This window comes from Varanus komodoensis, unplaced genomic scaffold, assembly GCF_004798865.1.
Source record: "Varanus komodoensis strain SLA01 unplaced genomic scaffold, ASM479886v1 scaffold16, whole genome shotgun sequence".
Classification (NCBI taxonomy): Eukaryota; Metazoa; Chordata; class Lepidosauria; order Squamata; family Varanidae; genus Varanus; species Varanus komodoensis.
In genome coordinates this window covers 2,103,002-2,166,997 of record NW_025335468.1, presented here as the reverse complement: position 1 = coordinate 2,166,997, position 63,996 = coordinate 2,103,002, and the positions used below count along the sequence as shown (strand labels likewise).

Genomic DNA, 63,996 nt, shown 5'->3' with positions numbered 1-63,996 from the left:
TTTCCTTCACGGAGGGTTCCTGGAGAAGGGCCTCTCCCGCAGATCTCGGGGCGGGCGGGCATATATGGACGTAAGCGCTCCTTCAGGTAACCAGGACCCAAGCCATTTAGGGCTTTATAGGTCATCACCAACACCTTGAATTGGGCCCGGACTTCAATGGGAAGCCAGTGAAGCTGATGGAGGACTGGAGTTATGTGAACATAATGCCCAGTCCCTGTCAGCAGCCTGGCAGCTCTATTTTGAACCAATTGAAGTATCCGGACCGTCTTCAAGGGTAGCCCCACATAGAGCGCGTTACAGAAGTCAAGGCGGGAAGTCACCAACGCGTGTGTCACTGTCGCCAGGCAGTCGTACTCCAGGTAGGGGCGCAGCTGATGGATCAGCCGAAGCTGAAAGAAAGTGCTCCTTGCCACTGCTGTCACCTGAGCTTCCAGTGAAAGCTCTGGGTCAAGGAGCACTCCCAAGCTGCGGACCTTGTCCCTAAGAGGGAGTGCTACCCCATTCAGAACTGGGTCAAAATCACTTACCTGGAGACCCACACCGTCCACCAACAGTACCTCCGTCTTATCTGGATTGAGGCTCAGTTTATTGGCCCTCACCCAGCCCATTACCTCGGCCAGGCACCGGTTCAGCACAGCCACTGCCTCACCTGGATTGGTGGAAAACGAGAGGTAGAGCTGGGTATCATCAGCGTACTGATGATTCCACAGCCCACACCTCCTGATGACCTCTCCCAGCGGTTTCATGTAGACGTTAAACAGCAAAGGGGACAAAATGGACCCCTGCGGTACTCCATGGCATAGCTGCCATGGTGCAGAGCCATAGTCCCCCAGCACCACCTTCTGGAATCGGTCATTGAGATAGGAGCGGAACCACTGCAAAGCAGTGCTTCCAACCCCCAATCCCGCTAGCCTATCCAGAAGGATACCATGGTCGATGGTATCAAAAGCCGCTGAGAGGTCCAGGAGAACCAACAGGGATGCACTCCCCCTGTCCTTCTCCCTGCACAGGTCATCGTACAGGGCGACCAAGGCAGATTCAGTACTGTACCCGGGTCTGAAGCCAGACTGAAAAGGATCCAGATAATCAGTTTCATCCAAGAGTGCTTGGAGTTGTCCCGCCACCACTCGCTCCAACACCTTTCCCAGAAACGGAATGTTGGCCACTGGTCTATAATTAGTGGCCATCTCTGTATCCAGTGACGCTTTCTTCAGGACCGGTAGGACTACCGCCTCCTTTAAAGGGGCAGGTACCCGACCCTCCCTCAGAGAAGCGTTAACCACTTCCAAGATCCAGATCCCAATCCCGTGCTTGGAGTTATTTATTAACCAAGATGGGCAAAGGTCCAATAGGCAAGTGGTGGGACGTACTCGTCCAAGCACCTTGTCCACTTCATCAGGCCGCAATAACTGAAATTCATCCATTAAATTTGGACCAGACGGTGGCATTGGTATCTCCCCAGAAACCTCTGAATCACTAGTAGAGTCTAGCTCGTGACGAATCTGAGTGATTTTCTCCCTGAAATGCTTGGCAAAGTCATCACAGCGGGTCTTCGAGGGTGGAACCAGATCTTTCTTAGGGCCAGGGCGAACCAGGCCTTGTACCACCTGAAAAAGCTCCGCCGGACGGCATTTTGAGGAGGCAATGGAAACGGAAAAGAATTTCTTTTTCGCTGCCCTCACCGCCACAGCATAGGCCCGATAATGGGCTCTTAAGTGTGTTCGGTCAGATTCATCCCCCATCTCCCACCCAGGTCTCCGTTATGCAAGCCAGGTCAGCCCCCTCATCCACAATCAAGTCATGGATGAGGGAAGATTTATTGGGGACCAACCTGGCATTGAGCAGCAGCACCTTCAGGCCCGAGGGGAGGTTGACAAGACTACCTGGAACCCTCTGGCTGGGGGCAGAACCAGAAGGAGGGACAGGTGTCAGCCATCTGTCCCTCCTTCTTCTACGCGGACACATTAAGCCCCCACCGCTCTTACGTCCATTGCCCATGACCACCCCAATGGCGGCGCCCACATGCTCCCCGGGAAACTCGAGCATCGACATGGCCAGGGACGACTCCATAAAAACTAATTAAAATACAATAAAACTTTAAACAATCAAAAACTCCCCATTCCCCCCCCCATACAAAATTAAAATTCCCCCCACTGACCTAATCCCCTGCCAGCCCAGCCCCGCATGGCCACAAACGGCCACAAACGGCAGCAACCGCCCTTTGGCCTTCGGCTGCCGGCCCCAGGCTGCGTCCAGTGGGTTAAGCTGGTGCCCGCCCGTGCACCTCGCCCCAATCCGGTGTTGCTCTCACCGACACCAGCGGGGGGGGGAGCAGGGAGGGGCGCAGAAACCCACCCGGCGGCAAGATGGCGGCGCCCTCCTCCGCGCCGTCGACAGCGGTCTTGGTGTGGCCCTGGCGTCCTCCATGCCCAGGGTGGCCCAGCGGTGGCCGCGGGAGCAGCGTCAGCTGGCCCCCGGCTCGGCAGTGTGCCTCAGGTCTGCCGGCGGCGGCAGCAGCCGGGATGACAGCACGGCGCAGCGTGGCAGGTGATCCGGGGCGCGGAGCGCGGCAGATGTTCCAGGGGGGGGGAGGGAGCTCCAAGCCCGCCCAGCCCCAGGCCGCATCTGGCAGGTTAAGCCGGCGCCCGCCTGCACGCCCCACCCCAATCCAGAGTTGCTCTCACCGATGCCGGCAGGGGGGGAGCAGGGAGGGGCGCGGAAACCCGCCTGGCGGCAAGATGGCAGCGCCCTCCTCCACACCGTCCACAGCGGCCCTGGCATGGCCCTGGCGTGGCTCTGGCGTCCTCCGTGCCCAGGGTGGCCCAGCGGTGGCTGCGGGAGCGGCGTCGGCTGGCCTCCGGCTCGGCAGTGCGCCTCAGGTCTGCCGGCGGCTGTTATGAGTCTCCAAATTAATCCAGTCTTTAAGATACATGAGGCCAACCTTACATTTTTCACCTCTCCCCTCTTAATCACAGATCCTGCGTCCCTGCCCCCTTGATTCTTGTTTCCAGCCAGCCCATTGTCCCTCCCCGGAAACCCAAAGCTCACTTTTCCACTGTTGTTCTGTCACACTGAAATCCACAATTAAGGCAGAAATGATCAGTTTCTTGCAAGGGCAATTAGGTTTATATACAATTAAACACATGGATCCATGGGTGCCCAAGACAGGAACACCCAATGCTAATTCCATTAGGGTTATATAGAATACACAAAAGGGGAGTGAATATAATACACAGGAAGGTGATTGGGTACTTTGATATGGATAGGAAAGTGATTGGATACACATCACAGCATCATAAAGAAAAGGTTACATTTCACTCTAATTGGATACCTTTGACAGGCCTTCTATTTATTTATTTATCAATCAAATTTGTATGCCATCCATTACTTTCATCTCTCCATTACTTTCGAAATTAAAGTTACCTTAAACAGGCTGGCCAAGTTATGTAAATAGGAAGGTTACATGTGTGAACTTTACAGGGTTAGGGAGGCACTCTGGCAAGTTCATAAAATACAGAGATTACAATTGACAGTTACCCACTAATGGAGTGGGGTCATCTGGTCTTCACCACCAGACAGAGGCGTCTTTTGATGTGTTTACGGCAAGGCAGTGGGGCGGGATGGCAAAATTTCTTTTTCTGAGTACACTTCCTAACTCCCTATCCTAATGGCCACTGGAACTGGCATGCTATGAGGAAAGGTGCTCCCCTTGTCCCTGGCTTGGACTGAGTGCGGAGTGAGCGTGTCCCTGCTTGATGCGGCCTGCCCACTCACCCCGCTCCTTGCTGCCAGCCACCTGAAACCACTTGCTCCCTGCTGCTGCTGACAGTGCTGCTCACTTCCCAGGTGGTCATCATGGCTTGAAGAGCATGTTGGGTGCCTCCTGGGCTGGTTGTGGAGCACCTGGCTCAGGTGATTTTCTCTAAATGGACTGAAATGCACTGTGCTTCAAACTCAGCCGACAAACCAACAGCATGGTGTCAAACGCCCCAATCTGTCAGCCTCAAACTGCTACTTTGCCTCCGATCAGCATTCCTGATATGGACCCCCCTACAATTCCCATGAACCCCAACCACTGGCCATACTGTGTAGAGCTAATGGGAGCTGTAGTCCTAAACAGCTGGAAGACACTAGATTTGGGAAGGATGGGAAGCCATTAGCTCACAAAGCCTTTTGATCTGGACTTCAGTCTCCCATTTGCCAGCCCTGATCCCTCCCTCAACCCACAGATAACCTGAGGCTCCCTTTGGGACATCCATCACAATTCCTCTTCAGATCTGACATTGCTTTTTCTTTTGTGAGCGGTTTTGTGGGCTCCTTCTCTTCATGCCTTCAGCTTTCTATTTCTCTTCATTTGGGCCTTTATCCTGCCCAAAGCTGTCTCCAGCTCTCAAGTTTCCTTGTGCATTTGGGTTGTTTCTCTGCTTTCTCTGTTAAACATGGTGGTAGTGGGCTGTTTCTGTGTGTGAAAGTTATGCATGGGTGGATGAGACTGTGAATGCAGGTGAATGCGGGTGCTCGAGAAAGAGCATTTCTCCTTCCTTCTTGAAGATTTGGTTTTGTTTTAAAGCATTCTAGACTAGAGCAATTCCTCCTTTTCCATTTTCTCAAACTACATGCTTAATCATTATCAATTTTAATATTACATGCTGCCAGGGAGAAATACAAGCACTTGCTGGATTTTCTGTCTCAGGTGTCAAACAATGTTATCATCCTTGGAAACTATGCATCAAAATGGGATGAGGGGCCAAAAGGGGGAGTTGGGCTGGCTCTAGACAAAGTACACAATGAACATACTCTGCATTCTAAAAGGGCAGACTCCTATGTATGTTAAGATTGAAAATGCACATCAACTCCCAGGATTGCTATGAACTGTAGGACTTCCTTCTGTGCAAACTAGCACAAAATTGTGCCCCTAAATTTTATTTACAAGGTTGCTTCTTTTAAACAACTGTTTGAAAAAGAATAACTCTACAGAATGTAGATACAAAGTTCCATGTATAAGAAAGAGAAGGATCATTGTGTCCAAGCACTTCAGTCCTCCATTCTTCTCTCAGCTTCTGCATTTCCCAACTCAACTTTAAAATTGAAAGCCTATACATTTCACTAGGTAAGGCTCAGGTTAGCCTTTTAGGAAATGCATTGCTGGACCAGATCAGTTGTTTCCAACCTCATTCCAACACATTTCAAAGAAAGGTGGACAATAGTGCCTGTGTGCTCCCATTATTAATTGATGGTACAATGATGGCACAAGATCTCAAGGTTTATTTGGAACTGTACGTATTGGTCTCTCCATACCCCTGGCCTGATTCTCCCAGGATGTACAGCACTAGAAGAATAAGCAGGAAAGGACTGCCAATAATCCTTGGGTTTGTTTGTATTTTCCTCTTTCCCATGTGCCTGGGAGAAGGATTACACTAGAGTTTAGTTGCATGCTCCACAAAATCTGGCTTGTTATATTTTTTGATTGGGTTACCTCTTTTATAGACGATGAGAATGCTGTGGACATAATCTATCTTGATATTAGCAAAGCTTTTGATAAAGTGCCCATTGATATATATATATATCCTGATTCACAAACTAGGTTAAAGTGGGCTAAATGGAACAACAATCAGATGGATCCACAGTTGGCTATAAAATTGAACTTAAAGAGTTATCTTCAATGGCATCTTCTCAAACTGGGAAGGGGAAACAAGTGGGGTACCTCAGGGTTCAGTCCTGGGTCCAGTGCTCTTCAACATTTTAATTAATGGTTTGGATGAGGAAGTGCAGAGAATGATTATCAGATCTGCAGGTGACACAAATCTGGGTGTGATAGCTAATACCCTGTGTTGGGAAAATTCAGATAAATCCTGGCAGAAAAGGATTGTTTATAGGTGCCTTTGTGTTATAAAAGCAAACCTGCACCCCTTTCTCAGAAAGCACCTGGATTCCAAACCAGGTTACTGTTTAGCATTTGCTGTTACTTTAGGAAGTGGGATCTGATAGCTTCCTTGAGAAGCTGCTAGGGCTATTGTTTTGCTGATCAGTAAGCGCTGATAGGGCTACCAGGTTAACAGCATTGCAATCACCCTCATTTGCATGCCAAGACCCACAATAATCCCTGTGCCTCAGTGATTGTTATGTTAATATCCCGCAATCCAATGCCATTGGATTGAGCCCCCTTAGCAGACTTCTAACCTTCTTCTATGTTCCCCTTATTTCATCATCAATTGCCCACCTGCTGGGCCCATGTGACTCAGACTCTATAAAACACTCTGTACATGTTCTAAAAGCTTGTAGTTGGTGGTTAGAACCACTACTTGGTAGCATGCTGTTGCAAGTAACTGCAGGGGTCTTGGGTGATCTTTCAATAAAACTGCTGAGGTTCAAGGCAAAAGGGGTCTTTCCTGACTGAAACCGGTTATCTGGTGTTGCAGCTGCCATCAAGGCTTCCTGACATCAGCAATACTGAGATGAAGATTTCCTTCATTAAGATTGTGGCCACCAAGTCCAGGACTTTTACCCAGTCTTTGTGGGCTTACTTGCAAGGCTTTCTCAATTGTTGCAAAGCTAAGGAAGTGGCAGTTCTTTCTGGTTGCACACAGTGATGCAGCCAGGCTGGACCGTGGGACCAAAGTCAAGGGCCTCACAACTCACTCCTCCCTAATGGTGGAGAAGCAGGGGATGGGTCAAAGGCTAACAGGCCACATGTTAGTATCTGGGCCAGTAGGCACATGTTGGGGCACCCTGGGGCTGGCAGCTCCACACAGCATCCTTCTCCTCTTCCTCCTCCTCCAAACACAGTCAAGGGACAGCCAGGTAAATGATTGTAGATGGCCATTTTTTATTTTACTTTAAAGATATAGCCTCCTTTTCCACAACCAAACATGAGTTCTCAGTAAAAGGGTTCAGTATCAGGACAGTAGAAGAGAACTTCACTTTATTCCTACTGTTTGCATTTTGGAGTTTAAAGTGCAAAATGCCTGAAGAATTTCTTGGCTTTTCTTTTAATATTAGCAATGTGGAAGTAGTTATTTATGAGCTTTGTAACTGTGGTAATACAGCATGACTATCAGAAGTATCTCCCCCCCCCCACCGCCCCATAAGCACAAGTCAGCAATTCCCTTGCTGCAATGCTGTCGTCACTTCATGCCTTTTCCTGCACATCTCAGATGATCCTGCTATGCAGTCCCAGGCTCAAACTAGACTTTTGTTGTTGTTGTTAGTCACGAAGTTGTGTCTGACCCATCACAACCCCATGGGCAACATTCCTCCAGGCCTTCCTGTCCTCCACCATCCCCCGGAGTCCACTCAAGCTCACACCAACTGCCTCAGTGACTCCATCCAGCCACCTCATTCTCTGCCGTCCCCTTCTTTTGCCATTTACTGTTCCCAGCATTAGGCTCTTCTCCAGGGAGTTCTTCTTTCTCATGAGGTGGCCAAAGTATTTGAGTTTCATCTTCAGTATCTGGCCTTCTATTCTTCCTCATTTTCCTATAAAATGGGGATGGGGGCTAGATGTATATCAATCTAAGGAGATGGAAAAGAAAAGGACATCATACCCTTGCCTGACCACTCCATGCTTGGCTGTTTGAACCCATTTTCCCTGGACAATCTGAATCATAATAGACTCCATAATGGATTGAATCAGACTTTTCTGCTTCTGTCCCTAAGGCCCATCCCCTTATTCTTTAGTCTTGGGAAAATAGATCTGCTGAGATTCTGACTTGGTCACTGGGTTCATCTTCAGTCAGGAAGCGTGACATTCTTAGAAACTTAATTACTGCAGCATGTTCAACAGTGAGGCTTGGTCCAAGCAGTAAACTTTTTCCTTATTTTGGCAACTGCGTGTCAACAACTTGAAAATTGTGACACACACATTCATAGAGGTTTTCAAGGTCTTTCCTCAGACACTGAAGACTGCTTGGCAGTCAGGTAGCCTTTCCTGTTAAACTTGGGTTTTTGCAGGTCTTAGTCCAGAACTGGAGAACTGGGGGCCTACTCAATAAATAAGGCTCCTCCTTTTCCAAACTTTATAAATATTCATCTCTTGGGAAATAGGGGGTTTCTAATGCTAGTCCTAGCTAGAGCAGACCCAGTGAAATGAATGAGACTTGTTAGTCAAGACTGCAGTGAGTACCAATGGGCCTACTCTACGTAGGGCTAACTTTGGTTTCTACTCATTTGTACAGACCTGCCAACTGAGGATAGTGCTTTGTACATTTGGTGAAGTGAACGTTAGCTCCCAGAAACTTACTCCATGCTAAATGTGTTACTTGTTGTAGTTTTTAGGTGCTACAAGATTTTTCCTTTGCACAGACTTCTTGCATTTCTGCTCATAGCCACATGATGGTGACCAAGTTAAAAGAAAGTAGGTTGGTGGTGTATAATTTTATTTGCAGGCTTCCTGGGAACTTCTTTATCAGGCTGTTTTTACAGCAAAGACCTTGGTATATACAGCTCCATGTTCTATAGGAGGACCAAAAGAAGAAATGGTTCCTGTACTTTTAATAATAGTGAAGAAGAAAACAAATGGATTGTTTCTTGAAGAGTTTTGTCTTCCTTTGCTTCTGGTCATCCTAGTGCTTTATATTTTACCATCCTGACACTTCATTCCTCCTTGCAATGATTTCTGCCAAAGACTACAGATCAGTCAGTCAGATCCATAAAACTTTGTCTGAGATATATAAGAATGGAGTGACAGCAGTTAGGAAAACAGAGTAAAATACAGAATCCCACTGCAGAAGATGTCAGCAAATCATTCTGTTACTTGGTGCCAGTGGTGCAATATCTAAACGTATCAAATAAAGTGTTCAAATGCAAATGAGGACAGAGGGCTCCTTGACTTGTACTTAATGGACAGGAGGAATGGGCAAAGTTGTCCCCATTGAAACTTCTCTGCCCTTCTTTATGCTTAGACTCTAAGACTGGAGTAATCCTAAGTGCTCAGAGGGAATGATCTTATGCAAGTTTTTTTTTTTTTTTTAGTTAGAACTGACTGGGATGTGCTGGAACTTCAAGGCCATTTTACTGTGTATAGAATGACACTTCATGCATTTGGGGAAGCAGGCTGTAGTTAATCAAAACTTATGCCATACTAGTTAGAGAAGGACTGGGGGTAAACATTCTAAGAGACTTCACCAGCTCATGGGCAGGGGGGCTGGGATCTGCTGATTCATTCTGTAAATCTTTATATTTTTTTTCTAGCCCAGAGGAATTGTCTACAGAAAATCAAAGCAAGGGGTTATTTTTTTGCTGTCGGCAGTCTATTGTTTTGAACTCCTCCCTCCCCACCCCCACCCCCCCACACACACTACTATCAAAGTTACCCTGACTATCCAGGTAATTTCATTAATGTTGCATAACCAGTAGCTACCAGGCACTTTCCCCCAGTCTGCAGTAGCAGTACAGGAGTGTCTGTGATGCGCCAGTGGCAGTGCAGAATGAACCAAATACAATGTGGGAGAGCCATTCATTAAAGCAACAACAGTAGCTTTGCAGGGCATGCTAAATTCCAGTGGAAAAGAGACAGTGGGGAAGGAAGGGGGTGTCTAATGCTTCTCTCCCTCAGTCCCATTTCCCTGATCTAAATGGCCCCCAAAGGTGCTCTTAGCCCCACAGGGGGAAATGCAGGTATAGCTGTTGGACCTGTGGGGTTAATAGCAAGTTTGGGAAAGTGAGCTAAGCTGGGGAACTGATACAGGAGGAAGGGTAAAATGGTTCCCTGTCAACAATGATCAAAGTCAGAGTACCCTGTCTTTGCTTTAAGGGGTATGTGTTTGTTTCACAGTGAAGAGATCTGATTACAGATCTTCTGCCCACCATTTCACTTCGTTTTGATTGTTCAGATGAAACAGATGTCAACTGTTCAACAGCCAGGGAAATGGACAAGGAGCGCTGAGCACTCCGAGGAAGGGAAGTAAGAAGACGTTTCTGCAACTATAGGATACAATCAGTCACAAAATACATGTGTTGTACATTGAACCGTGGGTCTTCCACATATGAGAGCAGTTGCAATGTAAGTAGCACCTTGCAGTTAACTAAACATGTACATGTCCTGGCTGCCTTTGAAGCCATGTGCCAGAATTATGGACCAGTTCTCTGGGCTGGGAGGGAGGCCAGAACCAACCACATGTTATAAAAAGCACTTTTCATACAAGGGAGTGAGAGCGAGCTTGAAACACCAACTATTTCTCTCAACCCTGGCATAGCGTTTCCGATAACCACACTTAAACTAGAGCTGTAATTTCCCTGTTTTATATATAGATGGAGATGAATATATGCCCCGGGCAGGCACTATATAAAGGGCCGCCCTGCCACAGCTTTCCTCACACACTGCTGTTCCTCACACACAGCATATTTCCTCCAACAGCAATCATGGACACTTCGTACCCTCGTGAAGACTACCTGCCCATGACATCCCACAAGCAGGAATCTTCTCCAACCATCATCACAGTCAGGCCTCCCATGGCCCCACGTGACTACATGATTTGGTCTGTCTTCAACACCATCTACATGAACCTCTGCTGCCTGGGCTTTGTAGCACTTGCCTATTCTGTGAAGGTAAGAAGATTCTCTTCTGCGCGGTTCTTATTTCCTGGGGACATATATTTCCCTGGAATGGTATCAAAGGAATTCCAATAAAGAAGAATTTCCCAACAATAGCTCTGCTATTTTGTAGCAGTAGCAATGCAGTTTCTGTTATAGAACCTTAGAGAAAAGAAGGAGACCCTTTCAGTCAGCTTAGGTGCAGAAGACAGGCTTGGTTCCATGATGAAGAATGCAGTGAAACTCAAAAACTTGCGTGTGACTACACTGGAGCTAGGTTCACATACTGATTCCTTTCCATAGTACTCTGCTAAGAATAATAAATGGGATTTAATACATCTTGGATTTAAGCGTTAAATTTGTGTCTTTTCCATGGGCCAACTGGACATTTGGATTTCTTTACTCCTTTCCAACTGTTGAACTGCAAAGTACTTTCAAACACTGAAAAACAGTAATGAGAAAATAGAAGTAAACAGAAGTAAAATAAAATAGAAAATGCAGAAGTAAATAGGATCAAGAGAATATTATGAACTCATTTCACCATGACTTTGGAAGTAAGAAACTGCTGTACTTGGGCTTCATTCCCCAAGGAGATACGGTTTTGATTAATGTTGAAGAGCCAGAGGCAGGTATGATTCAGGCAAAAATCAGTATACAGCTGGCACAAGTTATTCCATATGCCTTACAGGGCTTGTAAACACACCAGTTTAACTTCCTTCAGACAGCTCACTCACATCCAGCTGCTCTGGGTCATCTGCACAAATTCCTGCTGGAACTCAAATGGAGAGCACATTTAGGTTTTTTGTTGATAGGTGCAGAACAGCAATCTGTAGAACAGCCAATATAATTCCACACCTCCATGTAGCCCAAGCTTCACAGATGCTTGTTTGTATTCTGCAGAAGGAAGGCAGCATGCAGTTAGGTAGTCCACTTAATAGTCATATGAGACTTAGGGTGCAATTCTATGGCTTCCTCACATAAATCTATATTTTTAAACCATTCCAAGAGCATTATGCTAATCAAGCAGTATAAATGCATCAAATAAATAAATAAATAAATAAATTGTGGGGTGGGCATGGGATAGGCTAGGTTTCAGTCCTGATCTCAGAAAAAAAATTTTTGTAGTCAGAGCTGGGACTTCCCTCTCTCCATCCTTCCAATCAGTGCAGTTCTTTCTCCTCTGCTTGAGCTCTGACAACAAAAGATTGTCTTTAGAGCCTGTGTGTGTGTGTGTGTGTGTGTGTGTGTGTGTGTGTGTTGGGGGCATCTTTGGAGTGGGGAGGGAAGGAGCGAGGATTCATCAGGACACAAGGAATTATGGGACACAAGGACACAATGAATTTTTCTCCTCCTTGTGAAGAGAAAAACCTTGACTAGGCCTTATACTGGGTGCCTGTAATCCTCCTAGTCTGGTGGGTTACAGGCAGCCATACTGGAAGGAACCCTTAGTTGTCTTATAGGAGGCCTCTTCTTTAGGTGACAGTGTGTGTTAATTCACATCGTTGTTACTTGTTGCTTTGCTGTTTCAAAATGTAGTAAGCCATCTTGCTGTATTTGGGGGCCTTAAATGTCTGGCCCAAGGTCCTACCTCAGTGGCACCACTGATGAAATATGCTGGCTTCTGGAACTTCAGCACTCAAGTTTTGGTGGTTGCTGTACAAGTCTTAGGATTGTAGGCAGGTGGCAATTAAAGGAAAGCCCATTCTTGTAATCATATTTACTGCTTCAACTCAGGAATCAGGCCCAGGAACTGCATTTACTGTGCTCAAAACACAGTCTGAAGATGAAGTGGGTGAATTCTTTGGGGAAAGTGAAGCAAAGCTGCTTTTGTTTAGGCTGGAGACAGACAGTCATTACTGAAAAACTTGGAAATGGTATGGCAGGGGTATTATTACCCTTGAAGTGGCCATATAGAGTTGTTTGGGGTTGTTGTTGGTGGGTTTTTTTTTTTTTTTTTTTTTTTTTGTGGGGGGAAGGGTTCCCATTCTCCCCTCTGAAACACTGGCAAACCTGCCCAATCTGAAACAAATGCTGGTTGTGTCTACACAGAATAACCAGGGATTCCCCCTTTCAAACCACCATCCACATTTATCTTGTCCAATGTATTTCCTCTGCTGCCATTCATGATTAAAGCAGAGCTGATGCTCAGAAACCGTGCTGCACACCAAATGCTGCATCCATGAGGAGGGCATTTAGCATTAGTGGGTAGTTTCCTAACACTTTTCAAGGGCAGTTCCCCATAGAGAACGTCACAGTAATCCAAGGTATAAATGTGGTCTAAACTGCTTTGTGAACCAGCCAGAGTGCTTCAGCTAATGGGTGATGTGGAAATGTAATAAACAGACAAGATATAATCAATGAACTAATGAAAGGTAACGAACAGATCACTGTGACCAGATCTACTTTTCCTAGGGCGGGAGGAAACAGTGGCACCAGCTGAGGCTGGACAAAGGTGCTTGTGATCCAGCCCCTCAGGAGTAATGCCGGGCCCAAGAGTATGGAGAGTACTGAGCATGGCAGGGAAGGCCCACCTGCTTCGATTTATGTTTCAGGCTGTCATTTAAGGCCATAGGTGCATAGCCAATTCTTTTCTTTTTTTTTTTTAAAGATAGAGGTCTTAGTGAAACAGTTATTCTAGGAAAGACAGCATTAATTTTCAGGATGGTGTGTGTTCTCCTGCGGGGACACAGAGCTAGGCTCCTTTATTGACAGATTGAAGGCCCATCTGTGGAGAGGAAAGAGGGAGAGATTTGTGAGGAGGTATAAGCTATCCTGAATGTTTCTGTTAGCTACCTCTTGGGGCATTCCTGGCTTCTGTGAAAAGTGGGCAGCTCCATTCTAGGGTTTATTAACAGTCTTCTGAGACTGGAATGTCACCCAGCGTGAGAGCAGAAAAGCAGACATGTGAGCAAACATAATCTATCTAGACAAGGATGGAAAATGTGTTCATGAGGTATTAGAGTACATGTGTTAGAGGCATAGGAAGCAAATTTTTCCCATTTAAACTCAGTGTCTGTTGTTTCCTTTGACATCTAGAGAACAATTACAACATTTTGTGATGTGTGTGTATGCATGTGTGCGCATGTGCCTGGGATGTCACGTTCCTATTCCCTCCCCTGCCCGTCATTGTCCAGCTGTTGCACTCATGGCCTGCTGAGGAATGGCACTGACAGAATGTGACTTTTCGTATGAACTGGGCTGTTTGTGCCAACCAACCATCCAAATGCCTTGTGGAGGACAGGGGGACAGCATGGAGGTTTGTTTATATATTTCCGTGCATTTATACTCTGCCTTTCTTCCATCATGGAACTCAAGGTGGCACACATAGGAGTTTCTAGGTGGTCTCTGTCTGGACATGGAGTACATCCAGGCCTGTTCAGTTTTAGTACAGTGTACGACATCAAGTGCCCTCAGACTGTCCCCTGGCACAACTGCCATGTGGACTATATGGACCAAAGTGGTGGTCCCTGTGCCTTCTTTTTCTTTCACAGACACCTGCACAGCAAATCTATGTGAGCATCACTTGACTCCAGCTGCCTGTTGCTTCTAATATTATGGCTTTAGTTTCTAGTGTTGATCAATGCTTCACAGTTGTGCTGTTCTGTTCCATCCTTTTCATTAGAATACATCTAATTCTCTGTACTTTCCCTCTCCTCTCTCTTCAAGGCACGGGATCAGAAGGTGTCTGGCGACTTGGAAGCTGCCCACCGCTATGGCTCCAAAGCCAAATGCTACAACATCCTCGCCACAGTGTGGAATGTGGTGGTGCCTTTAGTGCTCATTGCTCTGCTGGTCACTGGTGTCCTCCACCTCTCCAAGCTGGCTCAGGAGTCCATGGACTACTTGGCCTACAGACTCTTCCCTAGTGACGACGATGACAATAAATGAGCCAAGGGCCATGGGCATTGCTGGAAAGGTCTTTTTGATCATCAAGTGACTCTCCACTGGTGTAACCCAATATTGCACAATACAGAAACCTCTGTTGGTTCTAATTCAGGCTGTCTGGTTCATTACACTGACGTATTCATGTACCCTGCAGCTCATCCCACAGCTCAACCTCTGGAGTTGCAGCTGATGTGAAAAGTCACCTTTGGCATTCTGCACAGACCCAGAGGCAAGCTGTCTGCCGCTGTTTTCCAGCTGCTGTGCCATACAGTTCCCTTCATTGTTAGGTTTTCTTTCCAGCTTTCCACCTCTTCCCCCTCCCCACTTGGTTGGTACCCCCTCTTAGCAAAGTGGATTGCCAACTTAGAAGAAGGCTATCAAGTAAGCGTGTGGAAACTGCATCCCACATTTATGAACATGCCAACTTAGCCCCATGTCTTTTAATATTTCTGTTTTTGGCGTAGTCTCTATTTAACAGGAGCTCTGCATATGTATTAGGTAACACTGGCAGTAGGCATATATATTAGCAAATATGTTAGCATAATTAGCATATATGTTAAAGGCCATACTTTGTCTTATCTGCCATTTATTGGTGAGTTTGTAGAACAAGCCATCTCAGTTCATTTTCACATGCTGGTTGGCGTGTGTCCAACCACATGGTGGCTTGTCTATGGCAGCTTTCCCCAACATCTGGTATCCTCTGGTTGTGACTACAAGTCACAACATTCCTATTAGCCATGCTGGTTGGGTCTGATGGGAGTGGGGAAAGCTGATCAGCAGAAACACATTTAGGCTGCAATCCTGCACCCACTTACCTGATAGTTAAGTTCTACTGAACTCAGTGAGACTTACTTCTAAGTAGGGTAGCATAGATTTCACTATGCATGAAACAGCCTGCTACAGTCAAGATATCAAGGGTTTTTAAAAACATGTTTAATGACAATTTCCTAATTTCTCCCTAGCCCTCTCCACTCTGTTTTGCAGTTTTGAGTTTTCACTTGTTGCACATTGATTGATACAGTTCAATTAACATGTTTATTCTGTACTGAGAAACCAGGAGGTGGACAATACTTTCAAACTTTGAAAAGAACAAGCTCTAGACTCTTTCTTATAACCCTCAATATTTCCTCCCTATTTTCTTTCCCTGACATTGATTCTAGTCTATTTTGTTTGTAACTATTTAAGTAATTAAATAATTTTACAATTCACTAGCCTTTTGTGCATCTTTGTGTTAATCGAAATAACATTAAGTATTTGTGCCTAGGTCATATTTTCAACCTCAGTTATTGTTATGAAAAAGGACACTCATTGTAATCTTGATAAAGGCCAAAAGCCTGATGGAGGAACATGGATGAGAGATAATATACCTGTGGACATGATAGCTCATGGCTTATGCCAGTCCTGCCCCAAATCTACAGCCTTTGAAGGCTGCTTCCATGATTGAAAACATACCAGAAGGAGATGGTATAGAATAGCATGTTGCACACTGCAATTTATATGGCCATGGTGAGAAGAGGTGATATGCAGCAAAGTGATAGACATGAGCTTGCCATAGGCTTCTTGTATCTTCACAGTGCAAGCCCATGCATGTCTACTCAGAAGTGAGTTCCCTCTTAGTCAGTGGAACTTACTCCCTGCCAAGTGTGCTTGAAATTACAGCCTCAGATTGTTCTGAAGAGTAAGAGTGAGATAATATTACCTAAAGCAAATGGAATTTAAATCAAGGTTGCCTTTAGATTAAACTCTTACTGTGCTATCATTCTGCCTCATTTCTGGAATTTTAGGGGAGGTTCAGATGAGTGATCCTTCCGTGTTTTCCTACTGCTTCTTTCATCTTCTTTCTTATCGCAGAAAATTTGTTCAGGAGAAAGCAATGGAATAGCTGTGTAATGCCTACTGATGGGTAGCTCTAGGGACTCTCCATCTGGAAGCACCCGAGGAACTTGCTTCTCTAGAGATGTTTGTCCTGGAGGGATGTGCTGACCTCCCCTCAAGAATCACCCCACACTATCTGGAAATCTGAATTGAGAAGATTGCCTCTGTGAGGTTGGCAGTCACCCACGGGTGATGAGTCACTGTGGATCCTGGTGGCCTCTTGTCACCCCTTTGGCTTCCATGTTAAGTGGACACTAAAGGCCTTCACCCAGCAGTCAGCACCGACATGTATTAATCTGGGGGAGTTTGCAGTCACTTGCCAGCAATGCACACAAAAAATCCATGGTGAAATGGTGAAACACAATCATCTGCATGCAATTGTCCCTTTGCTATTTAAAGATGATTAGGTGTGACACTGGGACTGGATCAATTCAAGCCCTGCTGAGTGAAGTCCCTGATTAATGCAACCTCTCCTATCCTGGAACATTTCCAACCACGCAAACCTGCCCCCAGTGCAGAGTTGCAGAGCATGTGGCCCGACAGATATTGTTGAACTGCAATTCCCATCAGCCCTAGCTGTCATAGTCAATGCTGAAGGGACTTGCAGTGTAACAATATCTGGAGGACCACACATTCCCCACCCTTGCTCTAGATGATTTGTTCACACTCATCAAGTGGGGACTGATGTGGTTACTTTCCCACAGTCACATATTACTTATCTCTGGGTCAATTTATATTAATTATGTAGTAAGCTGTACCTCCATTTCTGACATGCTAACAGTATATAAATGCTATTCTGCCTTGTTTTGCCATCTGAAACTTCTGGGATGATGTTCTGCTAAATGTCTATTGGTTCACAACCCCCAGTTAACATTCCTCTGAGGCTAACCCATCTTTATATTTCTAGTCACACTTAAGAGCAGGGATTCAGTATAGTGTTCAGCTCTGTAATTTAAGGGTTTGCCTCTCTCTTCCCCTATCAAGTGCACATGTACTGCTGTTTGTTCTAAAATAGTTGCCTGGAATAAAAAGGCAGCTTTAATCTGGTCACACTTGCACATGCCAATTGTCAGCCCTAGCCAGGCGTTTTCTCTTTGCTTGCCACAGGGCTGCAGGTTTCCCGCAAAACACGGTTGTTTTGATCCAGGATAATAGCAAGTGAGGCTCCAACTCTTTGAAGCCTTTGCAACTAACAACTTGTGGCATTGCTTTCACGTCTTGCTCTGTGTTTTCAGCTGTTTTGCTGGATGGTGGCATGGAACTGTGAGCACCACTGAAAGCCTTGGGACAACAATAATGCTGTTATTACCAGTGAAATATTGCCCATTGCTTTGGAAAACAAATGGGATTTCCTATCCAGTAATAGAACCATTTCACTGGCACCTTGACAATCCTAAAGGAATTCTGTGCACAGACTCTCTAGTGAACCACTTTTTTACCAGCTCTCACATTTCTGATTGGTTAGGACATTTCTGGTTTGTGCAGGACTTACCTCTACAGGCTAATTATGATGTTGAGAAGATGTGCTCCTGGCTCAAGCCCTTATCGTTAAGGTTGAAACCCTAGAATACAAGCTCACTGAATACGGCAATCCTTGTTTCTGAGGAAACAGGCAAAGGGTTGGGCAATACATTTCTCACAGTAGGAATACAGTTGCCTGCAATATGCTCAGGGTGACTGCTTTTTATTTATTTACTTATCAAAAGCATTTCTACGCCATCCTTTACCGAAGTCTCTTTTACAGTGCTTGACTGATCTGAGGGCGGTGCCACAGTATAGCCAGACTGAGTCAATGAGCCCTGCAGAAGGCAACAAGGCTGGATTTACTGGCAATTTAGGTTGCTCTGTTGATTTCAATGCAATTAACAGCTTGTTCTACTCATATTTACTCAGAAGTAGGTCCAATCACTACATTCCATTAGGTATCTTCCTAATAATGGTGTATGAGATTGCTAGCTAAGCCATGAATTTTTAGCTGGCTCCATTTAAGTAACGGTAATAATTTACAATGGGTTCCACTGTGCCTAACACTCTCTCATGGAAATCAATTAGACCTAGAAGCACTTAACTTTGGTGCATTGTGCCTAGCGCGCATCTATAGGTACTTCCAAACTGAAAGCTCTTAGTACTACCTGGTCCCTAAACAGCTTGTAACCAGGTTACCTGAAGGACTGCCTACTCCCATATGTACTTAGCTGTCTGCTAAGATCTGGGTTAAATGTTACTTTTAAAGAACCATCCTCCAAAGAGGTGAAAGGGTTGGCCAATAGGAGAGCCTTTCTGGTGGTTGCACCCCATCTCTGGAATAGACTCCCCAAAGTAGTTTGCCTGGCACCTTCATTACTAGCTTTTCAGTGTCAGGTGAAGACTGTTTTATTTTCCAGATATTTTAATTGATTGCTATTGTTGTTGTTCAGTCACAAAGTCGTGCCTGACTCTTCGTGACCCCATGGACAACATTCCTCCAGGTTCTTGCCCTCCACCATGCCCTGGAGTGCATCCAACCTCACACCCACCTCTCCAGGGACTCCATCCAGTCATCTCAACCTCTGCTGTCCCCTTCTCCTTTTGCTTTCAATCATTCCCAGCATCAGAGTCTTTTCCAATGAGTCCTTTCTTCTCACTAGGTGAAGCCAAAGTATTTGAGCTTCAGCTTTAGTACCTGTCCTTTGAAGAGCAGTCAGGGTTTATTTTCTTTAGGATTGATTGATCTCTTTGAAGTCCAAGGGATGCTATATATGTGTGTCTGTGTGAATTTTAATTGATGATTTTATGCTACTATCTTTAGTTGAATCTAATACCATCTTTAGTTGAATGTATGGTGATGTCTATATTGTATCACTGTATGTAGTTGATTTTATAGTGGAATTTTACACTGCCTGGGGAGCCCATATAGGGCTATAGGCATAGTTTATAAATTTAATAAATAATCAATTAAAAGCATATACTAATAAAAATACTCCATCTTCTCCAGCTTTTCTTTCTTAATGTAATTTTTTATGAAAAGAAGAAACGGTGGGAAAATAATGAAGGGTTACGAGTGGAAGGTGACAATATCTGAGTCCCCCCATAAAATTCTGTGAATGAATTATGTTAATTATATGATGGAAATCATGTCCAGCACTGACACACCCCCACTACTGATACAGATCCGCAGTGCCCATACAGCATCTGGTCAGTTTCTTCTCTGGATCACTTTCATCCCATCTAACACTTTCCTAAGCTGCTTCTTCCCATGCAGGTTTACTGTGAAGTAAAACCCACTTTCTTCAATGGGTCATACTTGCAAGTAGGTACATAAGATCGCAGAGTAAGTGTGACATGAAACCCACATTCCTCAACCTGCTATAAGGGGCTTGGGGACAAAATTGAGGAGAGGGATCCTTTCCACTGACCCACCCAGCCATTGTGGCCTTCTGATGATTAGGGACTGCACTTTTTTTTAAAGATAGATCTTGAGTTTCCTCCAGCCTAATTACAAGGCAAAAGGCCTCATCTCCCTCTCTCCTTAAACATTCCCAGATGCTGACTTAAAACTTGGAGTTCTGGAACTTTTTTTCTATATCAGTGTTGGTTTGGGATTCCTGGAATTTCTCAGGGATTCTTGGAATCTCATCAAGGGAGAAACTAGTGTTTTAATGCCTTGTACAGAAACATGAAACTCTTTGGATGGGAGAAAGAAAGCAGATGGCACATTAAATGAAGTGTGTTAGCTGCAGTTCTGCTTTTTGATGAACCAGGAAAATAAATTTGAGATCCTGAACCTTTAAAATGCTTCTAAATTGTGGCTAAGCAACTTAGTAGCTTTCAGATCTTTCAGACTGCAACTCCCATCAGCCTCAACCAGCATGGGCAATGCTCATGGGAGTTTTAGTCTGAATGATCTGGAAGGCACTGTGTTGCCTACTTTTGCTCAAAACACAGAGAACAATTCTGAAAAGACAAATTCAATCAAAAGAAATGTTATTAATTCTACCTACGTGATCTAGTCATAGGGTGGCAAGATGGAAAAGAGGCCAGAGCTCCTGCTTCTTCAATAGCTGTGAAGATGGAGTGTCAGCCAGTGTAGCTCGTTATGCAATTAAATACCTGGTCCCCATGCACTGAGATGATGGAAACATTCCTGCTCTGCTGATGGCATTGGAAATCCCATTAGTAATAATCAAAAACATTGGATGGGCCTTATGCCAGGTCAGAATATATATGCTCAGTCTTATTCCTACTGACTTTCTTAGTGGCTCTCCAAGATTCCAGACTGGAGTCTTTCCCAGCCCAACCCAGAACATTCTCAAGGGAAACAGGAGCTCTGCCACTGGGAAATAGTGTCAGTCCTGAAAAGATACTTGAGGCTGGCTTTGGCATACTAGATGATACACGGAGAAGGTAAAATACCAGCCACAGTGGCAAATGCCACATGGGTGCCTGGAGAATACCATTTGCTGGAAGCCCCTGCTTAGACGCAAGCCACAGTGGGACACGAGTGTCAGTGAGCAAGTAGCAAAAAGGTTGGATCATTTAGCTTCTGGATGTAGTCTTTCCAGAAGAATCACTGGGGTGGGGAATATCGTAGAGTACTCAGTAGCAAGAGCAGCGTCAATCAAAGGGTTCTGTTACAACTGCTATCCAAAGAATGTGCACTTGCTTTTAAAACATATGATGTAGGAGGAGCTGGGGTGTTTTATTTAATTACTGAGGGGCTCTGAAGAGGATATGGAGAATCAGACAGGCATCTGTAGGAAAGGTGATCTTTCAGGTAACCTGGTCCCATGGGGTAGAGGGTATTGATCAAAGTTTTGTATTAGAAATGGACTGGAAGCACAAGCAGAATGTGGTCAAACTATCTAATCACAGGATGTAATCTGACAGTCTTATTTCGAACTGAAAACAGATTCTGAAACATTTTAAATGCAGCCACATGTATGAGGCAATGCAGTCGTCTGAATGGGAAGCCACCAGAGCTGCTCCCACCCATTCTTCTTAGTCTATCATAACAGGGAGAATTCCAGGTATCTGCACAGCAGGTGAAGAAAGGAAATACAAGACAGCAACACTAGAAAGAACAGGCAAGGGATGCTGCGACTGCCCATTTTTTGTGCTGGAAAATGTACAAGGAGCATGCACTTTTCCTCCACTGCAACTGGGCAGCTCCAGTTCCATGTGTTTGCAGTCCAGTCTTAGCAGACCATGGAACCCAGATTATATCAAGCTGCACCTATCATTAATTCAAGCCACACTGGTTAGGGATCATAGGAGCTGTATCTCAAAATCTGTGAACCCAGGACTGATTTACACAGTCCTAGCCAGGGCAGCTAGCTGGCAAGGCCATGCACACAGCTATCGATTCCTGCCTTCCCCAACCTGGTGCCATCTAGATGTTTTGCATTTCAAGTCCCATTGGTCCCAGCCAGCACGGCCAGTGGTCAAGAATGGTGGGAGCTGGAATCTAAGACACATGGGGGATAGCAGACTGGGGAAGGCTGAGCAATACCCTCAAATGCTCATTTTCCCCCTCAGCATGCCTCTTTTCTCCGCTTGAACCTGTGGTTTTGATGCCATCATGTGGTTGTTTTGTTGACTTTCACAGGCTAAAACTAGAAACAAGCTACACCTCCCAAGTTCCTTTAAATACTCCTCTACCTTCACCCATATGGGCTTCTGTAGCCGCAGGATGTACCCCAGACAGTAGTCCATTGTTTGGAAAGAATGAATGTGTTTCTTTTTTAACACTGAAGGATCCTATTTAACACTTTACAGAGATTCTAGAACTCACAGATGCCTTTTCTCTGCCCAATAAAGACCCTTTTCCTTTCTTTGGATATGGCCCAGCCATTACTTTTCAAAAAGAACATCAGGGTGAGGAGAACGTGTGAAATTGGTGAAGGAACCGAATGCAGAAGATAAAAGTGATAAGCTTCAGGAGAGCCTCCCCTTCTAATGAGTAACCACAAACCAATCCTGGTGTTAAGAAGCTAACCTTTCAGATTGGAGAGTGTGATTTCCAGGTGGGATTCAACTTTGGCACCTTGTCTGGAGAAATTTAACACTACCAAAGTGGACAGCAGAACCGACACACACTTCTGTCAGGGCCATCTCACATCACCTGAATGCAGCCTACAGGGCTTCCAAATATAGATTCTGCCCAAGCATGTCTCTTACTAAGCAAGGCTAGGCTCACCTAACAAGGTTTCTCATCAGAACCTAATTGCTGCACAGTGTTATGGCACATTTGAATTTCATTTGCTAAAGGTGTCTGGTAGCAGCAATGTCTAATATCAGGTGGAAGTTTATTCCATAGTAGGTGCCACCATGCTAAATGCCCTGCTCTGAGCCTCTGAACATGTGTCCTCAGAAGATGACCTCAAGGACCAGATTGGTCTCTTGGATAACCAAGTCTCAAATTGTTTAGGGCATGATATACTGGAAAGAAAACCTTCTACCTGGCTTGGCATTAGATAAGTGGGAAGTGCCATAAGATGCTGCTAGAAGGTTACTGAAAGCATTCCTTATCAGCTTAAGTTTCCAAAATAGCCTCAAGGGCAGGTCCTATGGAAAGAGCTTTTCAATAATTCAACCCTGAGGTTACCAATGCCTGGACCATGGTGACCAAGTTATCATGAATAGCTGCAGATGATGTATTAGCCAAAACTGATAAAAAGTACTCCATGCCACTGCAGCCACCTGGGCTTTGTGGCTGAGATGGATCCAGAGGTAGTCCCAGACAGAGGCTGAACCTTTCAAAACCTACCCAATGGTCTGAAAGGAAGCTTCATCGTCAATGAAGTGTTGGTGGAGAACTTCAAACCAAGTCCCATTTGAACAAGTTGTTTATTTTGGGTGCGCCAAAAATTCAGACTCCTTCATGATACTGAACATTAACAGAGAACAAAGCTCTGAAATACTGATCATTGCCATCATCTTCTGATCAGTAAGGATATGTAGTTTTAGTACTTGCCATGAAAATAAAAACAAAACTAGGCTTAAAATTGTCTCTGGATCCAACCACCAGCTGTCAGGAAGGAGACACTTTGTCCTGAAATGGGAGAAAGAAGGCATATAAGTTGGGTCCTCCAAACTAACAATTCTTTCCAAGATAAGCATCTTTTTCATCTTCTGTGTAGATGCAGAACCTTTCCCAACTTGGGGTCTTCCAGATGTTTTGGAAAGTAAGTCCCAGCATTCCTGATCTCCTGTCCAAAACAGCTGGGGGGGGCACCAAGTTAAAGGAAGGCCAGTAAGTTTTAAGGGGTAGCAACTTGCTCCAACTATGTTGAACTCTCCTCCAGGTCTAAATTTTTGGAATATTTGGCTTGGTTGGAAGTCAAACAGAGGCTGTTTCTAAAAATAAGCACAGTCCTCTGCAAGCAGTTTTCTTGTGTCATTGCAACAGCAGTTTCAACTGAGTACACTTTGCCAAGGACAATAGTTTCCAGTTATCTATACTGTTCTTTGTTTTGTTTGCTTTTGCAGGAGTCCCACTGGGACAATCCTCTGCCTGGTCCTCAGAACAGCCATTCAAGACACAAGGGTCAAAGGAAAGAGCATCCTGCATTTTATTCTTGGTCCCTAACTCTTTACACCCATGCACGTGCTTGGGAGTTTGAGAAACTGCTGTGGACACTAACACAAAATGCCCAGTCAGTGGATCTGCATTTTGCTCTTATGTTTATGGAGCTTAGGCAACACCTTATTCAGCAAAAACTTTCATGTCCATCGGACACCACAATGTCTTCTACATAATGGATTGTCTAATTTGGCTAATGATGGCAGGGTAATACAGTTCATGCTTTTTAAAAAGTTACGTTTTGGCAAAGTCTGGTAGTTTCTTCTCTTTGGAGGGAGTTTATTTCACAGATAAATTATATATTGAAACAATCTTTAATATGCATTGATGTACATACATGCTCTTTTAAATTATGTAGCTGCTTCATAGAAATTGACAAATATTCAACATAAATGGATTCTCTGTGCCCTTTTGAAGCTACAAGACCAATATTATAGCATTGGAAAGCTAAACACTCACCTCTTATAATTCAATGGATTGAGGACCTTACAAAGGACCTTTCGATCTTTGAACAGGTGGCATATAGATTCCACCTTCAAATAGGTATTTCTTGAGTATTTGGCCTGCTTTTGCTGAAGCCTATGTATAACTGCTAGAAGGATCTATGCATTTCATATGAATTAATGAATGCATATTTTTAAATGGAAAAAATGCATAGTTTTGAGGATGGCACTCCTCCACAGAAGGGGAATGTTGCTATCCCAGCTACAGATCGCAATCCCGTACCTTCATTTAAGGGAAGGTGTTCCCCTGTTCCTGCCAGCACAGCCTCCAGACTAGCTGACTCAGGGTCAGAGGAGGATTTTGTCACTTTGATGGTGACCTTTTCTTTAGTGAGTGTGAATTCCAGCTTGCTTCCTAAGTAGCACACACCGGTGATCTTGAGCATCTTTATGTCATCGGGACAAACAGGGTCAAAGTTAAGGCACTTCTTGGTGATCCTAGGAGTGGTGGAAATGGATCAATAAGCAAGATAATACATGCTATGGATGATCAGGGTGTCTGTTAGGGTGCCTCTTGAGCTCTGCGTGAGAAGGGCAGGACAGACCACAGGCACTTGCCTGGCACAGTGTGCCCTGGATTGCCACCCCTCAAGGCATCCTTTGTATATCTGACCAGCCATCGCTGAGAGCAGGCTAGTTGCAGCCAGAGCTCAGCGGCAGAGCACATCCGATTCTCCCCCACCGCCTCTGCCCTCTGATCTTCTGCAGCAGGGCTGGAAACACCTCAGGCCAAGACATTTGGTCACATTGGACAGTTCTGAGCTAGAAGGACCCACATTTCTAACAGCAGAATTATTACTGTGCTATGAATGCACCATTTGATTCATGTATTTGTTACCTGTGGGCAATGCAGTGTGTCAGGCTAACAAAGGGAGATAGCTATTTGGAAGAAGAAGCAAAGAGTTTATTGAAAAAACAGTGTGCAACTGTTTCGAACAAAGCCAAGCAAGCAACAGTTATAACAAGACCATTCCACAGGATCCAGCTGGCCAGCCCTGAGCGCCACTCAGTCCTGCACAGAGCCTTATGTGCATGTGGGTGCTCCCTGTACATATGTCACGCATGTGCTGCTTTCAAACCATGCTCTCCTTTATTTAAAAATTATTATTAGTAGTAGTAGTAATAGCATATTTAATCAAAATGTGGTGTTTTGCAAAGCCAAGCAAAGGCCTCTGCTGTTCAGCTTACAACTGCAAAGTTATGCCAGGGTCTGTCCTTGGTTGTTCTTAAGAACATAAGATGAGCCCTGCTGCATCACACCGAGGTGCATCTAGTCCAGCATTGTGTTCACATCATGGCTGCCCATGGGAAACTCACGCACAGGACATGCATGCAACACTATCCTTCCAGCCACACTTTCCAGCAACTGGCCTTGGGAGCCACTCTGCTTCTGATGCTGGAGGAAGCACAGAGCCTTCAGAACTGGTAGCCACTGCTGGCCTTAGCCCCATGAATTTTCTTCATCTCTTTTAAAGCCATCCACAGTGGTAGTTCTCACTACATGTTGGGGCAGCACATGCCACACCTTAACCATGAACTGTGCGAAGGTATCTGTCCTGTCCTGATTCTTACTCTCAAGATAAATATTCTCTTATTCTCAAGTTACACAATTTTTAGATCAGGCATGGGGAACGTGCAGCTCTCCAGATGTTGCTGGACAGCAGCTCCATCATCCTCACCACTGGGTGGCTGTGACCAACAGGAGCTGCCATTCAACTGTACCTGGAGACTCGCACATGTCCTGCCCCTGATTTGGGCTGCATCCAGTCTGCACAGTCCAAGCTGACATTTGAATTCACCGAGGCATGTGAAAGAGAGTACAAGGCTGCCTAGGCGAAGGCAGGAAGAGATCGCCCTCCCCATCCTCCATGGGGGAAGCCTGCTGAAGTAGTGAGCCAGTTGGGTGAGCCAGCGGAGATCAGCACAGGCATCAGAAGAAGTCAGCCAAAAAGGACTGTGAAAATCCCAAACCCAGCAACTTGGCAGTGCTCCAGCAGGGCTACCGAGGTCAACATTTTTACATATGTTATTCCATTACTTTCCCTCTAAAAATATTCACCTTTCTTATGACAACTACCCTCAGCCTTTCTAAAATAAACAAACATTTAATAAATATTCTCACTGTAACACATACACAAACTTCCTTGCAATATTTCTTGGACTCCCAGGCACAGAGGAAACAGGAAGCTGGGGGCAGTGGCAAGTGGAGGACAGAGTGAGACCCATCCTCAGGGAGACACTTCTGTACTTCTTCACGCATCACCCTGAAGAACTCTCTGTACTGGGTCTATTTTGGGTGCCTGAGATATTTCTTCTTCTTCTCAACCTAGAGGTGGTGTTGTGGTTATTTCTGTCTCTGGCACCAAAGGTTCCATGTCACTGCAGTATTGACACACCTGCCTTCTGCTTGCTGTTGGGGAACAAACGTGGGTGGCTATAACCACGTTTCCCACACATACAGTTTTCAAATAAATCAAAGACCCCCTCACATTAGAAGAAGGGCTCTGCTCTTCTTCCAACCTTGGGCCCCAAGGTTAGATCTTCCAAACTAAGATCACATTACTCCAGAGACAAAAGCCCTTCCTGGCAAGGCGCTGCTGCTGTTCACTCATGAACACAGCATGAAAATCACATGGGGGACAAACATGCTTCAAGTGGCTGTGCAGGCTTTACAATGGGGCTGGGGAGCATTTCTACTAGAGGGCTGGGATGCTGCCTGGAGAACCAGCCAGAGAAGGTATGCCAGCAGTTCCTGTGGCCAGAGACCAAACTAGGCATGTCCGTCACATTCACACTCACACACCCCATCCATCCATCCATCCACACATATAAACACTCCTTAAAGGCCTTCCACTCCTCAGTTGCTCCATTTTCCTTGCTCAGTGCTGAAGGGAACCCTTTCTCAAAATGAAGCAGGGGAAAGGACTTATCTTCAATAACCTGCTGAATGGAGATAAGATCTTTTGATTAGAAAGAGGTGGCAGGAACTGGGAAAGAAGCTGGTGGGCCAGATGGGGAACCAGTGTAGGTTTCTCATGCCTGGTTTACAGGAGCCAAAGTCTGCCCATGAACAAATCCACTAAAAGTGCTTCTCTAAAACCATTCCAGTCCATTAATGCTCTTTGCTCATTTGCCATCACACCTGGGTCCTTCATCCTTGCTTAATGACATTAACAATGTGGCAGGACCAGGAGAATAGGGATGCACCCTTCCTGATTCCTGTGACCAAGGCACCAGGTAGACTCCAGGTGCTATTGGTGATCCAGGTTCCTGATTTATAGAGTACCTTTTTAAAAGAAGCAGTATATTGGGATTGACTGGAAGACAGTTTAATGAAGTTAGTATGAATTGCCAACAATGTCCAGTACAGCCTTCTAAAGTAGAAGCATTAGACTAGGGAGTTTTCAAACCTGTCTGCCCATGAAAAAAAAACTTGTGGTCTGGAAAGGACTTCAACTGATAAACAGGTATTGCTCCTGTCCTATACAAAATTAATTAGATAAGGGCTAGCAGGGACACCTGAGTCATCTCTATCCCCACTCATTTTCCCTCTAGCTGACAGCTTTGAGTGCTTCCTAGAAAGCAGAGAACATCCATACAACATCCATAACACTGCTAGACAGAATTGACTTTCTACTTGGGACCAGGAGCACCCAGGTGTCCAGGCAACTCAGTGCCCTGCGGTGGCATCCATTGTATCAGGAAGTGCTATGAAATGTGTGTAAGCCATGCTTTGTTTGCTTATTGATAATCTGAGTTTATAGTCTATCAATACAACTTTAGTCAATAAAGCACTTGTCACCTATAACACAAGTAGTTTTGTTTCTTCCTAAGTGAAGTAGGGAGTCTTGGCTGGACCAAGCCCTGGGAGTTAATTCAAACTGCCACCCTCTTTATTCCCATGGATTTCATGGCACATATTAATGCAGTTTGTACCTGAAACCAGTGTATCCAAAGAGGATGGCTTGCAGAAAACCACCCATCCCTGTCAGGAAGTTCACAGCTCCTGATCCATCTGAGTTCTCCACCCAGATCTGCAGAAGTTGGGGGAAAAGGATGGGTTGAAGCATATTATAGCAAAGGGGCACAGTGAGGAAATGTCAACAGGAAAATAGAAGTTTCCACCTGCCTGACCTTGAATGGCTCAGTGATGTTGCTGAAACACTTGTTCAGCTGCTGTTGTGCTTTCTCAGTCTCCTTCAACTCCAGCCAGCCAATAGCAAACATACTCTAGTGGTGGGCAGGGCAGGGCAAGCGGGGGAGAGAGAGCAATCCAATTATGAACAGACTAAGCTGGTGGCTCAGTCAGACGGGGATGCCCAGTGGCAAACCTGTGCAGGACTCCCCCCCCCCCCCCCCAAAACCAGCAGGTTTCCTCTGTTCCCCCTCAAGGCCAGTGCTTTACCCAGGTCATGGCTGGCCCCTGAGGGTCAGTCACAGGTTCATACAGTTCTAGGTCATTCCTCCTGACTTCTGGATCCATGGGAAACATGAAAGGAAATCCAAGCAAGACAACATCAGCCTGTTTCACCTGCTCACCTGGGGAAAGAACACAGGGGCAAAGCATATGGATGACCTAGAAATGTGTGCTTGAGGGAGAGGAAATGGACTCTCACATCTATTACCAAGTGGACTGTAGAAGCAACCATATTCCTATTACAATGTTCAGCAGTTGCCACAGTCTGTCTACATCACAAGAACAGCCAAACCTCTATGCTGAATTTCTACTGACTGTGCACCTAGGAGCCCAGCCAGGAATAAAAGCTGGGAACTTGAGAAAAAGACTTGCAGGTATTCTAATCCCATGTTCGTTTCTGCCATTTTCAGCCAGGTTTGGGAAAAACTCCTGTCTGAAACCCTACACTGCCACTAAGCGTAAAGACAGAAAGGCCTGTCTTGATATAGAACAGTTTCTATGTTTCCCACTCTACCCACTGCTAGTCTAAGGTTTTGTAGAATGAGGTTTTGCCAGGATCTTTCTCAGAAACACAAGGTCTTCTAAATACACTGGGAGTCTCCAGATCTTGGTACACAGAACCCCTTTCCTACCCATACCCATTTGATACCCTACACATTTGCATGCAGGGACTCACTTTACCAATAGGATGGGTGCTGTCATCATACCATGAACAAGTGGTACACAGGGTTAGATGCTCAAATGTCCTGAATCTACATACCTGGACAATACCCATCATATTCAGGGTGGTAGTTCCTGCTTTGATCAAAAGGCACTTTCATTTTCATTGCAACTTCCTTCCACTCTTCAGGGATGGGAATATGCAGCTGGGAGCCCAAGTCAATTGCAAAATTCAAGCTGGGAAGGAACAGAACTGCTTTAAATGCCCATAAAAATCTGTGCGGAGAGTTTTCAAGATTGTATGTTTCAGGCCCATGGAGGAAGACATTCAACATGAATAGACATGTACATTCTGGTGCATGCATTCTGTAGCTGCCATTTTCCAAAATGATGGACACACAAATGGGGATATGCAGTAACTCATGAGCAGGTGCATGTCATTCATTCTGGTGTCAAAACATCATGTTCTTACAAGTCAGGATGGTAGAAAAGCTACCTCTGTTGGCCACTGCCACAACCAGTATGGTTTACTGGATAAGTGATAAGGATAACAAGAATCAAGGGAGGGGCATGTACACCACCCCAAGTTCTTTTCAAGAAGATGCAATTAAAATGGTATTTATTTAATAACCACTGAATCAGAAAGAATGTTCAAGCCACAGCATGCAGTTTTGACTGACAAATGCAAGCAAATTTTAAGAGGTCTGTAGAGGTAATAATCAATATTGGTAGTTAAGTCTCCTGGCTCACTTCATATACTTTTAGTTTAGTTTGTTCTTGGGCTATTTGGACTAGTTTTTGGAGCAGCCTGAAATTTTTCTATTACTACATCATTTGAATACTGTTTAATCCTTATCTCTTTGTCTTTAAGAAAACAATTGATGCTATTTTGTACAGTGTATACTTCATGATGGTTTATATTTTTATTTTCAAGCTGTTTATGGAAGACAATGCAGACATTTTTACAGAAATACAATTAAGGAACAATCCTATGCAAGTTTAGACAGAGAAACAACCTATAACTTTTGTAGGCCTTTTGTTTCTGTCTAAACAGAGATAGGCTTACTTGCCTGCATTATGAAGCCAGAAGAAGGCAGGTACCAAAAGAGACTGGAGAATAAGCCCCAGTGATTCCAAGAGTCTCTTACCTCTTCTGGGCAACAGCATTGGTACAAACAGAGTTATCTACTGCACAGTGATATTCATCTGGGGGCAGGACACCTAAGAGAAGGCAGACACTTCAGAACATGGGAGAACACTCTACCTTCTACCCTTGGTCAGGAACAGCCATAAGAAATGAGCAGAACTAAACAGCATTCCAAAGTTGAGCTAAGAGCTAGAGAGAGAGAGATCGATCACTGGTATTTGATCTGGGAATTGTACATGTAACATATGAGGAAAGCTGGTGGCAGAAGGCACCTGCTTCTCTTTGTGGGTATGCCTCTTTACACTCTGAGAAAGAAATGAATTCTGACACCCCCAGGATGCCATTTGCAGATTATCCTGCACACTTCCACATGCATATAATACAAAATGCAAACGTGGGCTGGTCCTTGCTGCTAGGCAGGGAGAGTGGCTGACTCAGCCAAAAATATTCCATATTATTATCTTTTTTGCAAGGAACCCAAGGTGGCTTACAAGATTCTCCTCTTCTCCATTTTATCCTCCCAACAAGAGCCTGAGGTAGGTTAAGCTGGAAGGCAGTAAGTGGCCCAAACTCACCCAGTGAGCTTTCATGGTTGAGTGGGGACTAGACTTGCATCTCCCAAGTCCTTGTCTAGCATGGTAACCGCTACACCACCCTGGCTTTTGTAGGAGAAACTCACCGCCGTAGCAACCGGGGAAGAAGCAAGAAAAGCAGCACAGCCACCTTGCTTTCTGTCAGTAGATTACAGGAAGAGGCAAGGGAACCAAGGAGAACCATCCTCCCTCCACATAAGAGGCTGGTGTAAGGATGGTGATTCAATACAATGGCAACACACAAAAGTAGAATATAAATATCTAATAAAACCAACATTAAAAAGACAATTAATCCTTAAAATATTGGGAAAATAAAAAGGGGTTGGCCTGGCGCCAAAATGAATAAAGGGTTGGTGCCAGGCACACCTCTCTGAGGAGCAGGTTCCAGAGCTGAGGTGCCACTGCAGAAAAGGCCCTACTTGTTCTAGCCATTCTTCTAATCACCTTCAAAGCGGATTCCCTAAGAAGGACCTCAGACAAAGATCTTGGGGATTGGGCAGGTATATACGGAAGGAGATGCTCCTTCAGATACCTAGGTCCTAACCTGTTTATGATAGTGAAATGCAAAGCCCAGTACATGTCTAAATGGACGTGATGCACCTGGACGATGAAAACTTATGAAATGCGTGTGAAAGATTCCTCCCTTGCAACATACCATTAATGTTGTACTTCTGCTCTTCCGAGTTCCATACCACCCGGCTACACCAGTATTGAGCGACAGCCTGGACCACATCCCAGCCTCCTTCCTGCTCAAAGAGCTTCAAGTCCTAGAACCACAAGGGGAAGCAGAGGCTCAATGGGTCATCTGGCCCAGCTTCCTGTCCCAGAAATGCATAACACAGTTTAGGGCAGGGGTGGACAAACTTCTTTCTGCCAAGGGCTGCATTCCCAATGGGAATCTGCTGGGGGCCAAAACCAGTGGTGGGGGCAGCCAGAACCAAGGGTAGGCGGACCATCTTTACCGTTTTTCTGCACTCCCCTTTCTCCCTCTCCCCCCCCCCCCAACACAGTGGACTGACAGGAAAAGGACAGATCACTCTCAGCAGAAGTCTGAACTGTATGGTCAGAATTTGGAATAAATATAGGGACATATTTATCTCATTAATTTTGCTGTTATATCCAATTAGGGAATTAGAAAGATTCCAGAGAATTTGAGGAGTAGTTAGAGGGAAGGACTGAGGAATAAACATGTTATTAGGTTGAAAGACTGGTTAGAGAAAATAAAGAGTAAAGAAATGATACAAGCAATACTAGGATAGGGTAAAGTAACTTGGTATAATATACTTCAGTTAGATCATTGGACTAAAGATTGGTTGAAGAAAAATGGTAGAGAATATACTAAATTTGAAAATATAATTTTACAGAAAGAAAAACAAGATATTATGCAAGTGAAAGGAATGACAAGTAAAATTTACAACATTTTACTAGAAGGGAAGAACTGATATGTTCCTCTTAAAGAGTCTTGGGAAATAGATTTAAAAAGAAATATTAGTACTGAAGAAAGGAATAATATGTGGGATAAGAGAATTTTAACATTTATACCAATAAAAATTAAAGACAATTTTTATAAATTGGTTTGGAAATGGTACTTAACTCCAGTTAAATTGAATTAAATGAATAATGAATATTCCAGTGCATGTTGGAGATGCAACTGGGTAGTAGGTACATATTTCAATATGTAGTTGGAGTTCACATATATTAATGAGTTTTGGGAAGTGGTTTTTTATTTATTTTTATTTTTCAATTTATATCCTGCCTTTTTCCTCAAAGGACTCAAGGCAGCTTACATCATTCTCCTCCTCCATCTTATCCCCACAACAACCCTGTGAGGTAGGTTGGGCTGAGAGTCTGTGACTGGCCCAAAGTCACCCAGTTGGCTCCATGACCAAGTACGGACTCGAACCCAGATCATCTGAGTTCCAGTCCCATGCTCTTAACCACTACACCACACTGGCTCTTTCACACTGGTTTTCAAAGAAATTAGTAAAATATAGACTTTAAACATTGAGGCTGACCCTGAAATAGCATTATTGTCATTATTTAGAGAACAAGTGGGACAAATATTAAAGAACTGATCACAAAATTATTAACAGCAGTAAGATTAGTAATAGCAAGGCATTGGAAAATAAAAGGTGATTATCAAACAGATGACAGATATAAAGAAGTCTGGAATATAGCTATTAATGATAAGTTAACTTGTGATATTAAATGAAAAAAGGTTTGATAAGTAAAAATAATTTTGAAAATATTTGGATACTGTTTATTATATGATCAATAAAAGGAAATGGGTGTAAAGCATCACAAGAGTCAATGCAGTTCTGGAAGGGAATTGGGAGAGGAGCAACCTGAATAAATGATCTTACATTAAGTAACATGATTTGTTGCTCCTGGTGGAGGTAGCACTGTTATTATTTTATCATGTTTATTTGTATTATTTAATTATTTTTATTACTACTATATCAATTGCATTGTTTATGTTTGTTCAATTAATAATTCTTTAACATTTTTTAAAGAAGTCTGAAATGATCACACATGGCTTTGGAAATCAGATGGAGGGCTTGCGTGTGGTTCTATGGCTACTACTCCAGTTTAGGGGGAAAAGAAAAGGGGAAGCATGAAGAGAGAAATCTGAGAGGTGAATAACAGAGTAAGACATATCACCCGGAATGAGAAATAGAATAACAGCCTGAGTGGTGTAATTGTCTTAAATATTGGAAGCAGGTTCTTGAGGCCTGAAAAGATGCTGGCCTCAAGCCTGTAACTTCATAAAAGGCAGGCCATTACCTCTGTGATGTAGTAGTATTGCTCAAATGCTAGTATAACATCTCCGTTGATGTGAATTTCTTCATCTCCATAGATTTTCTCAGGACAGACCTCTTGACCTGTTGCTGCGCTTTCCCAGGGGAACTTTGCGCCCTGTCACGATCAAATCCAAGAGGAAAAACACCCATGTTGATCAGCAAGAGCACAGGTGATAATTCCAATATTGATTTTCCACTCATGCAGTTAATTTGAAACCCAGGATGATGTGGCCCTGGGATGGGCAGCTTTTCACTGTATACTCTTAAAGATCATGGCCTACTCTGCATAATCCCTTTTATGCTAATTAGACTGCTCCAATAATTCATAGCACTACTATAGGAATCGCTAGTAATGAAGGCTAGATGATAGTTATGAGGAGTAGAGTTAAGCTCTACTATAGCAGGAAGATAGGATTTGTGTGGGCACTTTGATTCTATATACGGTGCAAGTGGCAGATGCTATCCTGCTTATTCTGTTGTGCTCGTATGAAACAGAAGATGTCATACGATAACCACAGTTAGAGTGTAATGACAACATGGGTGCTTTTCCTCTATAATGCCGCATGAGCACTTTGGTGTGGGCATTCTTATCATGGTTCTCCCATTTCACTGACTTACCATCCGTGTACTGAGACTGAAATTAATATTAAAGCTCCACAACGTATGTTGACTTTCAGAAAAGCTGATGTTATGCACTGAATTCAGGTATTATTATTTGTGCAACCATCACTACAATGCTTCCAGTGGAATTCTGGTAGACAAAAAGTTTATGCCTATTTGGGGCATTTAGCAAGTTGGTTCCTCAGAATCATTAAATGATCTTGGAAACCATGAGTTAGTAACATAGTATGGGTGCTTTATTGCCATGTTTTAAAAAACAAGACTTCAGGATACACTGACTGTATTTTCCATTTATTCTCACAACATGGGGATTAAAAACTTATCCAAGTTAAGTTCCAAGACTCTCAAGCAGGCCACATCCTGGCCCCTGGCGTAGACAATTAAAATTAAGGAATGTCAGACAAAGCAAGAAATCCACATGAATCTTTCCTCTGCTCAATGCCTCGGCATACTTCCAAAAGTTATTTTCAGGCTAGGTGAATTTGCCTGTTTTAATCTCACTTAAAGATTACCTGTTCCTACTTCTGGACTGCTATGCTTGCTCAGAAGCAGAGAGGCACACCCCGTTCACCTAGGTGGTCTTCAGACTTCTTCTCAGGCAGACCTAAAACTGTCCCCTTCAGGCAGAGCTAACTAAGCTGAGATTGACCTAGCCACCCCACTCCTTCCACTTTGAATGCTCTTTTAGAGGGTAAGAAGTGGAGAGATTTTAATTATCCACTGCTGATTTCGTTTATTCATCTATTTTTTAAAGGTTAGAAAGTAAAAGAAAGCCAACAGGCAACTCTTCATAGTCCCTGCTGGACAGAGGCCTTCCTCACAAAACTTTAATGAAGAGGGTTCCTTCTGCAGGGGTGGGTGGATCAAGTAGCTTTCTACATCTCTTTCTGTCCTGCACATGTTGCATCTACCTTGTATCCTTGCTCCTGTGCGTTGTGCAGAGCTCCTCCTAGTGTTCGGATCCGGTATTTCAGGACAGCACGAGCAGCTTCTGGATAAAACAGCAAAATGCCTGGGTAGATCCAGGTATCCTAAATTTGACAACAGCAGCAATCAAACAACACATATAAATATTGCTATTAGGTGAAAACAGGATGGCTAACAGGTGAGGCATGCAGGACTAAACTTGCCCTATGCATATTCCTATGAAGACCTCTCTTTTTTGACTGCTAATCTGATCACAAGATCGATCCCGTATCAGCTATCATAAGAACATCAGGAAAGCCGTGTGGGATCAGATAAAACTATCCAGTCCAGCATTCTGTTCCTGTGGTGGCCAGCCAGATGCTGTGGCACTCCCAGAACTGGGACACAAAGGCAAGACTGTCTTCTGCTGCTGCAGCTCTTGAGCAACTGGGACGGTGAGCAAGGCGCCCTGCCTTGGACACCGGCAGCAATGGATAGTCTTCACAAATCGATCACTTCCCGTTCACAAAACATCTAAGGTAGGCATCACTACACCCTGTGGTAGCACTATCCAGAGTTCAGCAACATGCTGTGCGAGGTGATGTACTTCTTTCTCCGGTTCCCTTTCTCTCAAAGACCCTGGAAACACAAATGCTGTAGGAACCCCCCACAAGCCTGAAGCGCTCCCTCCAAAGGAGTCAGGGAGTGCTTTTGGTACAGTGGCATTTATAGGGTAACGGGGCAGCATGAGCATCTCTATGCCTGCTCATCTCTTCCTGAAGCCCACAGGTGGAGCGTGTTGGGGTCAGAAACCAGAATGGATTGTTACTGTGTTGGCATTCCCCTCTCACGGTGAGAGGTTGACGAGCAAAGCTCCATCTGCAATAAGGGAATCATAGAACTGGAAGAGAGCTCAGAGTTCATTCAGTCCAACTCCTTGCTCAGGGCGTATTCTACACAGTGCAGCTACAGGATCGCTGACAGAGGGACATCTGGAAAGGAGGGTTCTTTCTGGTGTTGGGAGAGGGGAAAAAAGGGAATTTGGAGCAGAGGCACTATCCCTCCATAGTTTCTTCTACATTTCAGAGACAAGGTTGCCCTTGTTGATCCTGTGTTTCTCAGGAGGCAGAATGCTCCACATCCTTCTACCCAGGAATGGAGCTCCTCTGTCAGCTAAATAATGAGATAAAAGGGGAGGGGGCGGAATCTGTGTGTCAGTGATGCCGTTTCATCCACCTGATGAAGCAGCCAGCAGTCTGTCAAAACTTAGATCAATTTATACCAGTGTATGGGGCTGTTTATTCAGAGGGAGGAAGACTAGCCAAAGGGAAGTATAGGCAGGTACACAGTTAAGTCTTTTATCAACTATGCAAAAAATATGCCCAGTGTATGCCCTGTACTGATGTACAAGCCTAGAAGGGAGCCATAGCATAGTGAGATAGCACATGCTTTGCAACAGGGAGGTTCCAGCTTCAATCTAGGGTATCACTAGTTATAAGGATCTCAGGATATAAATAAGAAGCAGCTCTGCTCAATATCTTGGAGATGGTGACTGAGAAGGACTAATGGTCCAGGGCCTATTCATATGTTCTCTGCAATGACAGAGCAGAGGCATCATTAGCACCAACCACATTCAAACCCTACCAAACCCCGTGTGCAGTGGGAGGGAGGGACTGGTCATGAAGCAAACTAAGATGGCGGATGCAGAAGAATCCATACTACCTTATGCTGTATGCATGTATGATGAACTTGTACATCATAACTATGCAGCCCAGGCTGGTGGGAAACTGGTGAGGCTGCAGTGCCTTTGGCTCACCTGGTCCCAGAAGACATGGCCCCAGTAATCTTCACCACACGTGCCATTAGAAAGGCCTCCAGGGCTAATTCCGGAGAATGGGAAATCGGAAGAACCTGGAGGAGGGATGGCACTTAGCAAGTAATAGAGGCATCCATAGATGGCCTGCCTCAGTGGCAGAGGTCCATCGGCTTCAACATGGCATCCTTCCCAGAGTGTGGCCCATGCCTGGGTGTGCGACGGATACAAGGAACCAGATCCAATCAGTGATATGCCTTCGTTAAAGGCCCTTTTCACGCTCTCTTCATTCTCTGCTATGGCAGTGAGGAACTCCCAACTCTTCTCCTCCTCCTCCCCAGGGAGGGTTACCGATTGTGGCGCTGGAGTCCAGAGCATGTGTACAGCAGGCTGAGGACCACTCTCTACTTCAGGGACCAACGTCTTTCCATAGAGGTAGCTAGAGGGGGGGAAAGTGGCAGGAAGACCTGACTGAGGCTTTAGTACAAATTCTTCTCATCTTCCTTTCTCCACCTGAACAAACTGAACAAGCAAGCTGCCTGCAACAGGCCAATCTAAACTTTTGTTCAGAAGGCAGACTTTTTAGCTAGGCATCTTTGGGGTGCTTAACACAGTCATTGCTATACAGACAAGCACAGCTTTTTGCATCTGCATTTTGAGTTCCTCACACCACCTTTCTATTCACTTCCTTTTGCAACCCTGGTCATACATTTTGGATGCCCTTGCCAAAAGTCTCGGCTGTACTATTTCTCCCTTTCCAGTAGATAGGCCCGTAATGCCTAATTATGTCCCAGTGTCATATTTTATTCCCACTCTGAGGCCTACAACCTCCCTCCCTGGTTGTTACCTATGGCACCCCTTGCCAAGGTAGACCAACATTCTCTGGATGGGGCTGCAGTCCTCTCTTACGCTGAGCTGAAGGCATTGCTCAGAACAGCAGGCACTATCTCCAGTTCCTCCTGCCACTGAGTCCTTCCAGAAAATTGGAAACTTTCTGTGCTGCTCTAGGATAAATCTTCCCACTACTTCTCCCATTTTATATCTTGCTTGGGAAAATTCATTAGGAAGAAAAGATGGAACGGCTGCACAATGCCCTCTGATTATTAGCACTAGGACTCCTCTGGATGGAAACACCCACTATTTTTAAAGTATTTTAGAAGGGCAAACTTCTTCAACATATAAGCCAAAGCAAACCTTCACATGATAATACTTACTGAGCATCCTGGAAATCTGGCCCTCTGTGCAAGTCCAGGTCTGGACTCTTCGGTGTGAATTGGCTCTGGAGGTTCACAGTGATGGGCTGACCTTCAAGAGTTGACCTCTGGATAGTGATGCTGAAGGCCAGAAGGTGGACAAGCGAGTGGTGAGCATAGATTCTGTGTGTGGCTGTATAACTCGGGCACTGGATTGTGTGGATGTAGGTCCCTGCAGGCAAAAGAGAGGGGTCAATGGGAATTCACCTTCCCAAATGTACAAATGCCACACTAGGCAGTCAGCTTGGGAGGTTTTGAGGTGGGAACATCTAAACATGTTCTACAGTCTAATCATTTGTTATTTATATATTACATTAACTAAGACATATTAAAATAATTGTTCATATTATTTAGGGGACATTAAGACATATAATAGGCACTCTGTAGAACTGGAGAAAACCAGGTGATTGCTCTTATAGGAAGCTGGAAAAGCCTTCTCCAAATCTTGTGCACTTTATATTGCAATTTAAAAGGTATTTCCTTTTTCCTTAATGATGATCACATCTGAATCCCAGCCATCCTCCAGCATGGTAAAATTTGCTTCCCTTTTCAGAACAGTTTAGGCTGAAATGAGACTCTGACTGGTCCAAGGTTAGCTTCCTATCTAAGCAGGGAGTTCAATCCAGGAGGCCCAGCCCAATTGTAACGATCTTTGTCAAGTGCAAACCGTGATTGCTTTCAAAGTAGAAACCTTGGCCTCATGTTGAAATAAAACCAATTTCCTGAATGCAACACAAACCTCATAACGTAGCCTTCATTTGCCCCCCCCCCCCTTCGCACCCACACACACAGGATTGTTGCCCCTTACCTGTCTTGGTGTCCAAGGAAAATGTCTCACTCAGGTGCTCTTCAGCAGCCACGCTCATTCTGACATTAACAGGACTGGGGATGTCAGCACGATGTGTGTCCCCCACTGCTCCGTTGTACACCCCATTTACATGAATGATGTCCCTGTAGACTCGGGTGCCCAGGTAGGCATTGGTCACTGTTGCAAGGAGCCGGGGGTCAGAAGGCAGAGCGCCAGCTGTGAACACTGCGGGGTCTTCCTCTGTCATTGCTGCATAGCATGAGTGGGGGAGGGAAAACAGGACTCACACACAGCAAATATCCCATCAGGTGGAAAGCATTCTCTGGGTACTTGCACTACTCAGCCATGCAGATGCAGAGCTGGATGCAAGTATGAGAGGAGCTGGAGCAGCCCACAGATTACTCTTCTAACCTTCATATTCTGGCACTGGGCTAAGGCTGGCTAGGGAGAAATCAGGGCAGGAACTTGCCTCAAAAGGAAGGTGGTGGGTGAGTAGATACCCCCAAATCCACAATTAGGCACCATGGTCCTATTTGGTGCTATAACTTAATAAAGGGATTATTCTGTATCTCCTGGGTAATCAATTTGACAACTGCAGTTTTTTTACCCAGACTGATAAGCTGCACCTGCCCCAATTCCCTATTCTCTGCAGCTTTTGGAGTAGCAGGACGCATGTTACCCACTGGAGGAAAATACTTGTTTAAAGAATGCTATTCCAAGGGTGCTTCCCAATGAGTCATTTATGCCATTGCCCTACCTCAGTTCACTTCTGGTGCCAGAAACAAATTCCTAGCCCTCAAATATGCTCAGAAGCACTCTGTTCTTTAATCCTGTGGATGCTTCCAGATGGAAGTCACCCATTAGAATTCTGCCAGGTGTCGTTCTATCTTTTCTTCCTTAACAGTTTTTCTAGTCAGAAAAAAGGATGCAAGAAGCGATGAGAAAGCATGCGGGGAGAGAGGGACGAATTGAAGTCTTCTTGGCCACATGCACCCTTTAAAATTTGGTGGCCGAGACAGGGCATGGGGCAATAAAAGTGTGAGCATCCCAAGCGCCTCTTGCAGCTGCCTCAGGTTAATTGCACTCCAGCGCAACAAAATGGACCTGAGGAGCTTGAAGTCTCTCCTCCGCACACGACCATGAAAAGGACACGGGGCCGCGTCAGACCCCTAAGGATGCAACCAGCCGCCGCATCCAGCCGCGGGAGCGAATGCTGTGACCGAGGAAACTGCAGAGGGGAAGATCCCTCTGAAGCGGCGCGTGCGAGTTTGCTCCGAGGGAGTCCAGGCTGAAAGAACGGCTATAGCAGACGGGCGTTTGCGCCTCAGCAAGGTCCCCGCCAGCGCAATTCGAGCCCTGCAGGAAGGCTTCTCGTGGGTAAACCGCGTTAAACACACACTCACACACACCCCTCGGCGTGCAGCTTCCGGGAACGCCCTTTGGAAGCTCAGATTTGCGCACTTCTTCGTGGGGCTGTCTGCTTCCTTTCCTTTCCTGCCCCCTCCGGGCGTCGGCGCCTCCCGATCTCCTCCCCACCCTGGGGCAGCGCTCCGCAAATGCCTGGCCCGCCTGCGTCTGCCAAGCGGACTCCAATCTCCCAGACGGCCTGAAGTAATCGTGGACTTCCTGTGCTCCGCTTCCCTGTCCAAGATTTCCCTTGGCCCGCCTGCGTCTGCCAGGGGGACTCCAATCTCCCAGACGGCCTGAAGTAATTGTGGACTTCCTGTGCTCCGCTTCCCTGTCCGAGATTTCCCCCTGTGTCGAGGGCAGTGACGAACAAAGAGGTAAGTTACTCGTTTGGAAGAGGCGGGCGGAGCTTCGTGGAGATGTAGCATGGTGGGAGGAGAGAGCGAGCTGGGAGCTCCCCGGCCTCCAGGGCCTCGCATTCCCTCCGCGACTTCGCCGTTCCCTCAGTTGCAGGTCACAGGAAGAGGCCGCCACGCATTTGAACGGTACCTCATGCTTGCCACCTTTACCTCTGGCAGGTAGCTTTGTTGCCGTCTGCGCTGCAGCCGTCTCCGTAGAGCAAGCGCCCTCTAGCAGCCAGAAGGGGAAAAGGCCGGCCAGCAGTGACCCGGCTGGCGCTACCGCCGACTAGCCGCCCAAGCCTTAGCACAGCCATGAGATCTGGGTACCTTTTAACCATGCCAGCAAGCCATTCTCCGGACAAGCTGCTGCGGAAAATTCAAAAAGGTCACCCATATGCGCTGCCAACCCTTTGTAGTTAATCAAAGCACAGCGGAATAGCGTGACGTGTGAACCCTGCCGCTTGCCTGCCTGAGGAGCCTTCCCCGTAGAGCGGCTGGCTGCTGGAGGCCCGGTGTCCAGAGGTAACCAGCAGAGGGCGAGAGAGCTGCGGATGCAACTTGGCTGTGGCGAAGCGAACTAGGCCGTTGTTTCGCTTTCCCTTTAGTAATCTAGTGAAAGAAGCCAAGATGACAGCTAAGGAGCAGCCATAGATAATACAGGAAGGCAACAAACTGAACAGAATTGCATCTGCAACCCTATAAAATGAGACAGGACGATGATGCCCTAAAAACCTTGACTGGGAACACGCACAATCCTTTCACACAAGCATTGACTCCTGGTTACCCCAGGAATCCTGAGAAGCAATGTTTGTGTGCCTCAGTGGAGGCATGGAGCAAGCATTTTGTGCCATGACAGCAACAGAAAAGAGCAGATCCATAATTTTTACTGTGGAACAAGTGGGCCCAGATTCTAAAGTGTGTCTAATTATTTTTGTGGGAACCCCATAAATATTTAGGGGATTCATGGCTCCGTCTGTTTTTGTGCCATGGTGTCAGGGCAGCACACCACTCCCACTGACAGACAGATTGGTCTGAGGCAAGAATAGCAGCACAAGCATGAACAACCAGCTCAGCAGCTTGGGCAGAGAAGATGGAGGGGAGCACATAAGCTCCTAAGTCCTCAACTGAAGAACTGGGAGTATAAACAGATGGGATGGATCCATCCGGTTGTCTGCTGCAAGATCTTTCAGTGAACAGGTCCAAGGTTGTTGTTAGTTGCTAAGTTGCATCTGACCCATCGTGACCTCATGGACAACACTTTTCCAGGCCTTCCTGTCCTCCACCATCCCATGGAGTCCACGTAAGCTCACACCGGCTGCTTCAGTGACTCCACCTAGCCACCTCATTCTCTGCCATCACCTTCTTGTTTTGCCATCAATTGTTCCCAGCATTAGGTTCTTCTCCAGTGAGTCCTTCCTTCTCATTAGGTGGCCAAAGTATTTGAGTTTCATCTTCAGTACCTGGCCTTCTAAAGAGCAGTCAGGGTTGATCTCCTCTAGGGATTGACTGGTTTGATAGCCTTGCAATCCAAGGGACTCCCAGGAGTCTCCTCCAGCACCACAATTCAAAGGCCTCAATTCTTCGACACTCAGCATTCCTTATGGTCCAACTTTCACAGCCATACATTGCAACTGGGAAAACCATAGCCTTGACTATATGGTATGCCTATATGGACTACATGGAGACTTGCCTCCACTTTTTAGTATGCTGTCTAGATTTGCCATAGTTTTCCTCTCAAGGAGCAAGCGTCTTTTAATTTCTGCAGTCACCGTCTGCAGTGATCTTGGAGCTCAAGAAAATAAAATCTGTGACTACCTCCATTTGTCCCCATCTATTTGCCAGGAAGTGATAGGACTGGTTGCCATGATCTTAGTTTTCTTGATGTTGAGTTACAAGCCAACTCTCCTCCTTCACCCACATCAAGAGGCTCTTTAGTTCCTCTTCACTTTCTGCCATGAGAGTGGTATCATCTGCATATCTGAGGTTGTTGATATTTCTCCCAGCAATCTTAATCCCAGCTTGTAATTCATCTAACTCCGCTTTTCTCATGATGTACTCTGAATATAAGTTAAATAGGCAGGGCGACAGTATACAGCTTTGTCAAACTCCTTTCTCAATTTTGAACCAATCAGTGGTTCCGTGTCTAGTTCTCACTGTTGCTTCTTGACCCGCATATAGGTTTCTCAAGAGACAAATAAGATGGTCTGGTACTCCCATCTCTTTAAGAACTTGCCACAATTTGTTGTGATCCACACAATCAAAGGCTTTAGCATAGTCAATGAAGCAGAAGTAGACGTTTTTCTGGAACTCCCTAGCTTTCTCCATGATCCAGCGTATGTTGGCAATTTGATCTCTAGTTCCTCTCCCTCTTCGAAATCCTGCCTATACTTCTGGTAGTTCTCGATCCACATACTGCTGGAGCCTAGCTTGTAGGATTTTGAGCATAACTTTGCTAGCATGTGAAATGAGTGCAATGGTGCGGTAGTTTGAACATTCTTTGGCATTGCCCTTCTTTGGGACCAGAATGTAAACTGACCTTTTCCAATCCTGTGGCCACTTGAGTTTTCCAAATTTGCTGTCATATTGAGTACAGCACTTTTACTGCATCATCTTTTAGGATTTTGAACAACTCAGCTGGAATTCTGTCTCCTCCACTAGCTTTGTTGTTGCTCAGACTTCCTAAGGCCCATTTGACTTCAAATTCCAGGATGTCTGGCTCGAGGTCAGCGACCACCCCATCATGGTTATCGGGGACATTATGCTCTTTCATGTATAGTTCCTCTGTGTAATCTTGCCACCTCTTCTTAATCTCTTCTGCCTCTGTTAGGTCCCTGCCATTTTGGTCCTTTATCATGCCCATCTTACCATGAAACCTTCCCTTCATATCTCCAATTTTCTTGAAGAGATCTCTAGTCTTTCCTCTTCTATTGTTTTCTTCTATTTCTTTACACTGTTCATTTAAGAAGGCATTCTTATCTTTTGTAGCTATTCTTTGGAATTCTGCACTCAGTTGGGTATATCTTTCCCTTTTTCCCTTGCCTTTTGCTTCCCTTCTTTCCTCAGCTATTTGTAAAGCTTTCTCAGACAGCCATTTTGCTTCCTTGCATTTCTTTCTTTCTTTCTTTCTTTCTTTCTTTCTTTCTTTCTTTCTTTCTTTTTTGGATGTTTTTTGATGCTACCTCTTGTACAATGTTGCGAACTTCCATCCATAATTCTTCAGGCACTCTGTCTATCCTATTTTATTTATTTATTTATTTAAAACATTTTTATGCCATCCCCATCGCAACAAAGCCTCGGGGCGGCTTACAACAAAAACAAAGTTATACAATAAAAATATTAAAACCCGGTGCATCTCGGCTTAAAAATTTTAAAATCCTACAAATAGCCAATAAATTAACACTTAAAATAAGTTTTAAATAAAAATGTCTTAGCCTGGCGCCGAAAAACAAATAACGACTTCTATTTGTCACCTCTACTGTATATTCATCAGGAATATGATTTAGGTCGTACCTGAGTGGCCTAGTGCTTTTCCCTGCTTTCTTCAATTTAAGCCTAAATTTTGCAACAAGTAGCTCATGATCTGAGCTACAGTCAGCTCCTGGTCTTGTTTTTACTGACTGTATGGGGCTTCTCCATCTTTGGCTGCAGTCAGTCTGATTTGTGTTTTGACCATCTGGTGATGTCTTTGTGTAGAGTTGTCTCTTTGGTTGTTGGAAAATAGTGTTTACTATGACCAGAGTGTTCGCTTGACAAAATTCTGCCAGCCTATCCCCTGCTTCATTTTGTACTCCAAGGCCAAACTTGCCTGTTAGTCCAGTTATCTTTTTGCTTCCTACTTTAGCATTCCAATCCCCCATGATGATAAAGACATCATTTTTTGGTGTTAATTCTAGAAGGTGTTGTAGGCCTTCTTAGAACCGGTCAACTGCAGCCTCTTCAGCATCAGTACTTTGGGGCATAGGCTTGGAGTACTGTGATATTGAATGGTTTGCCTTGGATTCGAACTGAGATCATTCTGTCATTTTGGAGATTGTATCCCAGTATTGCCTTTCCTAGTGTTGCATTGACTGTGAAGGCTACTCCATTTCTTTTGAGGGATTCTTGCCCACAGTAGTATACCTGATGGTCATCTGAATTAAATTCACCCATTCCTGTCCATTTTAGTTCACTGATTCCTAAGATGTCGGTGTTCAGTCTTGTCATCTCTTGTTTGACTATGTCCACCTTGCCTTGATTCATAGATCTTACATTCCAGGTTCCTATGGAGTATAGATCCTTACAGCATCGGAGTCTCCTTTCACCACCAGATGCATCTGCAACTGAATGTCCTTTTGGCTTTGACACAGTCGCTTAATTCTTTCTGGCGCTACTAGTACTAGCCCTCTGCTCTTTCCCAGTAGCATACTGGGCACCTTCCGACCTGAGGGGCTCATCTTCCAGCATCATATCTTTTCGCCTTTTGGTACTGTCCATGGGATTTTCATGGCAAAGATACTGGAGTGGGTTGCCATTTCCTTCTCCAGTGGATCACATTTTGTCAGAGCTCTCTGCAATGACCTGTCCGTCTTGGGTGGCCCTGCACGGCATAGCTCATAGCTTCATTGAGCTACACAAGCCCCTTTGCCATGACAAGGCAGTGATCCATGAAGTCTGGTGTAAGATATTTCAGTGAACTGGTCCAAGGTGGGGTTAGACAAGGGGGTGTCTGGAGATCTGGGCGATCTTGGGAGATAAAGTCTAAATAGTCATGGGCTTGTGAATTTGGAGCTTCTGCATCTGAGACTGGAAGAGGAGTAGGAAGGTTCAAAGTATTCTATTTTCCTAGGCCCAGGGTTGCATTAGAAAGGGGAGCTTGCTCATCGTTGATTTGTTTGCAAACGGAGAATCATCAGCATTGCTGTAACTGAACAAGGCAGGTGCAAATGGGAAAGATGTTTGAAGGCGAAGGCTTGTGCCTTTTCAACCAAGTGAGCAGCAGCAGCTGCTGCTAAGCATAAAGAAATGAGCAAGATCCTTTGGAACAGGATGCAGAGGATGTGGCTGCTGGTTGTTAACTAATCTCCCCTTTTCAAACTTTCAGGTTAGGTATAATTTCTAGCAATGGACATGAAGAAAAATGTCAGACAGACCCTCTGTGATGCCTTGGAAGATCTCTTGGAACAGCAGTTTAAAGCCCTTAAAGGGAGTCTACCAGCCACTGATGAAGGAAGGGAGGTCCCCAGAGGTCAGCTAGAGAGAGCTGATAGACAAGATGTCGTTGATCTCATGTGCTGCTACTATGGTGAAGAGGGCGCTCCAGGGGTCTGTATTCGTGTCCTTGAAAAGATCAATGCAAGAGACGTTGCTGTCAAACTCAGGGAAGCTCTGCCTTGGCATGTCTTGGGTTAGTATTTCTGTGTCTCCCTTATCTTCTGGACAAATGCAGAAAGATGAGTACATCCCTTTGGTGATTTTGGAAGCTGTCTAAATTGATTTCTCCTTTATGTAGCCGCGCTGGCTTGCTGTGGACTTCTGGGGTCTCAGCAGAGATTCTTCCCAGCCATACCTGGAGGTGCTGGGTAGAATTTGGGGCCTACTGTATGCAAAGATTGTGCTGCTCCACTGAGCTTCTGCCTCTTCCATCATGGTCAGAGCAAAATTCGAGGCCAGTTCCAAACAAAGTGTCAGAGTCTGGCAATGGAGGGTTGCCAGTGTGGTTAACCACCCAGAGACCCCTGACCTGGGCTACAGGCTATGGTGTATAAGTTTACAAAAAAATCAACCAACCAACCAATCAAGGCATGAGGGGACGGCATATAGAAGTTTTAAATAAATAAAATAATAAAATAAATAAACCCACCCACAATCCTGAAACAGTCCATGGGGTCCTGTTAGTTTATGAATGGAGAACACAATAAGCTATGGTTGTGGCTAGAAGGAGCAGAAGGGCTGCCTGCCTGCCTCCCCCGGAGCCCCCTGTTTGCCTGCGATCAGATGACCCAATGGGCAACTCTGGGCAGGGCAGCGGCTGTGAGTGGCAGTCCCTGTGAGCCACCCCTCCTCCCCTCTGCATTGTCCTACCAGCATGCGGGTAAGACTGGAGCCCCTCAGCCCCCCTCCCCACACACACACACGACTGCCTTGCCTGGGCTGGTTTCACTGAGCAGCCTGCCTTCCCACTGCCTCCACTTCCTCTCTGGCAGAGCACACAGCTTAGCACGTGCAATCAAGGCCAAAGCTCTGCAATGGGGAATGGTGCATTGTGGGGCTGATCTGCGTTTTCCTTTAGCAGTGTGGCAGGAGGGGAAAGGCCATGGGGTGTCTGGCCAAGCAGCACAGCGAGATTCCCTGTCTGGGCCCCCTGGAAGCTGGAGGCATCTTGCTTAAGTCAGGAAAAAATGTTCCCCGTCATTTGTCATCTGGCCTCAAGTCCTTGAAGGGCCTCTTTGGTGCAAGTGCAGCCAGTGATACGGAGAGAGCCCGTCCCGTGGGGTCAGCTCACCTTTCTCTGAACATGCCCCACATGAATGTTTAATGTGGCAGTGAAGAAACTTTCACAACTAGACACTTTTCTAAATAAAGGCAGGATACCTCTGTTAGTCATGAAGAAAACATAACAAGAAGGCAGCATCTAGTTACCTTTGTACAGGGTTATCTTGCCTTCCACTTCCTTCCTTGGTGCCAAAACATCTGCCTGCAGGATTTCTGATGTTCTTGGTAAAGGCTTGCTTGATATTTTTGACCTTCTGATGTCTTTTTGATAGAATACTAAGTCACTGACCCATGTTTTTTAATCAGGAAATATACTTATTTCACATACATGGAGAATTTTCTTCCTGTATTACCCTTTCGTGTCAATCTGCCCCAATGGCTGCTTTGTGAAGACTGAGAAAGCCAAGATGATGAATAAATCGGATACCATTTCCCCCCTCTGTATTTTACAATTGTATGGTTGCATTTCACTCAACCCCGTCCCCTTTCTCCTTTCAGGCTTTGGACTCCAGCAGGTGCCTACAAAAGCAGGTAGGACTCGTTCTGCCGATCACTGACTGACATTCAAGACACTTTCAGGCGTGCAGAGTCTGTCTACATTCAGAAAGGATCCTGCTTGGTTTTACTTGCTGCAGAAATCAGTTGCGTGGTGCGGATAATGGTGCTGATTGTTTCTGAGGGGCCATCTCTTCCCACCCACTGACTGGGTCCACGCAACAGAGCAACCCATTGTGGCTTACGATAAGCCAGGCTGGGTTACCATGTTGTGCATGCTTGTTTGGCTTACAAGCTGCCCCGACATCCCACTGCTTACTGTGCATTCTGTTTGAGACCCAGTGCTTCTTGTGCCATCTTAATCCAGCCTGCTGCAGCTTGAGCTACTTGTAAGAAGTGGTTGGCTGGAGTGGCAAAACCCCCTTGCTGCCCCTGCCATTACAATGCCTCTGTAACAGCACATCCAAAAAAGAAAAAAAGTAGTTTTTAAAATGATTTTGCAATCAGTTGTGAAAATCGCTGGTGTTCTCATGTGCTGTAAAATCATCTTTGACTTATGGAGATGGTATAAAGGAATGTCTCCCGAAGGACCCTTTCCTTCAGAGACCTGCTCAGCTCCTCTAACTCAAGGCCGTGGCTTCCTTTGCATCTGTCTCATATTTTGTCTTCCTCTTCCTCTTCTTCTTCCTCTTCGTCTTCCCCTCCTCCTCCCCCTCAGTTCGACTTTCCCTGGTATGAGTGTCTTCTCCAATGGGCCTTGTCTTCCCACGATGTGCTCAAAGTATGCCAGCCTCAGATTCATCTCTTTTGCTCCAGGGCTTGTTCTGGCTTGATTAGAGTTAGACCCACTTCTTTGTCCTTCTGTCAGTCCAGGCTATCTGCAAAGCTTTCTTCCAGCATCATGTTGCAAGCACATCTTTTTTATTTCTGCCAGCTTTCTTCACTGCCCAGCTTTCACTCCCATACATAGTGTCGGGAATACAACAGAGTAGACGATCTTGGCCTTCATCTCCCATGAAACGGTCTTGCGTGCGAGTGCTGGGGCTGCATTGCGGAGTGCAGCCAGTTCATTCTGTAGACACGATACCTTGCTGATGTTGCTACTCATGATGGTCTGGGTCGGAGTGCAAAGTGGCTTCAACAAACATTCAGCATCCGGGGTATGTGCGGCTGACTACCAGACCAGGGTACCAGGACCTAGGCAAACAGAATGGGGCATAAGGACCAGTCCAAGTTGCCATCAGACAAACCAAAGGGCAGAGCTAGTCCGGGAAGCAACCATGCTCAAAACAGGTCAGAGTCAGGAGCTGAAGCGACAGTGCCAAGGGATGCAGGCACCTGGGTTTGGAGCAGGGAACGGAGCAGGCGAGGAGCAGGAAGCCAGGCAGGGTCCAGGAGCAGCAGCAGGGTCATGAGCAGGGCCCAGAAGTGGGGGCAGGATGATGGAGAGAGTTCTAGGAGCAATCCAGGAGGTCAGCCACAAGAGCACTTGAACAACTTACAGGATCTTCATTGTTGAGGCGGCTTCTGGAGGGCAGAGCCAGTTCTTAAATAGCTCTTCCCTCAGGGCTCCCAGGTGGCTGCAGGAGACTGAGGGCCTAGTCCTGCAACTACCAGGGCTGTTATTCTGATGCTTGGCCAGAAGGTAGAACCCCGAAGCTGCCTCAGATCCTGACACACTGGAGAGATTATTCTCTGCTGACGGACCGTTCCCCTGAAGCAGGTGGGTGCCTCCAGTCTGGTGCTTCTGCTCTGAGCCTGGCTGACCCTGCTAGGAGGGCAGCCTCGTGGGAGGGTCACATTTGGACTTTGGGGAATTGGGATTGGGTGCGGTTGAGAGCCATGTCAGCTGTTGAGTGAGCTAAGTAGAAGGTAGAAGCAGAGTTTGAGTCACCGAACACAAATTGCCCCCGTGAAGCCAGAGTTTTCTGCCCCATTTCATGGGAGGCAAACCATTCTGTCTCTCTGGGATCACATCCACAAAGACCCAAATGAAGAACGAGGAGAAAGAAGTCTCCTACACCAGAGCAGGAAGGGGGAAATAGGACACTTGCCTGCCCTGCCATTTCCCTTCCCACCCAATTTTCCCGAGTTATTTCATTGTACCCCCTCTGAATGAGTGCATGGTTTTTCTTTTCCTGCCTGTCTTATTGCAGGGCGCTTTCTCTCTTTTCCTCCAGTCCTTCTGCTTCCTGCCTCACTGATGACCTGGGCCTGGTGAACCCCATGGAGCTGGAGGGGAAGCGAGGGAGACCGAGGGCCTCCTCACAGCCTCTTGCAAGACAGGGGCGGGGGGGGGGGGAAAGAGGGAGAGGCTGTGTGGGTGCTGGGGGGGCCCTCACGGGGGGCTGCACACTGCAGGAGCCCCCCTGGAAACACAGGCACATATATTAAGTGCTGCAAGTGCACGTCCAGAGTGTTTCCGGGTTGGAAAGTCAAAGTACTGAATTATTTTCTGTGAAATATTTAATCAAAAATGAATGTTTTGTTATGCAGATTGGGTCTCCAAGATTTCTAATTCTCTGTGTGCTTTCTTTAGATTACAGAAGCCACATTCAAAGAAAATTTCAAACCATGAAAGATGCTAATTCTTGCCCTGGGCAGACTGTACTCCTCAAGAAGAGATATTCAGAGCTAATCATCATTGATTGTGATTGGTCCAAAAAAGAGAGAGCTCACAAAATCAAGTCCACAGGTCAGAAACATGCTGAACTCATGGAAAGGAGAGCCAAATCTTCTACCACTGTTGAAATGCTATTTAAACCTGACAAACATGGACAGATTCCAGAAGTTGTTGTTCTGCTGGGACCTGCAGGAATTGGAAAAACTATGACCGCAAGAAAAATCATGCTTGACTGGGCCTCCGGACAGCTTTATCAGGACATGTTTGATTATGTTTTCTATATTCACTGTAGAGAGATGAACCTGTGTACAGAGGAGAGGAGTATGGTGGAAATAATTCTGAAGCAATGGCCCAATGAGCATGCACTTAAAAATGTAGCTCAAGAGCTACTTACGGAGATATTCCGGAATCCAAAGAAAATCCTCTTCCTTATTGATGGGTTTGATGAATTAAGTTTATTCATGGATCTCCCAGAAGGTCAGCTTTGGAGTGATCCTTGGAAGAAGCAACAAGTTGGAATCCTCCTCAGCAGTTTATTTCAGAAAAAGGTACTTTTTGACTGTTATATGATCATCACAACTAGGCCAACAGCCCTAATGAAAATCGATCGGTTTTTGCAGTATTCACGTTATGTTGAAATCCTGGGATTTTCCGAAAAGGACAGGGAGGAATATTTCCACAAATTCTTTCAGAATGACGACCAAGCGAAGCAAGCATTGAGACACGTAAAACACAATGGGGCACTCTTCACAATGTGCTCAGTTCCCCTTGTTTGCTGGATCATGTGCACAGTGCTGCAGCAACAGCTGGAAAGAGGTAAAGAGCTTGGGCAGACATGGAGTACACTCGCTGTAGTCTATATGCTGTACCTCAAGTTCCACCAAAGGCAACGAAAGCAAGAAATCCTACGAATCATAAACGGCATGTGTGCTTTGGCTGCTGATGGAATCAGGAGACAGGAAATACTGTTCTGTGAAGACATGATCAGGAAGCATGGCTTGAATAAGGAAGACTCCCTCTCCCTCTTTCTAAATGAGGATATTTTCAAAGAGGGCATTGAATGCGTTTGTGCTTACAGCTTCATTCACTTAAGCTTCCAGGAGTTTTTGGCTGCTTTACATTATGTCCGGGCCCAATTCACGGTGTTGGTGATGACCTATAAAGCCCTAAACGGCTTGGGTCGTGGTTACTTGAAGAAGCGCGTACATCCATATATGCCCAGCCGCCCCCTGAGATCGGCGGAAGAGGCCCTTCTCCGGGAGCCCTCCTTGAAAGAAATTAGGAGGATGGTTATTTGGAGGAGGGCTTTCTCAAGGGTGGTGCCTAAGTTATGGAATGCGCTCCCCAGAGAGGTCCGCCTGGCACCGTCGTTATTTGTTTTTCAGTGCCAGCTGAAGACCTTTTTATTTAAGCAGCATTTTAAATGTTAATATTATTAAATTTTATCTGGCCAGGGCGGCTTATTTTATATTGTATATTTGTATTTTATTTTAATGTATATATTTTAATGATCTAACTTGTTGTAAGCCACCCCGAGGCTTCGGCGAATGGGGCGGCATAAAAATGTTTTAATAAATAAATAAAATAATATGTACAAGATGTAGGAATAATGCACATGCTTAAAAGGTCCAAAGATGTGATGACACTGCTAGAAAGCTACAGCAGTTCAAGACCTGATTTACAAGTAACAGTGTGCTTCCTCTTTGGTCTTATAAATGAAGAGAGAATGAGAGGCTTAAAGGAAATGTTTGGATGGACTATTTCATTTGCGATTAAAAAATTCTTACTGGAATGGGTGAAAATATTAACTCCTACTATCTTTCAAATTTACTTAACTTGGGAAAGATCATCACTCTTTCAGTTTTTGTATGAGACCCAGGATGAAAATTTTGTAAAGCATGCATTGCAGGATAGGACTATACTATTAGTCAGAGCTTCATCACTTATGGAACCAATAACCACCGTGTATTGTTTAGAACACTCCTTTAGATTGAAGCATCTTGGGATACAGTATGATTCTGAGAATAAAGATGAAAATGAAATAGATGGGTAAGTATCATTTGAATTCTAAAAAGTTGCAGTTCCATTTCTGTTTTTCTTTTCTGACTTTAGGTAAGGAATTGTAGGATGTTCTAATGTAAGCATAGCAGAATCAAACAATATTAGTACAACAGATGTGAGCAGTAAAGAGCAGTACTGGAAACAATCACAGCAGGAATGAAAAATACACCAGTGGCTAAAAGAAAAACCTGGTAAAAGGCGATTGTTTCCTGCTACTGAAAAGGCAATTGCGCAGGTATGAGGGAGGCCTCTGAGTAGAGCCTTCCCTGAGTCGCGTATCATAACCAGACTCCTGGCACCTCAGCTGGCAGCGGCACCGAAGGAGAGCCTTGGCAGGAACTCCTGGTGTGGAGGTTGATGTGGGCAAAAGTGCTTCCTCGGGTGTTCAGGTCCCAGGATATGCAGGGGGGGACACAAGTACTGTGGACTGTGCTCCGAAACCGACACTTGGCCAGTAAGCTCTTGAACATGGCCCTCCCTTACTGCGCATGGTTGTGATCAGTGGAAAGCATAACGGGCCCCTGTTCACGAAGGGAACACTTCAGTGCAATCACCAAAGGCTGAATTCAGTGTTCCCTCAGGTCCTCTCTATATCCAGGAATTTACTGAAGTAGCTGAAAGGATCGATCTGTTATACTTCATCATGTTTTAACTCTAGACAGCTGTTCATTAATAACAGAAGATTGCACAGTTCTAGTGTCTAGAAGAATCTGAGTGACCTGAAGCTGCGCCCAAGGACTAAAATTTCAACAGCTGCCTGGGCCCCAAGGACTACCATGGTAGAAAACTGGAATTCCCACCCATTCATTAACCAGCCTGAGAGAAGGGTCTTCACTGAATCACCAGTCTGTACAGTGTTTGCAGCTGGATTCCGGTGGAGCTGTCTCTCCTCCAGTGCCCTCTCCTGTCCACAGGGATGACATCAAATGCTTGATTTCTGTCATGGATGTAAGTGGCCCTTCAGGGAGGTCATTCGGAAGGCCTGATGTTTTTTCTCAAGATGGCATCGAAGCATTTTCTCAAGTTGGCATCGAAGTCAGGCTTTCCAAATGATCTTCATGAATGGCGGCCTGCCTCCATGGCAGAGATCTATATGGTTGCAGTGTGAGGTCCAGTCTGTAGCCCTTACCAGGAAGGGACACTACAAAATCCTCCCGTCATTATTTCTTCACTCCAATGCATTTCATACATTTGTCTGAAAATGCAGACTTTGCTGTGTACTGCATCGTTTATATTCCAAGGTGTGGGGAAATGTTCAGCCCAAGGGTCACATGGGCTGCAGCCCCACTGACATGGAACCCTTAACGTGATTGACCCCCACACCCCTCACTCCATTTGGACACCCACTTGTTTATGACAAGGACCAGTTAAATGCCTTTCCTCAGCTTGCTCTCCATGTTATCCTCCTTGCCCTCTTGGTTGATGAACTGAAGGATGAGTGCAAGTTGCAATGAACAATTTAGCGTCCTGTTGAATGGATCAAATAGGACCCATGGGCAGATTTGGGAATGTGAAGAACTGCTGGGTGCACCATCACAAAATGGCCCCCATGGAGGATGCACTGGACATGTAGCGGCTGCTGTGGGGACCTGGCTTGTCAGAAGGAAGCAAGAGATGTGGAAGGGGGAGAGAAGCAGAGAGGCTGGAGACTGGGAGGACGTGGAACTACCAAAGCAAAAGTGTGGGTGGGAGAGAAAGAGCAGGGCCAGAGCTTAGGAAGGGAAGGCAGGCGGGCTGCCCCAACATTTCCTCAAGTTGTTCATTTCACAACAGTTGCTTTGAGTGGGCTGGGATTGGGAGGCCCCTGAGGGTGCCATGAAGACCACAGGCACCATGTTCGTCACTGCAGGGACAGGCAATCCCTTAGGAAGTGCAGGTGCAGTTTGCCTGCTAAGATCCAGAGCCCTCATGCACTTCCCTGACTGAATCAGGGGGGTGGCAGCAAGAAAAGCTCCCCCAGAAGCCCCTGGCTTAGAGTGGAGGGATGCAGTGATGCAACCTGTGGTGTCACAGGCTTGCCCGCCGCAAATGGCAGAAAGGGGGATGCTCTTCACAAAGATTTTCCCTTCTGGTTGCTTGTTGCTCTTCCTAGAGCAGCCCTTTGTGGAGTCCCGCTCACTCCGTGTCCTCTGCATTCCTTCAAGCAACCTTTTGGCCATTTATTTTTCAAAAGATTTATTTTGTATTCTGTGCATTTTTAACAAAGGGCAAGGGAGAATAGCAGTAGCATAATTCATGCTGGTGATGCAGGTTTGCATTCCATAATATATAGAAGTATAGTAAAAGAACTGGAAATTGGTCAAAGACTGACAGAAAATTTCTTCATCTTTAGTGAAAGGCTAATTCTGGAGAGAGAAACTGTGGACCGGCTCTTCAAAGCAGTGCAGCCTCTAAGAAGTAATTTCAAGGATCTAATGTAAGAAATTGCTTGCATTTCAATTGTATGTCTTTGGCATTGCAGCAGCTTTTTTTGACCAGATAACTGTATGTAAACTCTCTTCCAAAAGTCAGTTAACACTAGATATCTGTACCTTTTTTCCTTTTGACTTGCTGGACAGATAAGTAGAGAATCTTTTCATGTATGTTTTATTTTACAAAACAAAAACAATTAAACAACACCATAAAAAAGACAGAAAAACAATATTTGAACAATATTTACGAAAAGAAAAATACCCATAGCATGAGGTACATTTATATCAAGTATCCCTATTTGCCAGTATATAACAGAATGTAGTATCCCTACAAACAGTGATTATATGTATACTTTAACAACAGCACCACAACAGCACCACAGATACCCATATAAATATCTGTTTGTAAGTTATGCCTAAAGACGTTTCCAAATGCTGAAATTTTCATTAAATCCTCACCCATTCTGTTATTCCCAGTGCCAGTTTATCCACTGGTATGCAATGCTGTAATATTTATCGATTCATATTAGTCTTTTAGCTGTGCAGATGGCACGGAAAATCCATTCACATGGGCCTTGCATTAGATTCCAAGAGATGGGAAAGTATCTCAGAGGAACACAGAATCATAGAATCAGTGGTGTAGCGGCAAATATAGAAATGGGGGGTCCCTTCATGACAACCAAAGCCATACCCCCATCAAAGCCACATCCCTGAAGTTGCACTGCTTTCCAAGGTTATTCAACCTATGGATATACAATAAAAATGAACTGTGTCACCCTGGGATAATCGAGGAGAGATCCTGTTCTTCCTCTTTGTGACAGCCTTTCAAGTATTAGGAGAGTGCTATCATCTCTCCCCTCAGTCTTCTGTTCTCAAGGCTGTGCAGTTCTTTCATTCTCTCCTAGAGCTCTGTTTCCAGTTCCCAGATCATCCTTGCTGCCCTCCTCTGAGCCCATTCCAGCTTGTTTGCATCTTTCTTCAACTGTGGTGCCCAGAACTGGACACAGTACTCCAGATGGGGCCTAAACAATGCTGAGTAAAGGGGAACTAGTCCTCCATGGGATTTGGAAGTGATAACCCTATTAATCCAGTCTACAATAGCATTTGTCCCCTTTGGAGCCACATCAGACTCTTGACTCATATTCAGCCTGTGATCTACAGCAATTCCAAGATCCTTCCCACTTGTGGTATTGTTGAGCCAAGCATTCCCCATCTTGTAACAATGAATTTGCCTTCTTTTTCCTAATCAGGTGAATCTGGCAGGATTTGTTCTTGAGAAATCTATGTTGGAAAACAATCACTAGTTTTCAAGGTGCTTGCAGACTGCCTGCTTTATTATCTGCTCCAGAATTTTCCCAGGGATTGATCTGTATACTTAAATTTTAATGAGCTTTTCCATTACAAAACACAAACTTATCCAGATTATTACTTCCTTCCAAAAGGGAGTTGCATTTGGCATTGCTAAAAGATACAGAGAAGCAAAGTGTTAGCAGCATTACATGTCCAAGAATAGGCCAAAATAATTAATTAGATGTTGTGGCATCCAGTATACTTTAAAAATTATTTTTAATTTAATTTATTGCAGAATTAAGCATACCCTAAGATCTATGATTCCCTATGAAACAGACTGATGAAACAGATAATAATGCAACACTCAATTGGTTAGGCAAAATGGGCTGTGCTGTGTGCTGTGTCTATTCACTGATATCAAATATTTAAAAACACAGATGGAAGGGTAATGCATTTTTTCAACTTTGGTGCATCCTTCCCATAACACAGGCAGCCCAGAAACCGTGAAAGTTGCAGGACCAAACCGACAAATGTAAGAAATTATGCAAATATATGAAATATATGCCTGAATATTGTCTTGCTGATCGAGTGCAGCAGCACAAAGAGTGTTGGAGCTGGCGTGGAAGAGGGACACTGCTTGGCGAGCGTCCTACACATGCTGAGCATGCTGGCTGGGAACTGAGACTCAAGCGGCCTGGAGCCTGAGCAGCCAAGCCCAGGGAATCCCACCCCCCAAACAGTTCCTCATGCACCCCTACGCTCACAGCCCCTCTTCTCCCATCACCTTATTCTGATTCATCCCCCACCCCTGGCAGCCGCCTGAGGGTCCTGCTTCCTCTGGGAAAGTGTGGTGTGCCCAGGGGTTTCGCTGCATAAGGCATCTGAGCTGCCGCTTTACTGAGGCTGCTTCTTCCATTTTCTGCAAGGGGTGGGGGTGTGGTGGGATCCGTCCTTGACATCCTCCCCCGCCCCCGCGTAGTTCTCTGCCTTTCTATGCATTCTAGTGATCGACCACAAGGTGGTGCTGTCGGATAGCATCAGTGCCCTGCAGTTGTGACTTTTCTGGAAGCTTCTGTTCCGGTTTGAAATTTAATGGCAGGCCTTTCTCATTCTAAAGCCCCTTAAAATGGCCGAGAAACCTGGGGAAGGCCCTTGAGGATGACAGGGATGTGAAAAGGCCCCACAGACTTCCATGAGGGAGGGATCCTGAGTGCTCAGTAAATGCCTTGTGCAGAGAAGCCCTAACTGCTGAATTGCCATATATAGAAAAAGCGTGGTGACACAGTGCTTAGGGTTATTTGGAATAAATGCAACCTAGAGCCAATTTGGAATAAATGCAACCTAGAGCTCCGATCAACTTTATTTGTGCATCTATGCTCAGTGTTAAAGAAAAATAACACTAGTGTTACAGGGTATGAAAGCAAGTTAGAGCCACTTCAGAAGTTCATTGCAGTGAAGAAGACATTTGAACAGTAATGACTTACATGTAGCCCCCACTCTCAAGAAGGGAGTGTGAGCACAAAGAAGCAAAAGAACAGGAGATGTGGTGACCTTGCCTCTGAGAGAAAGGCAGATGTTGCCAGTTGCAGAGAGGAGGAGGAAGAGGAGCAGGTCAGAGAAAGCAACCAGTCAAGTTACAGGGCGTGTGGGCTAGACAAGGAGCTGCTGCTGCCACACATTCCCTCTTGTCCAAGTGCCTGGGAGCATGCGGAGTGGCTGTTATCCAACCAAGACTGCTCTCTCCCCTTTCTCCTCCTCTGCATAGTAATAAATCTCAAATGCATCTCTTGCAATTCAGCTATTCAAAGTGATGCAACAAGTTTGGCAATGGTGGAAGGTGCTGGGCCTAACTGCAGGAGGCCATGTGGCCACACTTCCTCTTAGGTGAGATTTAGTCTGTTTGTTCCCTCAACTTGGCCTAAGTGATTAACCGCCTGCGGTCTAACCATCTACACTGACCACAGTTCTTAATTACACTAAGTTCCCCAGTATACCAGTGAGCTTCTTGGACCTGCTCAGGGGAAGGGGCAATCTAGTCATGTGCCTCTCCCAAGTCTGTATACTATAGCGTGACCAGGACTTCAACAGGAATGGCGGCTAAGCCTTCAGGAAAGTCCCCAAGGATTCTCAGGCACCCATTCATTTGCACAAGCTGCATTCATCCCTATCTCTACAAAGGAATGGAGCTGGAGAAATTTAGCAGAGCTTCCATCCTCCCCTCACCCCCTGCAGGGGCTATGTAAGGTTTTGTTGTGGGCCAGGCACAACTTCCCAATGAAAGCAATCACTCCAGCAGATGCTACAAACGTCTTTATTCGGAACAGCTACAAAAGGATCTTGAAACCAAAAGCTAGAAAGTATTCACCATTGCTAACATACACAGTATCGAAAGCTGACCTCTCGCTCTGACTAATGTCACCCCACATTTTGCTTATGAACATGCCGAGGGTGCACCCCCTCAGCCTGTTCTTCTATCCAGTCTATTCTATTCACTGTTCTACGATCCAGTCCTGTATGGGCCCTCAAAGAGTCTTGGTCCTGTGTCCCAGCCTCGACCTCTGGCTGTAAAACACCATCTGTTTTTACACTAGTCAAAACATCTGAGGAAGGAGGGTGAGAGCATTGTACTGTTGTTGGGACAATGATTAACTCCTCTTCTTCTTCTCTGGAGCGCTGATTCGCACGAGAACTTTCACTCCCTTGTGTGCACATGAGAGACTCTTCTGAGCGTGTGTGCACAACAAGGTTTAGAAAAAGCTCTGTTTGATTTTGGGGGAGTTTTCTCAGCTTATCCCTAGCAGCTTGATGGGGCCATTTGCTTGCCAAACATGCCCTTTCCCCGTGTGAGCGGTGGGAGAATGAGAATGCCTGTTCTCTCGCTTTCCATACAGTGAATGAGAGACATGTGCAGATGCCAGTTGGTAAATACCTTCCACGCTCAGAGCCGTGCAGCAGTTGGGGCAGCTTTAGCTGCATTTCCAGGTCAGAAGAAGCCAGGATGAAGATCCCTTTTAGACGCTGACACTAGAAGCAGAGCTGATAAAAAATAAACATCTTTTGGCTCTGGTTCTTTTTGCAGCATCCAGGTGCCTCAGTATTGCCTGACTGAAGCACACTGTAGAGATCTCACCTCTCTTCTCAGTACTGGAAAGACTCTGAGAACACTCTGTTTGGGACAAAAGTTTTCAGACTGTGCTGGATTTTACCTATTGTGCGAAGCCTTAAAGTCCCCAAACTGCAGGCTGGAAAGACTCAAGTGAGTATTTGTGGAGTGGGAAGCAAGCAAGCGAGTGCTTGCTGGGAATGGGACCCCCTGGAGTGCCCCCTGGTCCCCCAGCCTTGGTGTTGCTGAGGAGCTCACCAGCCTTGCTGGAAGGAAACAGCTGATTTGGGGACCTGCCCCAGAAGGGCTGCACTACAGGCAGGTGTGTTCTGTGAAGGCGGGGCCAGAAATTCACATACAGGAGAAATGTGGGAAGTGGAGCCCCGGAAATAAAGGGTGGGATTCAGTCCTTTTCCTCTGCAAAATAAAGGGCTCCTCCCCTTTGCTGTTGGCATTCTGTCCTCGCTTGATGAGCACTTCTGCAGGTGGGGTGAGGGAGGGGCAATGCTCAGCTATCCCTCCTCCCTCGAGAACCCCTTCCCCACTGATCCAGTCGGTTCCCAGCCCTGCGGAACGGCTTATGGGAGGCATGTGGGGCTGATGGCAGGCTGAGGGATCATCAAAGGACTCCCCTTCTGCCTGAGGGAGCGTATGGCTATTGGAGGTGTGCAAAAGTCATGTCTGGATCCATGGAACTGGTAATGAGAAATGGAGGGTGGTTTCAAGGTGAGCAAAAATGAATTTGTTCATTAGTAATTCTTTATTTAAGATAAGTTTCGCAACATTGTACAAGAGGTAGCAACCAAAGAAAAAGAAATGCAAGAAAGCAAAATGGCTGTCTCAGGAAGCTAGCTTTACAAATAGCTGAGAAAAGAAGGGAGGTGAAAGGCAAGGGAGAAAGGGAAAGATACACCCAGTTGAGTGCAAAACCCCAGAGAATAGCAAGAAGAGATAAGAAGGCCTTCTTAAATGAACAGTGCAAAGAAATAGAGGAAAACAAAGAATGGGAAAGACTAGAAATCTCAAGACAATTGGAGATATGATGGGAATGTTTCATGCAAAGATGAGCATGATAAAGGACAAAAATGACAGGGACCTAACATAGGCAGAGGAGATTAAGAAGAGGTGGCAAGATTACACAGAAGAACTATAGAGGAAAGATCTTAATGTCCCTGATAACCACGATGGGGTGGTCACTGACCTTGAGCCAGACATCCTGGAATGTGAAATCAAATGCGCCTTAGGAAGTCTGAGCAACAACAAAGCTAGTGGACGTGACAGTATTCCAGCTGAGCTATTCAAAATCTTAAAAGACGATGCAGTAAAAGTGCTACACTCATTATGCCAACTTGGAAAACTCAACAGTGCCCACAGGATTGGAAAAGGTTAGTTTACATTCCGATCCCAAAGAAGGGCAATGCCAAAGAATGTTCAAACTACCGCACCATTGCACTCATTCGCATGCTCAAAATCCTACAAGCTAGGCTCCAGCAGTATGTGGACCAGTTGAGAAATTAAAAGACGCTTGTTCCTGGGGAGGAAAGCTATGGCAAATCTAGACAGCATACTAAAAAGCAGAGACATCACCCTTCCAACAAAAGTACGTATAGTCAAGGCTATGGTTTTCCCAGTTGCAGTGTATGGCTGTGAAATCTGGACCATAAGGAAGGCTGAGCGCCAAAGAATTGAGGCCTTTGAATTGTGGTGCTGGAGGAGACTCAAAGTCTCACGCTGTCTCCTAGGAGACCAGGGTGGTCTCCTTATCTGGCTTATTTTACCAGCACCTGCTATGACTCCTCAATGCTTAAGGGGTGTGTTCTGCGCAAAATCCCCCTCTGCTCCTGCATCAGTATCTTATTCATCCTTCAGGCTGATCCTCTTCCTAGGCCACTTCCTCCCCATGCATAATATCCGCAGGCAGGCACTGGGTGGGTCTTCTATCCTCCACGCCTGCAAAGAGGCCTCTTAGATCGGCTTTATCCTGTCTGTGTTACGCACCACGGGCGCGTTAAGGGAAGGAGAACGAGCAAGCCTTGCGGCCATAAAGCGGGGCAGGCACGTGCGCCTTTTGGAAGTACGGCCGCAGAGCTCTGGAAGGAAATTTCGTAACCCGCATCTGCCTCAGAAGATGTCAGCAGAGCTTAAGTCATAGTCATCAAAACATGGCTGCTGAAATGGGTTGCAAGTTCCCAGATCTCTTTTTAGCATTTCAAAAGTTTTGTAGGAGCTAAGGTGTTAGAAGATAAATAGGCATGCCTGATGGCCAGACTTAGTTAAGAACAAGGTGGTGGTGACTGGTGGATAAACACAAATGCACATTCCCTGATCCTTAAATTACTTGAATTACAAGTGCATTCATAGCCATTATTATTATTATTATTATTATTATTATTATTATTATTATTATTACATTTCTATGCCGTTAGAATTATTATTATAACATTTCTATTTCTATTTCATTATTCTGCTGCCCATACCATCAACATTTTTTTATATAACATTGTTGTTGTTAGTCGCGAAGTCGTGTCCAACCCATCATGACCCCATGGACAACATTCCCCCAGGCCTTCCTGTCCTCCACCATCCCCCGGAGTCCACCTAAGCTCACGCCAACTGCTTCAGTGGCTCCATCTAGCCACCTCATTCTCTGCCGTCCCCTTCTTCTTTTACAGATGCTAAAACAGAATAGAATGCAAAGAAAACAATTAATAAACAGGTAAAATGGATAAGACAATAAAATAATACACAAACATCTCATGATGTAATATAAACACATGCAACCTAATCAATACCTAGTCAATAAATTAACAATTAAAATAAGTAATCCATAACAAAATGTAAAAGTATAAATTCAGTTCAATTCAATTAACCAAAAGCTTGTTTAAATAAAAAAGTTTTTACCTGGTGCCTAACAGAAAGAAGAATTGGTACCAGTTGTACATCCCTGGGGAGTGAATTACAGAGCTGAGGTGCTACTGCTGAGAATGCCCTCCTCCTAGCCCTTTTCCCTTTGATCTCATGGGGACTGGGGTGTATTTGGAGCAGGAGTCCCGAAGAGGATCTATGTGGACAGTAGGGATATATTTAGAGAGTTGCTCCCACAGGTACCCTGGTCCCTTGCCATGTAGGGCTTCTATGTCAAAGATAACACTTTGCATTGGGCCCGGACTGGCACAGAGCGACAGTCCCCCAGCACAATCATCTAGAACTGATCAGCCAAGTGATGCCCCCTACTCCCAAACTGGCCAGCCTTTCCTGAGGGATATCATGGTCAATGGTATCGAAATCCACCAAGAGATCCAAAAGAATCAACAGGACTACACTCCCCGTGTCTCTCTCATAGGAACAAATTAATTTTATGTTGTTTATTCTTTATCCTTATTCCAGCAAGATTAATGCTTTCTCTAGCAGCCATTGTTTCTATGGGTGAGGCAAATATCAGTGGTGATAGAGGATTACCATTGTGATCTTGTGCCTCTACGGAGTCCACATTTTTCAGGATCCGCACCATTAATTGTTCCTACTGAACATGCACCTTCATAAATTTTTTTTGTAAGCGTAATAAGCGTCTCACCCACATTCATTATTTTATATGCTCAAATGTGTACTGTGTATATGTTTGTATATACGTTTTATGATTGTAAATCACCCAGAGGGCCCTGTGGGCTAAGGGGAGGTATATAAATATAAGTAAGTGAGTAAGTAAATAAATAAATTTAATTCCGCATGATCTAACGCTCTGAGCACATCAAGTGAAACTCTCACTAGTTTTTGTTTCTTCAGTTTAGCCTTATACAAAATGTTTAACACTCTGTGTATCACATCTGAATTAAACTCCCCTGGCATACGTGTTTACTGATCTATATCTATGTGTTTTGGAAAAAAAAAAAGAATTCAATCTTTGGGCTAAAATAAATGAAACAGTTTTTTAATCTTGGTTTTGCAAAGTAATTGCTCAAAACGTAGAAGTGGGTGTTCCATCATTTCCTGCTTTTGGAATAATTACCATTTTTGCTAATTTCCAAGATGCAGATACTTCATCTCCCTTTAATATTGAATTACACATTTTTAGAAGATGTAGAATAATTTCTACCTCACATATAGAAACCAGCTGTAAACCTGTAAACTTTTTTAAAAAATTAAATAACTGTTTCAATTTCAATAGCTGTTATTGGGGAATAAGGCTTTTGTTTATGTTCCTGTAAATTGGACTAAGTGTTAATGAATTTAATCTTTTGTTGCCATCTGTGTCAGGTGCAAATTCTAATTTATACAATTCCTCATAATAGTCTTTAAACACTTTAGATATCTTTTGTTGTAAAATTACCAATACACCATCTTTTGTTTTAATACGATTAACT

The 63,996-nt window shown here is 45.2% G+C and overlaps 3 protein-coding genes across 7 annotated transcripts in view; 2 read left to right on the top strand and 1 right to left on the bottom strand.

Annotated features, from left to right (window-relative positions):
- Nucleotides 1–10,359: 10,359 nt before the first annotated feature.
- Nucleotides 10,360–14,418, top strand: LOC123021315 (interferon-induced transmembrane protein 5-like). The gene is made up of 2 exons (XM_044425992.1): nt 10,360–10,545; nt 14,197–14,418. Exons 1-2 carry the CDS (start codon nt 10,360–10,362, stop codon nt 14,416–14,418), a joined length of 408 nt encoding a protein of 135 aa, XP_044281927.1.
- Nucleotides 14,419–23,096: 8,678 nt separating this feature from the next.
- PGGHG (protein-glucosylgalactosylhydroxylysine glucosidase) lies at nt 23,097–41,425 on the bottom strand. 4 transcript variants are annotated; one of them, XM_044425804.1, is made up of 14 exons: nt 40,478–41,425; nt 39,374–39,622; nt 38,527–38,737; nt 37,316–37,751; nt 35,505–35,624; nt 33,956–34,087; nt 31,827–31,938; nt 30,580–30,652; nt 29,532–29,668; nt 28,760–28,893; nt 28,489–28,584; nt 28,291–28,388; nt 24,578–24,792; nt 23,097–23,320 (listed from the first exon to the last, which is right to left on the bottom strand). In XM_044425804.1, the coding sequence occupies exons 1-14, from the start codon at nt 40,512–40,514 to the stop codon at nt 23,268–23,270; spliced, it is 2,103 nt and encodes a 700-aa protein (XP_044281739.1). In that variant the 5' UTR covers nt 40,515–41,425; the 3' UTR covers nt 23,097–23,267. The 4 variants fall into 4 exon arrangements, with proteins under 4 accessions (XP_044281739.1, XP_044281738.1, XP_044281740.1 ...); XM_044425803.1 differs by having other exon boundaries at nt 40,783–41,386; XM_044425805.1 differs by lacking the exon at nt 40,478–41,425 and adding an exon at nt 40,131–40,467.
- Nucleotides 41,426–52,339: 10,914 nt separating this feature from the next.
- LOC123021408 (NACHT, LRR and PYD domains-containing protein 3-like) overlaps nt 52,340–63,996 on the top strand; it is a 20,457-nt gene continuing 8,800 nt past the window's right edge. For both annotated transcript variants that reach the window (XR_006414306.1, XM_044426132.1), the window contains exons 1-2: nt 52,340–52,819; nt 55,164–55,247. Coding sequence is in view for 1 of the 2 variants with exons in the window: in XM_044426132.1 (XP_044282067.1) it covers nt 52,380–52,819; nt 55,164–55,247 (524 nt within the window). In the remaining variant the exon portion in view is untranslated. The remainder of the gene's footprint in view (nt 52,820–55,163; nt 55,248–63,996) is intronic.

What these genes read in the sequence shown, in the direction of transcription:
- LOC123021315 (XM_044425992.1), top strand. Translation starts at nt 10,360, where the DNA reads ATGGACACTTCGTACCCTCGTGAAGACTACCTGCCCATGACATCCCAC. An exon ending in CACTTGCCTATTCTGTGAAG is followed by an intron (nt 10,546 to 14,196) that starts GTAAGAAGATTC and finishes TCTCTCTTCAAG; the next exon opens with GCACGGGATCAGAAGGTGTC.
- PGGHG (XM_044425804.1), bottom strand. Translation starts at nt 40,514, where the DNA reads ATGGTCGTGTGCGGAGGAGAGACTTCAAGCTCCTCAG. An exon ending in GCCATGTCTTCTGGGACCAG is followed by an intron (nt 35,625 to 37,315) that starts GTGAGCCAAAGG and finishes TGTCAAATTTAG; the next exon opens with GATACCTGGATCTACCCAGG. An exon ending in ATATGATGGGTATTGTCCAG is followed by an intron (nt 28,894 to 29,531) that starts GTATGTAGATTC and finishes TTCTTTCCCCAG; the next exon opens with GTGAGCAGGTGAAACAGGCT.